Consider the following 69267-nt stretch of genomic DNA (forward strand, 5'->3'; position numbering starts at 1 on the left):
CCCTACCCAAAGGAAAAATATATAAAGTGATGGTAAATGTAAATATTCAACTGTGGCCCAGATGAGCAAAACCCTAAAATGAAAAGAAGTTTACACCACTTCATGAGGTCAAGTCTGGAAAGTTTGGCTCAGATGTCTCAAGTGCCAGACCGTGATGGTAAAAATGTCATTATTTTACATCACGAAAATAGAGAAGAGAGACAATAAAATGCGTCAAAATTCAGTGGGTTCCTTCAACTGAGGCATTTGAAAATGTTTGACTCCAGAGCTCATCATTTTAGGGACAACTCAAATGGGAGCAAACCCAAGTATTCTGGGGCTTTTTTTTTTTTTTTGGTGTCTATATCCTATTTCTGTTCAAACGAATATCCTGAGAATTAAGACTCTAGTGTGAGACAGCAAAGGCTATCGCTGTGCAGATAAAAACACTCCTGAGAAACTATGCCCTAAGGATGCAAACTGTAATGGAAACTGAGCCAGGCAAAAGGACCCCTCCCTAAAAGGAACTGCTTCCAACCAAAAGGTGGACCCCGCCAATGCTTCCAAATTCTTAAGCACTGCTCTGGCTTAGGCAGCTCAAAGCCATTGGGATGGGCCCTTCCTGAGTAGAAAGACGTTACTGAAAGTTTTGCCGTTGTCTCTGGGTAGAAAATGGTCCTTCCCCAGGAGCACTGTGCTGGTAGCTCTGTGTTCAGCAAAGTAGAAAATGTCACTGGAGCATGAGCTGTGACAGCAGCATGTACATACTTGCATATACCCTTTCCTCTGCAGAGCAACTGCTATAGCTGAAAATTGCGAGGCAATCTCCGTAGGATGAAAGAGGCCAACAAACTCAACTCTACAGTGGCTAAAAGCCATGGGATGCTGCAGAGAAACTTCAGGTTTATCTTTTGCCTTACATTAGGATGTTTCCCCTGGAAATGAAGGGGAAGTTGTAATTAGCATGTTTGAAAGCTCTCTGATTCACCTCCCCACCCCAATTCTTACTATCATGAATTTTGCATTATTCTATGTACAATAATGCACATAAAATTAAATAAACAATTTAATTAATTTAATTAAAATTAAATATTAAACATATTGTGTATAAGAAACCTGTGCCTTTGACTTAATTGGGCAGGAGTACCCAAAGCAGTTTGGGTAACAGCAGAAAATAATTAAAAACAACAAGTACGTTAGCCTCTGGGTACAAGAAATAGTTGGGAGCCTCCTCTTGAGAAAGGTTTATTTAATTAAAATTAAACTAATCTTTGGAAAACATTTGATAAGCATTTCATAATACAAATCATAATCCAAAAAATGAGGCTCAGCCTGCCTCTCCACAATATAGGAAAATCATGTTAAATAATTTATCTCTGGCAGTAGCTACTCTCTTCTTTACACATACATACAAATACACACACAGCAATTCAATAGACAACATGTTCAGTGGGTTTGAATTTTAGGTAATACTTGATTCACCTACAATCCAGATAAATATTAATAAAGTACATCAAATATATTATGTTCATAGCAAGAATTTAGAAGATTTAGTGTTTGATTTTGAACTAGGTGTGGATTTTCAGAGCTAAAAAGCCCCTATCAGAAAATATCCTTTCTGCGAATTTATCTACAAGGAAAATTCAAATGTTTTGGCAAGTCAATATGTTAGTTGGTCACTACTAATATAACCCAAAAATACAGAAAAAGCTGGGTCCCCAGGTCATCCACAGATACATTTAATTCACAAGGTAGCATTTAGTGCTTCACGTTAGGAGAGGAAGACCATTTACATTCTTATTGCTTTCCTCCGGTTTGTGTGACAGGATCTGATATTCAGTTGCAGAGCATTAGATAAGATTAGACGTAGACCATAAAAGAAAGACAGCAACCAAGCCCATGTATGTGTTTCCCCAATAACTGTTCCTAGGGCCTGATATTGCAGAATCTCCAGACATCTATAGTCTTCATCAAAGTAGGGCCCATTTAGACACCTATGGCCTGAGAAGGAATATTACCAAAACCAGCTGCTTCATGCTCCAATTCCAAAGTTGCTAAATGCAAGCATCCTGGCTGACAAGTGCCCACAGATATAACTCAGAGCCTGAATTGTCCACCAAATTCCAATTGTCCACCTCTTAAACATCTGCACCCATAAAGAAACATCAAATTTAGAACATCCATTACCACAAATGATTCTCATCACTTTTATTTCAGCATATATAGTAACTTAGTCTATCAGCGAGGTTAAAATATTTTCTTATATCCTAATGATTCATTATAGATAAAGCAACTATATTCACCCCAAAGATGAGCTGGGAACATATAATAATGCATTTTATTTTGTCTTTATAAGCATAAGATTTTCCATGTATATCCTGACACCAAAATCATATTTTTCAGTGGTCATATGTATATTAAAAACTATTGTTATGAAACATACATAGCCACAGGTGCCATGCATATAGAAAAATCTGAGTCAAAGCTTGGTGTTGCTATAGCAAGGTTATTTTGTAGTGCCTTTGCTCTGTAAAGAAAGCCACAATAATATACATCACACTATTTTATAAGCAATAATTCATAATGGCAACTAACAATTATTCCTGCAATATCAAGCATTCCTCCAAAAATTCATCTAAGCTTTTAACCATTTCTCTGATTGATTCAACTTTTCTTTGATGGAAAGAACAAAGTACCTTTGGAGGCTTCCAGTTGGGCCGAGAGACAGGGCGATCCAAAGGGTGGCCTGCTTAATGCCAGACTTAAAATAGGAAGAAAAAAATCTGGAGACTTGGCAGAGCTAAGAAGCACGCAAAGCAAAAGATCCTAAAGCCATCTCTAGCTCAATTAACTCTTTCACATATTTATTGGAAAAGGGCATTTAACCCTTCAGAAAACACCAAGCAAAGATCCTGGTGCAGCCCCAGCTTCTTCAGCCAGGACCACAGCTGCAGCAGGGTTCCCCTCTGCCATCCAGGGCTTGTCAATGATGCCCTTCATTTGCATGTCAATCCTTTTACATGATTAATATGTATTTATTGACCAGGAGGCCTTCCAAACCTAGGACAAAGGGAGACAGGCAGTCCTCTTTTATAGGGCAGCCATAACTTTCCTGGCAGGACTGACAATTGTGCACAGGAATAATTCCCTTCCAGATAAAAAGTTCCCACCATTCAGACATGTAGTAATGGAAGGAAAACAGGCTAAACTGAACACTGAAATCTGAAGGGCACCTCTCTACTCCTTTTCCCATAAGGTGATCTGTGTTCATTTCCTACCACCTCAGTTGAGGAGTGTGGACAGGCACCTAGAAGACCAGAAAAAAATGACCCCCAGCCTGGGAGTTTGGATATCTTCGGCTACTCATGAAGGTCTTTTAGGCTGAGGACTGCCCACAAAGCTAGGCCCTAGCTCGAACCCTGGGTTACCTGAGGGAAGGCATCTGCCTCCTTCCAAACATGAATCTAGAAATGGAAAGAAACGCACCCAACACACCGCATGATGCCACTCTTCATGAATCTTTCATCCACTCAAATAAACATCACATTTCCCAGATTGACAGGTGGAGTTTTATTTATTAAACAGCAAACTCCAGTTTTAAAAAAAGATCAGCCTTATGTCTACCATTAAAGATTCCCAGAAATTCTCTTCTCTTCCATCTCTTCACTCCTCCCACATAAGAAAATAGAAAAGTAAAAGCGAAAATGGTCAAACCGTGCCATAAACTTCCATTTTCACTCTGACATCTGCCTCTCAGAAAGTCGGAGATGAGATTCTAGATATGTTTAGAAAAACTGTAAGGGATTAGTATGACTCTTGTTTGTCCTGGTGCCAAGGATATTGAGTCAGATCATCCAAGAGGGTTTTTTTTTTTTTTGTCTTTATCCTGGGTGGTTCTGGGACTCGCTCCGTTTGATCGTGGCTTCCCACCTCTGTGCATATGAAATCCTTGACCCCACAGAGAGGCTGCCAGCTCAATGACTAGGGTTCCCAAGGAAAAGCACAAGGAGCCATCTCCTTTATAAGGTCCTTCACTATAAAAAACAATATCAAAAAAGAGACTTTCCCTTAGGTTGAAGAAATTCAAGACCAGCCTCTGCGTAAGCATTATAACCTCCCGAAAGTGACACACGAACACTCTCCAAAGGCCTCAAGTTTGATTTCCTAACCAAGACACCAACAAGAAACGGTCATCTTTCAGCTCAGAGGCCAGTTCTGAATCTCTCCCCAGGGACATAGTATCCTTGGCTTTTATAAACGGCCTTTATTAGGGGCAAACTCACTTCATTTTAAAAAAGGGAATTCTGGTGGTGTCAGATCCTAGTCTTTCTCTGACCTACACCCTGTCAAACTAAGAGATTAGGCAGGTGGTACACTTTATAGGAAGACCAGCCACTAGCCTGCTCACCACCAAAATCTGGCCTGGGAAAGGTGAAGGAAAGCAGTTTAAACAACCACATTGCTGTTTCTTTGACTTCAGCCAACTCCTACTTCAGTCATTTTTACTGAAACTGGTCTACATGTATAGACTATGCCTAAAAGAATCCCAGAAAGAGTCCTAGAATTCCAAGAATGTAAGCTTCAAGGACGAGGCTTGCAATGGTGAATTTATCAAAAGCAATTAAACATAAAATGGGCCCAGAAGGGTGTTTCAAATTTCTGCCCAAGTTTTGCCCATGCAGAAATGTGATGCTTATGATGAAGTTATTTTCCTTAGTAATAACTCTGAAGAATGTGACCCAAAAATAGACCGGGGAGTCATTTCAGCAGGGTGCCCCTCTGGCTTCATCCACTTTATATGACACCCAGAAGGCAGCAAGTCACTCTGTATCCTGTCCTTACATGCTCCATTCCAAACCCAAGGCCACACTTCTGAAAGGTATCTGGGACTGCTCCGCACAACCACATTTCAAGAGAATGCGGCCATCAAAAACGCAGGCACATCAAAAGCACCTGAGAAGAAACACAAGGATGAGGAGGGAAAGTATCAAGGAAAAGCAACTATCATCTCTAAATTCTACAAACCTGTGGTTTCATTTTGCTATGTAAACAGATGGCATACGCTGGAAGCAAGGAATAAAGTTTTTTTTTCCTGAAACTTCTGACATAATAAACTAAGTTATGTGCACCTAAACCTGACTTTGTTTTCTATTTCACAGATTATAAATTCAACTAAGTTAACCAATAAAAATGGTCCCACAGGAATTGCCTTGACATTATGGAAGTTAAAAGATGGGTTCTGACATATTCCAAACACCCAGGCATAGACTTCAGAAATTCATTCGGTTCAAATGAATATCTGGGGGCATGGGCTCCTGGAACATCAGGTGTCCATCCCACGGGGGCCCACCCCAGTACCAAGAACATCGCAGGCACTTGGTTTAAGCCAGGTTGCATGATTGAATAATTAATGAGAACCCAAGGAAGGTTTCCTTCTGATGTTTGTCATCATTAGAATCCAACCTCTGTTCACTAAGGAATAGCTTTTGCCTTAGGTTTTCAACTCCCTGACCAGCACCTCAGACATTTGGTGGGGGGCACTTTCTAGGTTTGAAAGAAGGGCTGAATACTCCTCTGAACACCTCAACTCACCCTTTGGCCCCCTCCTCATCTAATTTTGCAGGCCATTAATTCAGAATGGGCATGAGAGCATTTTGGTATTTGCTTTCACAATAAAATGACTGAGTAATTAATGAAAGTTGGCAACTGTTCAGTCAACAGCAAGCTCTCTCTCCGCCCTTCCCAACTTAGTGCTGTGTGTTCAAATAGACTTCATGTTGCACCGCCCCCACCTCGGCTAGCCTCACCTTCCCTTATAGCGCCAGTGGGACCTCCCCAGGCTCTGTGGGGTGATCTTGCTCTCAAAAAAACCACTTACCCTATCCCTCTTAGCCACTGAGGACCTTTATGGTGAAACTGTCATTACCCATTAAGGGCAGACAGGGCAACCAAAAGGGCCCTACTTCCTTGCATGCTATAGACAAGTCATTGGCTGTATAATAAGGGAGACTATATCACTTTTAGCCTGGTCCGTGTTGACCCCCCAGGGAAACTCACATACTCGTGTCTGTAAGATGTGTCTTAGAGCAAGCCCCTTTAAACAAAAGCAGCGCTGGCACTCTCCCTGCAACCTGTGCATTGGCTAAGGTGGGAAGAAGGGAGGCTGGTGGCCCCTCCTGGCTACCTCCCCCCACCCCCAGCAATAGCTTTTGTGTTACAGGGGCTCCCAGAGTGGGATGGCCGGAATGTGGAGACGCCACTGCGTTGGAGTTAATAACACAGTGTCACAAAGGAATTTAAGCCTGAACTCTGGAAATTCTCTTTTAGGAGCTTATACTTTTCCTTCTTCAAACTTCTCTGTTCTGTCTAAAAAGAATAAAAACCCTCTGTTGTGTTTCCTGCCGGAGGCTATTATCACTTCCTTCCAACTGCCCCTTGTGAAATAGTCAAAGCATCCCTGATCGCGGAGGAGACAACCGCCAGATCACAAGGTGAGTTTTGTATTCCAGAGTTTCAACGGCTCTGGATCTGTTTCCAAAATGACCCACCCTTTCTAGGGGCGTGTTGCCTGCTCTTAGGGGCTGTATTTGGCAGACATGCAAATATAAAACAGCCTCACCAAAGTGCTTACTATGGACACAGCCTCTTGGCCAAGCACGGAAAAGGTTACAGGGGCTGGTGTAAGGTTGGATGGGAACGTGAATGAGATCCAGGATATGGTACATGGGGCTCCTGGCTCTCCCTGTGTAATGTGCCCCAAGTTCCCCTGGATTCCACTGAAAATAGGGAGTGGAAGGGTGGGTTTGGAGTGAGGATAACCAGGATCGTCACACTCACATAAGCACAGAACCTCAGGGATCTTCAGGGCTGACACCCTGAACGCCCACCACTTTCCCTAGCCCCCAGTGTCTCAGCTCTCCAGGCGGGGCCTCTGAGGCTAGACCGCTGTCTCGCCCAGGGATGCTCGCGGACTGCGGCACTAGCGAACGCGCAATTCCCTTCCCCAGGGAAGCCACGCAGGGGCTTTCCCCGACGGCGTCTCACAGCCAAGTGAGCTTGTGAACACGGAGACGGCCGAGGATCCGAGACAAGGAGCTCGCTCGCTCGGTTTTTCCCGGGCTGTGTTTGCCATTCGCGGGAATAAATGAAGCATCGGTAATCTCCATAAAAGAGCTTTCACGCTTCATTCTCTGAAACTAAGTTGAGGCTTAGACGGAAAGGAGAAAAGAGACTTTTAATTTAAAGTAATGATCATCAACACTCAGGTGCTAGAGGGTCTCTGGGGAAAGGGGGTCCCTACCCCACCCGGGGTAGCGGGAGGGAGGCCGCCTCTCTGCGCCTAGCCGGGCGGGCCTTGACTTGCTAGGATTGGTGGGCCAAATCCCATCTCCGGGGAGCCTTCAAATAACTCTCCCATGGGGAACTGAGGAGGCGCGGGAGCCTAGGGCGGAAAAAGCTGAAGAGCCGTGGTCCCGGAGAAAAGGAAGTGAGCAGTCTCAATGGAGGCCCGAGCCTCTCCAAGGCCACCCTGCAGGCAGCAGCGACTTCTTCCTGGGGCAAAAGTCGCGCACTACCTGCGGGAACGTCCGCTGCCAGGGCGCCGCCCGGGACCCCAGAGCATACCTGGTTCCCTTCCTGGTGGCCGGTCCTGTTTGGGGCCAAAGTTTGCATGCGATGGGCACAAAGGACTCTGCGCCTCCTTTCCCTAACCCCAAGCCCTGGGCGGTCGGAGAACCCAAGACGGGTTCAATCCCGAAAAGCAAACTTTGTTAACTTCTGGCTGAATTTGGCACGGCGGAGGGGGGAGTGGGCAATAATCCCTCCATTCTCCCCTCCACCAACACCCAGGGTCCCTCACTTACATCGCAGTCCCCAAGTCAACACTCGACTTGTCACTTTGCACCACAATGCGGTCAGCCCTGTGAGGACATGAAGAATGGATATGAAACTCGAGGCCAGATAAGCGTGGAACTAGGTTCAGCCGTCCTCCCTGGGGTACCTACCTCCCTACTCCCGACAGAGCTGTGAGCCTCCGCCTGCTGAGAGGAGGGCACTTGGGCGGACCTGAAGTTAAGAGGCCCGGGGTGAAGGCCAGAGCTCAATCTGCAGGGATAGAAGGCGCGGGAAATCCAGCAAAGGATGGAAGAACAGTCCCTGCCAGGCCGCGGCCTCCTCGCCCCCGCCTGCCCGGCCTCACCCTTCTGGAAGTTCCTCCAGGCCTGGGTGGGGGCCGCCAGGGAAGGCGCAGAGGGAGGGCAAGTTGGCGCCGCTAGTTTTAGAGAAATCCTAAGTAAACAGTGAACCCGAGCAGGAAACCTCAGCTTTGCCTGGGTAAGAGAACTGGCCACACAGCTCCAAGAAAGGAGAGGAGGAGAACAAATCTCTGCGCCCTGAGGATGGTGGCTTTATTGCGGAAAGAGGTGGTGGGGCCGGAGCTGCTCTGCAACTTCCTCTCGCCCCCTCAAAAAAAAAAAAAGTATCCCGCAGCGAGGATTTCAGAAGGGGCTCACCTGGTGCAGGAAAAGTTCAGTTGGCAGCCCTTCGCGAGCAGGTCCTCCCCAGCCCGCACCGAGAAGGCAGGCGCCCGGGCCCTCTGACTCCAGTGGCTCAGAGCCGGCTCAGGACTGGCAGGGCGAGGAGCCGGCGGGCCGAGCCAGCGAGGGTTTGGGCTGCCCGCGGTGTGTGTGCAAGAGCGCGCGCCTCGTGTAACCATTCAGGACCAGTTGAAGCAACACAAATAAAGTCAGGTCTCTTCAGCCTTGCTGTCCACCCCTCCCCCTCTTCCTGGTTTGACCCTGGCCTGGCCGCTCTGAGGCCCAGTTTGCGCAGCCGACATTGCGTGGCTACTCTCATTACCAGGGGAAGGGCGCTCCCCTTTTCCCTGGTAATACTCCGGGAGCCCCTACTCGGAAGCCCAAGAGTCAAAGGGATACAGGGGTGACTGGAGAGCAGCGGGGGACAGCGTGGCCTCACCCAAGGTCAGCGCTGGTCCCCACGTGTCGGCCGGGGGAGGGGAGGGGAGCGGACAGTCGGAGCGTTCGGATGTCCAGTTGAGCCGCGGCGCGGGGCAGCCGGGGGCGCAAAGTTGGAGGCAGGGCTGGGCGACGAGGAGAGAGGGAGGGCCGGGAGCCGAAGGGACGCCCGGGTGCACCCCGCTGCAGAGGCCGAGTCCGAGCGGCCGGAGAAGGCTGGTCGCAGAAGGGCGGCCTCCGGTGCAAAAAACGGAAACCTTGGAGCAGAGGATGAGGAGGAATACGGAGGCGGGGAGCCCACAGAAAAAGATGTTGAGGAAAGAAGAGGAGACCCCGGCCTAAACAAATCGAAACTGTGCAATGAACGTGGCCCGGGAGAACCGGGGGTGAGGGGCGATGGCTGGAGCTGCGGCCCAAGCACAGCTTTCAGACGCTTGCCCGGACCCTGGCGCGGGGAGGCGGCCGGGACTGCCTTTCTGCGCGCGTCCCTGGAGAGCGGGTGGGCAGGACCTGCGCCCCGCGGTGGGCAAGAAGATTTGGGGTTTCGCAGTTCCTGGGGTCGGGGGCGGGGGTGAAGTGCCCTCAGAGACCTCGGCGGAGCCCCAGTTGCGCTCCCATCTCCAGCCCCCACTGGAGAGAGGGGGTCCAGGGCCGTACCCTCCTGCGGCCTGGGCTGCGCTGACCGGAAGTGCCTGTAAGAAGCGCCCTCCGCGGACCGTGCCGGGCGCGGGCAGCTCCAGCCGGGTTGGAGCAAGGCCAAGACGCCCGGATGGGGCGGGCCGTTTCGGCGGACCCAGTCTGGACGCAGGTGCGGGAGGAAAGTGTGAGGGGGGAAACTGCTGATTGTGCGGGGATAGGGGCATCTTAATCTGGGAAAAGATCGGAATCTCTTGGGACGCTAATCTGAGACCCGGGTCGGAGGTGTAGAGTAGGGGTGTGTGAGCAGGAACTCGGACCTGAGTTACAGAGTAAGAGGGAAGAGGGCTGGAGAGGTGCTGAGGCTACTCCTAGTTAAGACTGAAGGAGAGGAGAGGAGGGATAACAGCCCTTCACGCAAATCAGTGCTCCCCCTGCTCCCCCAGGTGCCAAAGTCCAGGACCAATGTGGAGACTTGACACTGCGCTATGCGACTGCGAATCATTCTTCTATTTATAAGTAACTACAGTATAGACTTCAACGTGATTTGGTGAGACCTTAGCAGGATGACCCTGGACCTCACTTTTCTTATCTGTAAGGTGGGGATTATAATAGGCAACACACAGAAATGTATGTTGTTGAAGGAAATAAATTGTGTTAAATGGCTAGCAATGTGCACGGAAGACCCTCAGTGATTAATGATCATGTTAATTTTGAATTTCTGGGAGTGACATCTTCTGAATTGCCTGCACTCTGCTAAATGGACAAGTCCTGTACCTGGAGGTGAAGGGGCGGGGGAAGGGCAAGGAGAGCCCTGCTGTGGTCGTTACTGGGACTCGCTTTTGTTTTCTTCAGGATTCAGTATTGAAATTGGGAGTGTGGAGGCGGCTTCTCCCCAGCTCTCTCCGTCCAGTTTTCCACTGTGTTCTATTTATCAGATGGCAGAGCCGTGGGTCTCGCTGCAGGAAATGGTTGCTGTCAGGGCCCGATTGCTGCTGTCAGGGCCCAAGCCCACTCTTGCAGTAGTCGTGGTTGAATCAGAAATTCTCCTGGGTCCCTTCTGTCTTTGGACTCTCATCTCTCTCACAGGAGGCTCCCGCCCCTCTGCGCTGGTCCTGGAGGCCTGCAGACCAGGTCTTCAGGAGGAGGGGAGGATGCGAGCACCCCAGATGGAGCTTTCTCCGTGCGCTTGTGTGGTGGCAGGGGGCAGAGAGGAATCTAAGTTGTGCCCGGCTTTATACCCCACTCCTCATCAGAGTTGAGGAGGGGGAGGCGAGTACTCACTAGTCTCCTCTACAATCCCCTGCCCCCTCCTGGCACTCCCACCCACCTGCCTGCCAAAGGCAGAGTCACAGGCTGTTGATAAGAATACTCTCTTCAGGATGTGTGTGCATGCACACACACAATACATTTCTGCTTTTCTATTGGGTCACACATACCTAGAGTCTTCCATTACTATAGCCTGAAATCTTCCCAAATGTCCTCAAAACACCCCACCCCCATACCTGTGGGGAGAATTCCAGAGTGGAGGGGCCCACTCCATCTCCAGAGTGGCACCCAGGTGGAGAAGGCTGTATTCGAAGCAAATTCAAGGAGCAAATTTTAATGGCCCATGACTTACCAAGCCTCTGAGAAATCTGTTTGGGATGTTTACCTCCTCTTGCCCTGGGTCTGCTCCGGTCCCAAGAGCTACAGCTGGCAGAGCACTGAGTGTACTTGCTGGTGGGAGAGGGTTGTAGCATTGGGTCTGTGTCTGAGCACAGGCACCTGGACTGGACCAGCTGCCTCCAGGGGAGAGAGAAGGGGCTGCCTCTCCTTTTGGTGGCTTCCACAGAAAGGAGAGGGCACACAGGTCTGTCCTGAGCCCTGGAAACAATGTCTTTTCCCTCCCCTGGCTAGGGGTGAAGCCCACCAGCTGGGGCATGCAGGTGCATCTTGGACACCAGTATGTGTATTCCTGGCTCATGTATAGTTGTGTGCCAGAACCTTCTACACAGGCAATGTCCATGTGCTTGCTGTGAACACACTGTATATTGGTCCACTGACATTTGTATACATGCCTATGTTTTGCATGTGTGCATATGTATCCACATGGGTGTGTGCATGCTTATGCATTTGTATGTGTGGAAGTGTGTACATGTGTGCATTGTGACTGCATGCATGTTGACATTACCCACTTGACGGCACAGTGAGGAGAGGCCTGGACTGATAGGAAATCTGAGGACTTTGCCTCTCATTTGCCTTGTGCTTTCTCTTGGGGCACTTTCTCTCTCAGGATTTTGTAATTCAAGAATCTCTGAGGACCCTTCCAACACTGACATTGCATTAAAAGACTGGCCTAAAGCATTTGGGGAGGCGTGGAGGCTGGCAGAGTCCCTAGCCCTTCCCCTTTCCACAGGTTGCCAAAGAAGAGAAACCCTCTCCTCAGAGTTCAAAGTGAGAGAGGACAATGGAGGTTTCTGGTGGGAGTGAGGAGGGATGAAGATACTCTGCCACCTCCCACAGACGGGGATGAGCATAGTCTTCCATTTGAACCCACTGTGACATCCAGACTAAAAGGGTCCAGGCTCTGAGGTGAAGCTGGGGAGGACACCTGGATGCCTCTCTGCCCTTCTCTGCCCTGCTCCCCTGTATGGTGGAAGCAGAGGATAGTGGGTTGACTAGATCGCCAGAAGAACGGCCTGTCTCATTCACACAAAGGAAAAACCAGGCTGACCATGGAAGGAATTGATGGCCATCCCACAGTAGCTGCGGCAGACACATTCATCCAGGGTGCAGTGTGGCCCTGGCCTGCATCTCCTGGACCTCCAGGAGACAGCCAAAGCTCACCCCTGCCTTGTAGCTTGGCCCTTTTTGGGGCCTTTTTTCTACTGTGTGTGTTGGGGCTTGGAGTGTCCTGGGGCACAGTGGCCTCCCCCATGGTATTATCTCTAGACACCCTGCCACAGGTGACAGATGGGTGTAGGGGCCTGGGAGGGTACAGGCTAGCAGGTCACTGCTCTGTTCCCTGGGCAGCCCCATCTAGGGAGCTTAAGAACTGGGTACACATACACACACCCACAGACATCAAACAGTCACTACTAGAGGCCATATACCCAAAGCACACACTTCCACCTCCCAAACCTAAATAAATATACTCAGTACCATCCCTATACAAATGCCCACACACAGTACAACCCACGAATACACACGAACCAACGCAATCACACCAAGCAACCCCACATTCCCAAATACCACAACACCCTCTCCTTCCACTTTCCTTCCTCCTTCCCTCAGCCCCATCCATGGCCTTCCCCCTAACCCTACTGAAGAAAAGAGAGTTTCCAGCAAGAAAACAGAGACCTTTGCCCTCAGAAAGAACCAGGGATCAATACTGTTTAGACTCAGCTAGCATGTATTTCCTTTTAGGCTGAGGAAGATTTAAGTTTATGGTTCAATTCAATCTTTAAAAAAAAGGAAAAGCAGAAAATGAGGCAGTTGGGATGGCGTGCTCAAGTATTTATTTCACTGCAGCCCCAGACCTGAATACACAGGTGGCTCACTAAGCCAGCCCCATAAATCAGAGAAATCAATGCCCGTTTATGATCATTATTAGTTTCTTTTTTTAAAAGGGCGTGCAAGAAAAAGGTCCCACCAGAATCCTCCTCCCCTCTCCTCTACTCCAATCAGAAAGAAGGAAAAATGGAGAGAAGATGGGAAAGTCATCCTGGATGATGGCTTCAGGGCCTTGGCCAGATCCTTGAGGTCGATGCGACTTAGACATACATAGTCAAGGAGGAGGCACAAACAAAATGTTTAAGTTCTCAGAGCTTCATGTTCTTTCACTGAACAATGAAGAAAAATCCATTTTCCCATAGTGATTGGAAGATAAAAGGAGATAATGGGCAAGAAAGCAAATTACATAATAATGACATTCACGTCTATACACTTTACTGACACAATCATGGGGATGGGTGACCACCTTCTCCTCCTCTCGCTGGGTTAAAGGAAAGAGCTCTTGACTTTGATCTCTTGGATAGAGGAAGGGGAGCATGAGGAATGGGGTGGTTCCTAGAGTTGCTGCTCACACCGACCTCTGTCCCAGCCTCTGGACCTGGTAGTCTTGGGGGACTTGAATATCCTAAGAGGCCACAATAGGGAGGGGAGAAGGGAGTGTAGCCAATTCCTAGACATTCAAAATAGTAAGGTTCTCCAATATATAGAGTTGAGCATCCTTAACATCACATCTGATGTGCTGGGAGGGTGAAATGGAATGGGACTCTTCCTGAAATTCTGAGAGGTATTAGGAGAAGGGTGCTCCAAGACACAGGCCTCAGACTGTTTAACAGGAAAGCCTGGAAGGCTTGAAGAGTCCAAGCCCACTCCCCAAGGCAAGCAAAGCACAGGCTTTTGACTACCAGAAAACAACTCCCCTAGACCAACCCCAGGGAAGGGCCCATCTCACTGCTTCTAACTCTGCCCACAAAGATTGGTTGAGCACCTATTATATGCAAGAGTTACTCCTCCAGAAAACAATGGGCAGATGGAAGGAAGGAAATTAATTGCAATAAAGTTGGGAACCCACAGCAGTGTCAAATGCACCCTCCAATTCCACTCTAGCCGCCAAACCCTTATGTAGGGATTTGGAGGGGACCTAGGCTTCCTGGGATTGAGATCTAGCCCTGTTAGTTCCCCGGCCAGGAGCAAACAGTACATTGGGCCAAATCAGGGAAAATTTTTCAATAAAAAAGGTGGAATAACTAGCCATTATCATTTTGCACAAAATCAATCCTACAAAAACAGTTGAGAAACTCAAGGGAAGAGCACAGAGAACAGGGATCTCACACATGAACAAACCCAGCAAACACACCTGCAGACATTCCAGTGTGCAAACACAAATTCATGCATGTACACACAGTGAACTCACAAACGTCCAATTGTGTATCTAATTAGAGAAGAAAATCAGTTGCACAATACTCACGGGTACAGGAATACACAAAAAACTGGTAGGAACTTAGGTGCACCAATATCTGCACATTATTGTATATGCACACAAGTATGTGTGGGCACCTGCCCGTCTAGCTGCACACGTGTGGGTATATACATACATATTGCCGAAGAGAGAAAAAATGTGGGAGTGGAATTTACAATTTAAAAAAATCCTGGACAAAGATAATACCTCCTGAGAAGGAAACTTCCCTTCCTCCCCTTAACCTCTTAAGATCTGAGAGCAGCTCCTGCTCTGGAAGGATGGGCCCCAGTGTTAGCAGCAAGAGGCCAGACATTTCCTTCTGGGAACCCAGGGTGTCCTGAGGGCCCTGGGGGCTTCTATGTGCGCCCCCCTTGGTGAGGAAGAAAGTTAGGCTTTGTTGGGATGCCTAAGGGAACCCTCTTTGGTTTAGGGCCCAGATACGGCAGACGTGCGCCCACCTCGGGTTCAAGGCCCAAGCAGCCACTCCGAACAGCTTTCCCAGCATTTGGGCCTCCTCTCCTCCGGCATTGCGGGCCCAGGAGATCCGAGCCCCGCGAGGCTCCGCAGGCCGCCCCCGGACCTGCTGCTTCGCCAACAGAAGCCCTCCCGCAAACGAAGTGCAGTGAGTCCAGGCGGCCAAGAGGCCAGGCCAAAGTGCCCCTCGCCCAAGCGGGCTGTCGGGGAGGGAGGAAGGCAGGCCCCCTTCTATCTCTGGATAAAAAAAATCTGCAGCAAAACCTGCACCAGGGGAAATAAAAGAAAGAAAGAAAAAGAAAAGTGCAGGTTGGAGTGAAAAGCAGTTTGTACAGGAGGAGGCCGCCACTGGGCTGGGCCTGGACCGGTGCGGGGAGCTGCCCCGCAGCCCAGGCAGCGTTTCCGAAGCCAGGACTGTGGTTGTCGGCCTTTGAGTTCCCTTGAACGCAATCGGAGACCAGGCGTGTCCCGCCAGACCCTTCAGACCCAGGCTAAACCCAAATCTGGGTCGCGCTTCCCCTTCGCCCTGCATTCGTTGTGCGGTGATCGCAAGGCCCGGCCGGCTCCCCGCCCGGCGTGCGCAGGGGCGCTGGGGCGCTGTGTGCCCGGACCCACGTCCTTCCCGAGCCCGCAAACAGGAGAGCCGCCAGCGCTCGTGAGCACAGTGTACACTTTATTTCAGACTACAGGTTTCTGAACATAATAAAATCTTTGGCTTGTAGCGGCGGTTCAGTCTCGCAGTCTGTGGGGTCGTATTTCTCAACAAGTCTCCGGAAAACGAAAGGGGGGCAGAACAGACAGACCGACAGAAGGGACCCGGGAGGTGGGGGAGAAGAGGTGGGCAGACACGAAAGGAAACACACTCTCGCACACAAAGAAAAGTCCCAGAGAAACCAGGGCCGGCGATGCGGGTCGGGAGGCACCGGAGAAGCAATGACATTCAAATGAAAAAGGCAACGAAAACGAAACTGGGCGGGGGCAGCGAGGCGGTGGGGGAGGGGATAAAATAATTATAATAATTATAATAATTATAACAATAATAATAAAGGAGATTAATAAAAATGTCCAGCAAATAGAGATCGCTACACGTATGTGTTTTCCTTACCTGAAATTAAATATATACAAGGTCGTAAGCGGTTTGGCTAGATAGAGCTTTAAGGAGTTCGCAGTTTCGTCCCTTATACTGGGAATAGAGAATGGATCTTATTTTTCGATAGCACCTGTCCGAGTCTTTCTCCCTTTTCAAAAATGCTGCGTTTCAACGTCATTGTCCATTCTGAGGCTCTCTTTCTGTCTCTCTCGCTCTTTTCCCTGCGCTCCCTCCCTCCTTGGAGCAGATGCTTTCTCCCCCAGCGAGGGGCCGGGAGACGACGGCGGCGGTGCCGGGAGGGGGCGCGGGCGCGGCCCCGGCCTGTGGCGGCTACTCGCTCTCGTCTTTGTCCTGGACCGTGGTGGTGGAGTGGTTGTACAGTCCCTGGGCCATGAGGTGCAGCGCCAGGCCGTTCTTGATGCCTGTGGCTTTCTTGATCTTGGCGCGCTTGTTCTGGAACCAGATCTTGATCTGGGACTCGTTGAGGCTGAGTTCCTGGGCCAGGGTCTGCCGCCGCTGCTCCGTGATGTAGCGGTTTGCCTGGAACTCCGCCTTGAGTCTCTGCAGCTGCTCGGCCGTGAACGCGGTCCGCGGCCGCTTGTCCTCCTTCTCGTTCTTCTTCTTCTTCAGCTTCCTGGTGCGCGGACCTGCAGCGGCGGAGAGGGCCGGGGTGGGGTGGGGGTGGGGACCGAGGGCAGAAGGGAGGGGGGAGAGGGCAAAGGAAGCCGTGAGAATAGCATTGCCGAGCTGGGCCGCGAGCCCCGCGCTTCCGGGGCGATCTCGGAGGCCCTGCTGAACCCCTGGCTCCCTCCCGCCAGCCAATCCCTGGATCGAAGTGCCCCTCACCAGACCACTGGGGTCCCCGGGTTCCCTTTGGGAGGGCAAAGGAGCAGTGAAGGAAAGCTGGTTGAGGTTGTAGGTGCACCCCACACCCCAATTCTCACAGGACAGTCAGGGACAGACCGAAATCACAACATTTCCAAGCCAAGAAGGCAGGAATCCAAGATGAGGAGATATTTGGAGCTCATATGGCCCAGCCCAGAGTTGGGGGTCAGGGGCCTGCTGTCCTCACCGCCCCGGAATAGATAGGACTGGGGCAGTGAGGGCAGGCCCTGGGGGAGTCGCCAGCCTGCAAACAAATCTTCCTCTCCTCCTCAAGAATCATACCTACAGGAGAAACTACAATAAGACCCCATCTGCTTGTAGCTATTGACCTCAGAAAACAACGGGATAGTGAGCCGGCTGGGAGAGGGCTGCTTAGCTCCAAAGTATTTGGTGTCTGCCCCCCTCCCCGCACCCCTCCCTCCCACACACACCTCCTCGCCTTCTTTCTCTTTGGCCTAAAGGAAGCCTTTTCTAGGGTCTCAGGGATGCAGGGACCACCCCTTCTCTGAAGGAGAAAAGGCCCTGATCCATCCTCATGACCCTGGCTCTGGGTTTTCAGCCTTGCCCCTTGGATGGTGCCAATAAGAAAGGGAGGGCCTTCCACATTCCTCTAACCGGCTGCGTGGGGCAGGGTCTCTCTTATCTGGGTCTTCCTTATCTCCCCTTTCAACTGATGCAATTTCAGGATTAAAAACTCCTGAATAACAAAAACAAGCCGGATTGGCTTTCTCTGCCTACTGATGACATTTGCAAGGAGACTGCAGCCCCTTCCCCCACCTATGAGCAAAAAGGAGAGGGAGGGAAGCAGGGACAATCCAGAAAAAAAAAAATGTGCTTTGACCACCAGATAGGAATGGGAAGGGGCCACAGGAAACCTCCTTAGGAAGGTGAAGTTCCCCTCAAATACTAGTCTGGGAGGAGGGCCCACTGAGAAAGGAGGGAGGGAAAGCGGGAAAACCAGGAGAGGATTGAACTGTTGGTGTGTGCCTCAAAAGCCTGCACCTCTGCCCACCTGCTTCCACACCCAAGTCTTCTGGCATTTACTTGCTGGGTCCTGCCTTGGATATGGTAGCTTGCTGAACCAAGTTAAGTCCCTGTCAGGCCTGTTCATCTCTAAAACTGTCTGGAAAGAAGGATCTTTGCCGGCATCTCCAAACCTAGCTACAGAGAGGAAGGCTGGGCAGCCTACTCCTGGGGCAGGCAGGAGGCTGGGGTAACCAGCTGTCCTATGACAAAGAGTCCAGGCCTAGCATACTGCAGCGACTCAGATCTGGGTCGAGGCTCATCCCCTCCTCCCCCAACTGCCCAAGCAGGAGAAGGAGCTGGTCCCCTACCTACCCAGGCCCATAAGAAGGAAAGTGGCCAAGAACAAAGCCAAGGCCCTCTCCAGAGCAGAACTGGGGTTTTGATTCGTAATTAGCTGAGCGGGGAGAAATAGCCCAAGAAATGCACACAGCCCCAAAAAGGCCCCACTGCCCGTTCTGCATCCGGGACATGTTGAAGTGTTGTTGTATGTGTGTGCAGAGGCACGGACTCTTGTAATAAAATCGTTCCTAGTCTCCCGGCCAGCCCGAGCCGTGCAGCCTGACAGCTCAATCACTCTATCCATCAGGCGAGTCAATCAAAGCAGCTTTTCGGAGGTTCAGGGAGCCCGACGTGTCAATAACGGGGCTCGAGATGGCGGGAGCTGATAGTGCGCATCGATCCGCGCCCGGCCGGCAGCTGTGGGGCGGCGAGAGACCAGCCAGAGGAAAGCGGCGCGTGGCTACGTTGTTCCCGGCCCCCTGCCGGACCGGGTGTCTGGAGTGCTGATCTTGGGCCAAAGCTTCTGCCGCTCTCCCAGACACTGCGGGCCGGGGCGTCAGGCAGGCCTTGGCCTTCTCTCCCGGAGCCCAGCTCAGGTCTCCTCCTCGGGTTCGCCAAGCGCGAGGGGCACACGGAAAAGTGGTGGAAGGAAAGCCGAGAAAAACAGGCCTACGGATGCCAGAAGTCTGCTGGATGTGCGGGTGAAAAAAGGAAAGCGCCGCGCGGGGAGGATGCGGGAACCGTTCCGCGGAGAAGCTACGGAGGAAACTGGCTCTCATGCCCTTGGACACGCTTCCTGGCCTGAGCCTGACCTGTTTTCTCTCCTCTCCCACTGTTTTTCAGCTCCAGAAAACCAGGGGCTGCCAGCACCCACCTTTTTGGCAACTGCCTTTCCCTGGTTTCTACCCACCCGGGTCAGACTCTTTTCGCTACCCAGCCGGGGGAGAGGGACGGCTTTCAGACGCTTTCCTCCCTGTCTTCCTGTGTTTCCCATGTTTATCAATGTAAACGGTCTCTCCGCAGAAAATATCGAGATGGTGTTTGTGTCTGTAAGGACACACAGTGAATATAATTTTTCTGAACAAGGCCTTCTCTGGTCAAATCTGGCCTTCGGACGATCAGGCTGGTGGGATTTCAGACACACATCACTAGGCCCACCTTCCTGCCTTATCTAAACACCCTGGAAAGAAAATCACTGACTATGTACTTTTCCTAAGAATAATAAAGATAAGAGACAAAGAAGGCCCCAGGGATTCAGAGTTCAAAATCAAAGAATCGAGACCCGAGCCTCCTGTGCCACGAGCTGTAGCTTCTCGGGTGGTGGCCGCAGAGGCCAGGATCGCATAGCTGGATGAACATTCGGTTGTGACTGGAACTGGGGTGAGGAAGCAGGCGTGAGAGACTGGAGTACCCGAGGCCGGGTTTGCTCTCCCTAGCGCCGCAGCTTGGCGTTCTGGGGCGGTCCGCGGGGCCAGAAGGCATGGCGCAGCCCGGAGTTGGGTACTCACCGGAGGATGGACGATCCGAATAACGTGTGCAGTACACCCAGGCGGGCCATACGAGAGGCTGCTGCGAGTCAGTTTTGACCACGGGCCCGCCGTTGGCTGAGCCCATAAGTAGGATAGCCGGGTTGCCGTGCTCCGGGTATTTGGTGCCCTGCGCTCCGGGGCTCCCCGCGCCGCCTCCACTGCCGCCGCCACCGGTGTCCGAGGGCTTGGCTGCTGCGGCCGCCGCCGCCGCCGCCACTGCCGCCGCGGCCGCCGCCGCCGCCGCAGCCGGGTTCCCAGCTTTAGACGCGCCCGCGCCGGCGGCGGCTGGCTGGGAGCCGTCGGGTGGGCCACAGTTCGCGTCCGGGGCGCACAGGAGCGAGGCAGCGCCTGGCGCCCGGGTGCCCAACGGGTGGACAGGGTCTCTACCTGCGGCAGTCTGGCCTCTGTCACGCTCGACCCGGCCTCCTCCTCCTGCGCCTCCTCTGGCCGCCGCAGCCACCAGAAGCTGCGGTGGCGGCTGCTCCTTTTTGCAGCCGAAGTCCGGCCTCAGGATGTTGTCGATGAAAAAGTTGGTGGTGCGGTGCAGCTGGGCCGCTGGCTGCGGCTGGTGAGCAGGCGCCGCGAGATGCTGAGGCGGCGGGGGCGGGGGGTGTGGGGGGAGGTGCGGGTGGTGGGCCAGGGGCGGCAGGCAAGGCGCCGCGGGCGGCGAGGGGGGCGCAGGCTGCGGGGACACCGGCACGCTGTCTCCATCGCTGCCGCTGCCGCTGCTGCCGCTGGCGCCCGGACTGAGGCTCAGGCTGAGGCCGCCCGGAGTCGCCGCCGCCGCCGCGCCGAGGGCCGAGTCGCGCTGACTTTTAGGTTCCGGCTGCTGTTCTTCCATGCTCGGCCGCCCCGCCGCCCCGGCCGCCGCGCCGGCCCCCGCCCCCACCGCCTCGCTCCCCACCCCACTTTGCCAGCGGCCCGTGGGGGTGCGCGGAGGAAGGAGGCAGGCGAAGCCTCAGCGAAGGCACGGGGCGGGTGCAGGAAAAAAGCTCAGGCGTCTGGCCTGGATCGCTCGTTCTTATCTAGCAGATAGATCTCGCTGTCTCTCCCTCTCTAATTTGTAGACATCCAGATATGGAGACACTTGGCTATTTCTTTTTTCTTTCTGCAACCAGATTCAATGATTTGATTTAAATGGGGAGTAAGCCACGGCCAAAAAAATGAAGGAAAAAAAGAAAAAGAAAAGGAAAAAGAAAGCAAGAAAAAAAGCTCCAATAATTTTTTTCTTAAAGGGAAAAAAATAGTATTTAAAGTCTAGCCATCTTCCTAGGCAGTAGTGAGGGGTTTGACTTCCCCGAGTGTCACGCTCAGCTGTGCCCAGAGCGTGAGGCTGGCAGCGCCTTTAATCGCCTTTGCTTTTTTTGCAGGGAGAGCGCGTCTCCGCCAGCGCCGGGCTGTTTTTTTTTTTTTTTTTTTTTTTTTTTTTTTCAAATCTCTGACAGCTCGGATCTTTGCACAAACTCTCTCGCTTAAAAAAAAAATCACCCAGGCACACTTTTTGCCTTCAAACCGGAAGCACGTGAGTCAGGGCCGCACGTGTGCGGAGCCAATGGCGAGCCGGGACTCGCGCTGACACTCGGGCCTCGGCCCAATGGGCGCGCGCGGGACTTTGCGGATAAATAATCCGGGGGCGTCAACCGCTGGCGGAGAGGGGGCGCCTCGGCGCTGGCCCTGTGCGTCGGGTCCGCCCTCCCCCACCCGCGCCCGCACCCGCGTCCCTCCCCCTCCTTCAGGCCGGGACTCAGGAGGGGGCAGAAGAAACCCGGGAGGGGTGAATTTTGGGATGTAGGCAAATGGAGAAGCAACTCCATAAACAACTTGTTAGAGAAATGCAGGATTATGGGTCTGTGAGCTACGGGAGCAGGGGCAGTAGGCAGGAGCCTGGCTGTTTTGCACCCCCACGCCTAAGAAACTCAGCTTTTTATTTTCTCCTCTGTCTCTGGTTGCTGTTATTGAAGGATGGGTGGTTGTTGTCACTGCCGGTTTGTGTGTTTGTGGGTGGGTGTGGGTTTGGGTGTGTGTAGTGGAGGGAGGGGGAGTGAGACAGGGAGGTCGGTGATGTGAAATAGACCTAGAGTTGGTTACTTTCAGAGGCGCAATTTGTTTTTCACAAATAGCAAAATCTGAAAGGCCCGCTGCGCCTAGCTAGCGTCGCACGTTTACGTTTGTACGTCTCCTGCCGGCCCGCTGCATTGCTTTCCCTTTGTGGGGAATCCGCACCCATGCCCTTCCCGGTCCAGACTTTCGACAACACCCTGGAGCTGCCCTGGCGCCATAGAGCCAAGCCCAGAGGGCTAGGAATAGCCCCAGAGCCAGTTGCCTGGACCTTCCCTGGCAGTGGGAGTCCGGGCAACGCAGATTAATCTCAGGAGGGCCCCGGGGCCGGCGAGTCAGAACGCGGATGCGCGCTAGGCCCTAGCTTTTAGAGTTCAGGGTAACCTCTGTGTTAGATTTCCCTGCAAAGTAAAATCAAATAAATGAAAGCGCTGCACCCCAAGTATTTGCCCTGGCTAGCTGAAGTTGTGAACAGGGAGTTTCCCTCAATTGCCGGGTGACTGAATTTCCTGGGATTGCTCCCAACTCCCTGGGTGCCTCCGGCTCCAGCTCTGTGCGTTCTTCCCTAGTTTGAGGGAAATGCCGTTCCTCCAGCTGCTATCATTCTCCCGTCTGCCGATCTCTTTTTCGCTATTTCCTGGTCGAGGCACCCCCAAAATTTTCTCATAACCGGGAATGTGAGGGACGGGGGTGGCGTGTGGACTGAAGCTCTAGGCACCTGCGGGACTTGTCTCCGGATTCGTTTTGGAGGACCAGTATCCGACTATGCTGAAGCCTGCGGTGGCCGAGAAAGGCGTCAGCAAACGAGGCCTTCGGGGGTGTCATCTTAGAGCTCCAGCGGACCTCCTCGCCCTGAACGCCCTCCGCAACTGGGACAGTAGAGAAAGGATCCCTTTGGAAATATTGTCTATTTGTGACATGCGAAAGAATCCCCCTACCTCCAGTTTTCCAGAAAAGTCACAGAGGGTTAGGCTAGGAGGAACATGCAACTAAACCCACAACAAGCCGAACCACCACCACAGTAGCTGAAGTTTCTCAAAAGGGCTGGTGGAGAGCAGGAATTTATATTGCTCACCGCATCTTGGGAGCAGGCGAGGGTCCCCCGATTTCCGGGGCTGAGTTCCCGGCTAGACTTGCGCTGCAGCCTAGGGGAGAAAACCTCTCTCCCTAACGCTGCGCTGCAGTCTTCTCTACCTTCCCAAGCCGCCTCCAACCCCACCTTGGAGTCTCCCGAGTCCTCTTCAGTAGCACACCCAAGGGCTCCCCGAAATCTCCAGGCGCCCCCACCCCTTCTCCCCGAAATGGGGGTGGGATTTTATTTATATTTAAGTTCGCAAAATTGAAATCTTTATCCCGCAAGCAAGCGTGGGTACTTAATTAAATTCTAATTAGGACACTATCAATATCCTATTTAGCTGCGTAGCTTTTGTGCGCCGCGGTCCCTTTCAGCGCGGTAAATAGGGTCTCGACGCCTTATCTCGCCTGCAGGAGACGCCTCGAGAAGGGCTGCGGAAGATAATTTATAGGTTTTAATTACTCTTCATTCCGCCTGATCAGCTTGGCGTTCATCACAGGCCTGTGAATAAAACCCTGGTCAAAAGCTCTGTCACATCGCGCTGGCAAGACGCTTAATCAAAGTGAGCGGCCCCGCGCGCCGCGCGGCCCGGCTCCTCCACGTAATTTCCAGCCAGCTGATAAAGCCAGCTGAATAATACGGCGGCCCTTTGGAGACACCATTTACAGAAATGACTTTATTGACGGCTTAACGTCGGTAATTCATTTTACCTTTCATGTAGTGGAGCCCGGATTTGTTACAGTAATGGGATGATAAATGCACCCGCGGCCCACGAGCTCGAGCTGGATTAGGCGGCACTCTGCGCGCTGGCTCGTCCCCCCACCTCCCCGAGGCCCGGCCTGGGCCGGACGCTCGGTACCCCGCGCCGCTCTGCGCTCCATGACCTCCACCCAGACCCTACGCCCTCTTCTCCCTCCTGCAAATGAACATGCCATTGGGAACTCTGTGTGAGCGCATTGGCGTCTTGTCAAGCATGCGAGTGAAGTGTGTGAGGGCTGAGTGAACAAATGTTGGCCGAGAGGGATGGGTGAGGGTTTCACAGGACTCTGAGTGAGCCCAGGATTGGGCGTGTGAGTGAGGAACTACGGGCAGGGTGAGTTGTGTGTACAAGTATGTGAGTAAAGGGTTAGGGTGTGTGTAAAGGATTGTATATGCACGAGTGGGTATATTTGTGTGGCGGTCCTTTTGGGGGTACTCGTTTCTGCCTTTGGGAGCTAAGGAATTACTTTCAACTTGATAGATGCCCAGGCCGGGGTGGCAGAGAGGTGGGCCTGCAGGTAGCAGGTGGGGAAGCCTGACTCAAATGGAATAGAGCCCCTTTCTCCAAATGCCATCTGCTCTTGGGCCGAAGGTAGGGAAGTGTGGGGGTACCCAGTGCGTATTTCTATGGCCTTGTAGTTCTGAGCTATGCAGTCACCTGAGCTAGAGGCGCACAGAAGGCCATGGACTGGGCTGCGTCTCTGCAATAAGTTGATTGTCCCCAAGTACCCTTTTCTTGGGGATAGCCCAGATAAAAGTGGAGAACGACAAGAAAGATAAAGATTCTATTTTGTCTCAAATGCCAAAGTTGGGGGAGGGGTGCTACATTTTTTCACTTGAAGGAAGGAGGTCCCAACGAGGCCTTCAGTGATCGGGAGTTGGGTAAATAGGACAGAGAGAGACCCCAACCGTCCTTCCCTTCTCCAGTCCTTGGACTTCCTGCATTTTCTGAGGATAGGCAGGGGCTCCCAGTGAGCAAAAGGCACCTGGCCAAACAGAGGAGAATGATGCATACTTGTTTGAGGAGCTGCTAGCTAGGGGAGTTTGGGGATCATATAGTCGGAAGACTGGCATGTGTTTATCAGAGTGAAGGCTGAGAAATTTTACCTTTCTTTCTCTCCTTTTCTAATTTTGGGAAAAACGCTCAGCGGTCTTGAAGAGTGGCCCGTGGCTGTGGGGAACAGAGTGTATATTTGTGTTTATTTGCTTGGTATGTGAGAGCCACCCAGAGAGAAAATTAGTCTATAAAAGTATTGTGTGTGTGTGTGTGTGTGTGTGTGTGTGTGTGTGTAGTTGTGTGTGGCAGGAGGCCCCTGTATGTATGTGAATGTTAATGTGTACACCCAAGTCAGCCCCACTAGTCAGGCATGAAGAAATGTATTTGCTGAGGGTTTTGGTGTATGCTGTTCAGAAAAGAAGACCAGCCTGTGTGTCCATAGAATTTTGGATTTTGTGTAAGCAAAGACAAATGCCAGGGTCCTGCTTGTTTCCACCTCTCTTTCGAGGATGAGGACCAGAAGGAGAATTACGAAAGAAATTCTTGCAGCCTGGCGAGGGGTGTGCGCCATGGGCTGGGAGTAGGAGCATGTTGCATGCACAGGGTGGTAATCGCATTTCGAGTGTAGATCAGATGGCGGTGGGGCCTCGTGGTGCGGGACATGAATGAGTTGTCGCAACACAATAGCGTGCAGCCTTCCTACGGGGACTGGATGACCAGCGGTTTTGTTGGGAGTGAATGCGAGGAGATTTCTGCTACAAGTGCCGCGTTATTATGAGCTACAAGGTCAGACTATACATCGCAGGTCCCCAAAGCCTATGGACCTTGGGAAATGTGGGGCCTCGAGTCACGTCATTGTACCTGACAGTCTTTTTCAATAGACTAATTCAATTAGTGCTCGCGGTTTCGGTCTTCATCTGGAGCCCATAATAATGTGGGGGTGGGTGGGTGCTGGGGATTCGTTTGGGTATTGGTTAGGGATCCTAAGCAATTCTGTCCAAAGTGGAGTGGGACTAGGGGAGGCAGCAAAGGAAAAAAACCGGTGGCCGGGGGGTGCATGGGGGGCAAACCATTGAAAATAAAACGCTCTGCTGACAAAATAAAATGCTCCGTTGACTCCTGAAATTGGGGCAGTAGCTTTGTTTGTAGAGGACTCAGAGCATTCCTTGAAGGGGGTGAGGGACAGGGAGGATTTCTTTTTTTCTGTATATATGAAATAAGACTAAAAATGTCTAGGTATCTAGAAAGCCCGAGAAAAAGCCCACTGTTGGAGGTTGTCACCTTCGTGGATTTCAGTATTTGGATTTATGTCCCCATCATCCGGTCTTCCCCCAGAGTTTTCTCCCTCTTATCTAAGGCAGTTCACAGCATGGACCGTTTTGTTCTAGAAATAGTGCCTCTCTCTCTCCTCTCTCTCTCTCAAGCTCAGACAAACTGAGACCTTTCTCCTCTTGACTCCCCGCGGGAAACGGTGGAAAGATATCAATGATTTCTGTACATTGCACCCGGTGGCCAGGATTCAGAAAGCGCTCCTGGGGCCCTGGTTTCCTCTCTGAGCCCCGCCGGCTGTCCACAGGCCCGCGCCGGGCGCAGAGGGCGCCAGGGTGCAAACACCCGAACTGTCGCCGCTCGCGGGTTTGCAGGCGGCCTTCGGGCTGCGCGGGGATGTCCGGGAGCCCGACGCAGGGCCCCTTGGCTCGGATTACGGGAAGAGGAGCCTTCACTGGCCCCCCTCGGAATTTCAAACCTCGCTGGGACTGTATCACACAGCCAGACAGGCCTCTGGAGCTGAGAATTTTAGACTTCGCTGCTCCGGGAAGCAAGAGGACTACATACAATTCCCTATTTATTTTTCTTCACTTTAATCTGACATCCCGCTTTTTATGCTTACACTGAATCCTACCCAAACCCCAGAACCCAGACCCGAATTTGGGTTTAACCCCTTTCTCTTTCGCCGAAAAAAAGAAAAAATCCGGAGTTAATTCAATGTCTACGCCTGAATTTTCTTCTATTTTTTTATTTTGCTTTTCTCCCTGTATGGCTCCCTCCCACTCCCCAAAAAATTCCCCGAGGTCGGTGTTCTCAGGCCTAGGGGACCCTCTCCCACCCCTGGTCCCCACCTGTCCGAGTGGCCGCTCTCGCCTGGATCCGGCTTGGCGCGTTCGGTGTCCACACAGACTGGCCTTGGGCTTGTGAGAGTGTGGGAGCGATTGAGGAGGGGCCAGCGCGGCTTCTGGGTTCTGCTACCCCCACCCCTCCGCTCAGTCCGTGGTCTCCAGGAGGTCTGAACCCGACTTCAAAGCTGGGAACGGAAAACGCCAGAAAAGAAGAAAAAACACAACATCCAAGTCCTTTGTGCAGGAACGCCCCCGTGACTCCAAAACCGTTCTTTTTGCTTGTCCCAGAATTAACTGTCTTCCTTCTCTTCCCTTTGACTCCTGTAGGGGTGCGGGTGGTTGTCCCGGGGCTCTTTTCCCACTGACCCTGGAAAAGGAGACAAAAGTTCGCGCACCTGGCTCTCGGCGCCTAGGTTTTCTGCCTCTGCCGGCCCCGGAGCCCGATCCAGGCCGCGCCTCCCTGTTGCCCAAGGGGCGTGCATCTTTGGGACCCTCTTCCCGGGGAGGTGCAAGAAAAGCTCCGGGTTCCAGCAGAGGTCGGCGCTGCAGGGCCCAGGCGGGAAGATGTGGAAGGAAAAAGTTTAGTACAGAAGGTGGGGCGGTAAGGGAACGGAAAGTCTCAAGAGCCTGGGAGCGGGGGAGAGGGGCGAGAACCCGTCTGTCTCCCCCACCCCGCCCACCTCCTTCCTCGTATTGAATCGGATGCGGGGGGCGGGAGGGGGTCACTGCAATGCCAAGGCCTTCTCGGGCCATCTTCCCTGTTCCCCTGCTCCAGCAGAAAGCTGGGAGGGGAACGAGTGTGTAGCCCCGCGCGTGCGTGTTTGTTCGTGACTCAGAGGCTCTGGGTGGGTGCGTGAGTGAGTCCAAGTGTGTGCCCGAGTGTGCACGCAAAAATTGCGTTCGTTTTGTCTCTCTAATTCTCGTGTGGTTGCGCTTTGCTGTGTCGGTGTGAAAGTGTGTGTGCGTGTCCACGTGAATAGTCTCCATGTGTGCGTGTCAGTGAGTGAATTTGTGTGAGAGCTGGGGAGTGACCGAGGTTTTGGAAGTGAAATATGTGAAGTTGGAACGACCCTAGGCTCTGACCCCAAACCTCACCTTTTACCCTATCTCTCCCTCCAAACCACCCCCTCCACCCCCGCCATTGAACTATGCCAGGGAAGAGGAGACAGTTGTTTAAACCCGGATTAAAATAGCAACTGGTTTTTTGTTTCCCACCAAGACCCACCTCAGCAGCTCTGAGCCCTGATTGAGGGGAGGGTGGGCCACACGTGCCAAGGTCAAGATCAAAGGGACCTTAGGGAGCGCAGAGACCAAAAGCCCGCTCCACAAATGAGGCAACTGAGACCCGAAGAGAGTAAGGGACTAGGTAGGGATCCCACAGAGGCCGCCACTGGTCTCAGAGCTCGCCAAATCCCGCTGGGAAGCCGCGGGCGTCCCAGTTTTGTTCTGCAGCCTGAGTCCCAGATGAGAGCGCGGGGGATGACGGTCTCCTACCCCAGGCTTCCAACTCCACTCCATTCACCCCCAGGAAGGGTTCACCCCCTTCCCGGTGGGTGTCGGAGGTGGGAGGAAGGAGGGAAGGTGATCTCTTGGGGCTGGGAATGTAGTGGGGCTGAGGGCGAGAGGGAAGCACAACCCCTCCCCTTGTCGGATCCCACTTAGGGCTCCTAAGATTCCCACCTCTCCTCCACCCACCAGGGGGTTAGCAGCATCCTCTTCGCCCCCGCTACAACTGTCCAAGCGTGAATGGTAGTTAGGGGTAGGGGGCTCGGTAAAGGGAAGGCTGGGCTCACTTCCTGCGGGGGGACTGGGGGTAGGGATGGGGTAGGGGTGGAATACCGGCCACAAAGCCATTCCAGGCACGTCCCTCCCCTCCCGCGCCGATGACTCCCGCCCCAAAATTGTTATGCAAAGGAGTCAAGTATGTGATCTTCTGGCGATCAAAGCGGCAAAGCCAAATATTAGAGGAGCAGTCAATAATGGATGAGCAGATTAAGAAACCCATCTCGCGGACAATTATCGCCGCAATTGAAAAAGCTCACTTTTTCCCTTATTCTCCATCCCACCCCCATTTATAAAAGAAAAAAAAAATAGGCGGAAGGATGGGGGCTGGGGCTGGCAGCCGAGGAGGCTGCAGGGACGCGCATGGAAGAGCCGGTGCGTGGGAGGGTTTGCGGGGGGGACATCGCGCCCCCTAGGGGTGACCCCAGTGGGTCCCGTGTGCTCTCCGCGGAGCCGGCGGAGCCTTGTCCTCTGCACCCGGCGCGCAGCGGCCCCTTAAACAGTGGAACCGTGAGGCCGCTCTAAGCCGAAGGGCTGGAATCTGGGTTTCTCGGGTTTTATTTTAGACCATTCGGCACCAAGCCCGAGCTCCCCCGCCGCACCGCTTCCAGTCCCCTTTCTTTCCATAGAGCGACCCGAAGCCGGCGGTGGCGCAGGGAGCCGAGTCTGATGAGCTCGCGGGCGGCTGAAGGCCGGCTTCCCTGTGGGGAACGCGCCACCTGTCGGCGCCAGTGAGAACTGCGTCTGTGTGGCGCCCTCGGGGTATTCGGGGCTGCGGGGAGATGTGTGCCTGAAGCCCTGCGCTTGCGGTGGGGACGTCCGGCCTCTTTCCTGGCAATTGACCCCTGAGGCGGGAGAGACAACGGAATTCCCACAAAGGGATCCTTCTCGGGATCTCCCCACCTCAAGACAGCTAAAGCTGGAGGAAAAGCCCCTCCGGGGGGTGGGGGGTGCGGGTTTGCCCTGCGATTCCGAAAGCAGAAAATACCCGAGCCACACAGGGACGGGCGCCGCGTTGGTAGTCGGGGCTACGTTCCTACTCCCTCTACCTCCCCCGCGCTGTGTGACCCTGGGCGGAACCCCGCTGCTCTCTGGGCCTCAGTGTTCTTATTCGTAAACTGAGGGCGTTGGATGAGATTGGTCCTCTCCCAACTCTGACCTTGAAACTGATACTGAATCTGAGCAGCGTCTGTAGACACCTGTGCCTTGCCTTCTATTTCTAGCCTTGAATAAATCCTGGACTTTTATGTGCCATTTATATCCTAATCTCATATATATTTAATGTATAACTGCTGCCATTATTGTTTTCTCAATTGTCTAGGTTTTCATTTGGATGGGGTTAGGATGGTCCAAATTATCCCGATAAGTGCCCATTAACTTAAACCTTTTTAAAAAATGAAACCAGTAAAACTTCATTCACTTTGCAGTGTGGACACTGCTGGAGAGCACCCATGTCGTGGGTCCAGCGAGGACACAAGGAGGGGCTTAGAGACATGCGGGAGGCTTAGATGAGAAGACAGCACCCGGGCAGCGGTCAGTGTTAGAGAGAGGACCCGTAAGAAGGGCCGAGGCTAGAGGGAGAGCGAAGACTGAGCCAACGACGCACCTGAGCCCTGGGGTGGGGGTGGAGACGTGGCTCCTAACCCAAATCTCCCTGCCAGGCAGTGTCCGACGAGCATCGACGGCAGGCGTCGAGACCAGTGCAGGGTAGCTCAGACCTCAAGCCACGCTTGACCTTTCCATGAAATGAATAAAACTCGAAAGCCAGGGAAAGGGGACAGTACTTTGATCCGGAGATCGCTTATAACCTCTGCTTGGAGTTCCGAGTTCGTGCGGCTCAAGGGAGGCTACAGTCCAGCAAGCTCTGGGCTCCAAGCGTGGGGACGGCAGCCCCCAAGCTTGGCGCACCCCTCGGGAAGCCCCGGAACGGTCCTCGCCAGACATAGCCGGCTGTCCTGGTCCTTAGCTTCAGGCTGGCGGCGCAAGGCCAGAGCGGCTGCCTTCTAGGCACCTGGGTGGAGGTCTCGCATAGCATTCCCTGAGAAGCGAAACTGCCCTTGGGGCCGCAGCGAGCCTGCCACATCGAACTGGAGACCCTCTGCTTTCGGGATAGATGGGACGTTTCTGCTCTGTCCTTCTTGGAGTCCCGGAATCGTTCTGGGGCCGCGTGCTGCCTGGAGGCGGTGAATTTCAGGGTCTTGAGAAGCCGCGCACACACGGGATTCTGGGCGAGCGTCCCGTCTCTTAATTCCTATTAAGAGACGGGAAAATCGAGGGACTGGAGGTCCCATCATTGTCGCGTGAGCAGCCTCCTGAACACCAAGCGAGACCTGAGGGTTCCGCTGGGGCCTCGCCCTGACACCCGGGCCCTCCGTGTGGTCGAGAGTTTGCGCCCGCTCCCGCTAGGGCAGCGAGGTCCCACTTGCGGCCGGCTGGGGCATGGTGGCACCGGTTGTCTACTCCCCACTTGTGACACCGACAGCTTCCAACTCCTCAGACCCACCCCGTGGAATTCTGGACTTTGTGAGGGCCGCCGGGGTCCTGGCCCTGGGGTCAGCTGCCATCTGACTAAGCCAGGACGGCGGAGCTCCAGGCCTTGCTCCAGCACTGCCGGTGCGTCGGGGCCCGCGGAGAGCCCAGGGCGGGAGCTGTGGGCTGAGCCGGGTGGCCGCGTGGACACAGATGCCCGGCCGGACTGAGCGGCAGCCAAGACTCTCCGTCCATCCCGCCGCTGGACTCGACTCTCCCAGACCCGCCACGGAACCCAGATTTGAGCACGCAAGATAAAGACGCCAGAGGCGAGTGCGCGGCGGAGAACTGGCCGCGACACGGGAAGCTTCTGGGGCGCAGAACGCTGGCTCCGACTCGCGCGGCGCAGACCAGCTTCTGTGGTTGCACTCAATTGAACAACAGGCGGATTTACGTTAAACTTTGTTTTCACCTTTCACTAAGATGTTTCCAATTTACCAAGGGGATAGAATGAGAGACAGAGATGTGAGAGATACAGAGAGAGAGATAGAGAGTGCAGGGTCGGGGGAGGAGGCAGAGAGCGGAAGCGGTTCTCTTTAGGGGTCTCCACCTTCAAAAGACGACGGAACGATGGTAGCCAGCTCAGGATCTATCAGGTGCTAGCCCTGGGCTGCCTGGCTCTGAAGGCTTCACCTGGTGGGCTGGCTTGGGCATTCCTAATGGGCATGCCGGGAGCCTATCAAGGTATGAACCAGCATACTCTCCCTTTTACAAAGGAGGAAACTGAGGTCGGAGAGGCTAAACCCGCCCCAAGCGCATGCCCATACCAAGCGGGAAACGAAGCACCGAATATTTCCCCAGCTCGTAGGAAGCCAGATGGGGGCCAGTTCCCTCAGGAGACGCTCCAAGTCGCCCTGCGGGCTCCAGGTGGGGACAGGAGTTATAACCTTCCCTGCCCTTCCCCCTGCAACACACGCGAGGTCTCAGCGCTCCCAGGCGCTCCAGTGGGGCCGCGTTCCCCGCCAGGGTGGGTCAGGGGAATACTCTGCCTGCGCCCTCTCCGAGGGTCCGCGCAGAGCGAGCGCCTCTTTAGGTGGGGCCTCTGGCTCCGACCCCTGCTCCCAACAGGGATCTTCGTTTGCATCACCCAGAGGAGCTGGCCAGAGAGCCGCGCCGGAGGCCGCATCTCCCCTTGTTGGTATTGTTGTCGGCTTGCTTTCTTCTGGCTTCCCAGCTCAGTGACCCCGGAAAGGGTCGAGCATCCGACTCCGGCATGCTGGTTGGCTGCCCCCGGAGGCGGAGGTAGGGGGCCAGAAATGCTGACCTGGGCAGGCCCCCAGCCCTGAGCTCCTGGGGTGGACATCTCAGGGTCCCGGGCCTCCAAGCTCATGGCCGGTCTCCGCGGCGGCGGGGTGACCCACCAAGGGCAAGACTTTTTCAGACTTGCCTATGGTCACCAGGCAATGACTCCGACTGGTACGTGAGGGAGCTCGGGTCCCACCTTGAGGACAAGGCCCAGCCTTCCCCGGAGCCGCACCTCAACTGTCAGGGTGCAAGTGGTGGTGATCCGGGAGCAGTCGAGGCCCGTGACAAAACCAGGATGACCCAGCGTTTTCTAACCGCGCTGAGGCAGTCGCCTCTCCGGGTCGCTCCACTCCCGGACTCCGGCAGCCTGTTGGCCTTCCTGTCACCACCTCGCATGGAGCACCCTGCCCTAAGCCCTGGAACTGGGCCCCTGGCTCGCAAGGAAGAGGGTGGGGGTGGGGTAGGGAGGAAAGGCCGGGAAGCCTGCTAGAGAGAAGGAGGTGACTGAGGGCCAGCATCGCCAGGAGGCATAGTTCCACTAGTCCCCAGTCCCATGGTTCCACCTTGACCCCAGTTCACCTGCAGGGCGGCAGGGAACTCCTCTGATTCCCGAACCTGCAGCTGGTGCTGCACTGGAGGGGTTTCCGTTGGTCCAACGCACCCCGGTGAAGGGAATTCCCTGGAGAAGAGAGAGGAGGTGCCAGAACCTGGCTGTAAGGGGGGTGCAGGTGTGCAGAGAGAAGCGGGTTGTCCCGGGCTGTGGGTCCTGCAGCGCAGCACCTGAGACTTCAGTTTCCTTCCTTTTCCTTACTCCCGTAGTCTTCCGGGACCCTAGCTGCCTCGCGACCCCTCCCCTTCTTCTTCCCTGGGGTTTCTTCTTTAACCTAAAGAGCAGAATAAGTAGGCCTTGCAGCGAGAACATCTTAGGTAGGACTGGCAGCTTCTCATGCTCTGCCAGGGCTCTCAGGATAGGGGATAAGCCACCTCTTCACAGCCCAGCTCTCAAGCCCCTGTTGCCAGCAAGGAGCAGAGTCTGCTGACCTGCCCCTCTCCTCTATTTTACTGTAGTTTGTTTCCCTTCTCTGCTCTGAAGGGATACTCCTTTATTTTAACAGACCCAATTAGGATTTGCCAAATGCTAGATAAAACCTTCCTATCAGAAAATGCCTTAGGTTTCGGAATTACAACCCTGAGATTTTATAGGTAGCTTTAATGGAAAGGTTTGGAAAGAGACTGAGGGTGCCCTTAGTTCTGAATAAATGTGAACTGGAACTTGATATTTTTTTTGTCTTGTTTTTTTTTTTTTTTTTTTGGAGGGGGGAAGGTGTTTGGACCTTGAGCCAAAATACATCAAAGAAGAGATCCCTGCACCTCAACTCCTAGAAGTCATAGTCACCTTGATAGTGGAGAACTGGGGATTGAAGGTGCAGGATTTGCAGGAGTAGGGGAGATAATTAATATTAGCTGGGTCACCAGAAAGAATGGAAGCTAAGAGATTGTGCTGCCATGCCCTCTTCGACAGCAACCTTTAGCATTTATCTCTTCCCCGTCAGTCTCCCCAGCTATCAAGTGTGGACTCGACAGGAATGTTGCAAGGAAAAACTAATTAAATGGTAGTACAATGCTTTGAAAATATTAAGTGTCATGTAAATGCCTAATGCTAATAATAATCCTGATGTTGGTAATTATGTCCCAGGAAGCACATTCCAAGACAGCCCAGCACTGAGTCCATATGCACTGCCTGTCTAGGAGGAGCCTGGAAACACCCACCCATTCTGCCGTTCTGCCGCTGAGCCCCGTCTCTGCCTGGCCATGTGGAAGGTAGGAGCTGGGTCGTGTCCCCATCACCCGGCAGGCAGAGCAGGTTTAATCCTGGCTGGAAGTCCTTAAGCAAGTTACTGCAGCCCTTCACCTATAAAGTGGGAGTCATAATACCTGCAGCACAGGATGGTGGTGAGAATTAAATGACATCATGTGTGTAAAGCACTTAGGGAAAGTGGCAAATAGCTAAGTAGAAAGATCTGGTTAGGTGGTAGCAGCTCTTCCAGTTCAGTTTACCTAGCCCTAGCTGCATGACCAAGACAGGGGTTTCAAAGCCCATCCCGCTCTCATGTTGTTCAGCTCTGATCTGTATGTGGAATCCCAGACCCCTTTCTTATGCACACTTGGCTGGGGGCAGGGTGAAGATACTTCCAGCCCATTATTATCTGCACTCTCAGAAGGTCACTGTCCCATTGCTGGTCTGCCAAAGGGCTGAAGAACCAGTACCACCGACTTCAGGATTTGTTTAGGCCCTGAGCCTGTGACCCACCCAGGGTTTCTGCCCCTTCTCCCCGACTGCTTGCCCACTCCATTGAGAGGCAGTGTTCGACTGGGGGACCCAAAGGAGTCTTGGGGACTCCTTTGCCACCCTGACTGTGAACTATCTGGAGCATCCGTCCTGAGTGCAGTGAAGAAAGACTATAAAGAGTAAGCTCCCTGTCATCAGAGGCTGGAGGGGAAGCAGAGAGGATTGATGGCAGAGCAGGCAATCAAGCTCGGAAGAGGGCTTGGACAGGTTCGTCTGTGCCTCCCTGCCCCCAGGGCTTCCAGGGTGTGGTTGCTCCTCACATTGGGTCTGGCTGCCTCAGAGGCTCTGGCTGTCTCTGTGGTGTGTCCAGTGGCTTCAGCCATGTTCCCTCATTGTCTGACCTCTGTGAGTTCCGTGTCTTCTATGCTCCGTAGCTTGGCTAGGAAATCGCTATGTTTCCCTTAAGTGGGTTACCCCTTCACATTTAAAGAGAGGGATATAGTACAAGTCTGTGTTGAGGAATAACATATCCCTCACTCTCTTCTTTCTCTGAATTCCTGATGGGAGGAGTAAGGGGTTCAAGGATCTTCCCTTAACAATTTTTTAGTTTGGTGAAATACCAGGCCTTCCCCAGGACTTAAGAGTTTCCTTATAAGGCAATTTCTCCCCACCACCCATCCCTTCCCACCATCCTCTCCCCATAAAAAGTTTCCCTACTGTTGCTGGACTCCAGATTTGGGGCCCTGAGTTCTGCCAAAACTAGTGGAGGCTTTGAGGGCAACAAATTACAGTGACTCATGATTGAGGCTTTTGGGAATTTCCACCCCAGAAACCTCTGGGCCTTTTAGGGGTTTTAAAGAATCACCTAGATATTTTAATGACACTCCTCATCCTTGAACTTGTCCTAATTTTGTGTTTTAATGACTTAGAGAATAATAACAAACTCGAACTCCTTCAGCTACCTTTTGTTGTCTTTCCCAATTCGGTTCAAAGTTCAGCTTTTCCTTCTACGTGATGACACAGCCCTCCCCATTTGAGAAGAGCATAGCTTTAAAAAAAAAAGTTAGAAACGAAATGCTTTGTTTTGTTTGTCTTAGGCAACAATAACTCAAATACACCTTAATTTTGGAAGTAAAATATTTTTAATATTGTACAGAAACAGGTGGTTTCCCAGGTAATTATTTTTTAAAAAGGCACTCAAATAAGAATGCTATCAACAGTGGCAGTGTTGGGTTTTTGGGGTTTAGGCCAAGTGAGACTTCATGGTTGCACTCTGATCAGAGGTTTGTAGGGTCAGACACTGACAACACACACACAGACACACACACACACATACAAAATAGGCATGCACAGTTGAAAGGAATTTTGGAGTTTGCCATTTCACTCTCTCCTGTCCAAATACAGGCTTTGCTTTTCCTTTCTTCTTTACAGTGAGATGCCTGATTGTCACCGTGTCCAGCCTCTCATCTGCTTTCTGGTTGGGAAAGTCCTAGCACAGGGAGATAGGTGGCATATGCAAGCTCACACTGTCAGTCAGTGGCAGGCAGGGACTGACTTCTGGGCCAGTGGCCTTTCTGCCTGGTCATCTGCCTGCTGCTTCTTTGGATAAAAAGAAAAATCTACATGCAAATCCTGCAATTCAAAAATATGATTCTTCTCCCTCTGAAACCTTCTCAACTTCACAGGCGACCTTGCAGGTGTGTGGTTTCCATGCCACATTATACAGTTATAAACCCAGGACAATGGGCCAGTCAACAACCATGTCCCCTCCACACACATGAATGGGAGCTGATGTCTGAGAACTTTTAGGAAAAAGTGGGGAATTCATATGCACACATCACTTTGGTAACTTTCTAACAAGTTGGTTCTGCTGTTATTGTTGTTTTAGTCAGCTCCAGCCAAGATTCTTGCTGCATCATGAAACATTTGCTTCCAAATTGGGTAAGTCACCCAGTGAGACACACCTGATAGTGAAGATAAGATTTTAGCAACAACTCCTGCCTTTTTGCTTTCATGAAGTTGTGTTTCACTAGAAAGCATTGCCTTTCCTAGGAATTTCATAAATAATTGACATTTTTTAAAAAACATTTTGGTCCCTTTGGTTGGTGGGAAGGGAGTAAGGAGAGTGGGGCTGGGGAGATGGAGAGGGACCAGGGAGAGAAGCAAGGAGAGGCTGGAGCAGGAGGAGAGGAGCCTTCTTCTTCTTTTTTTTTTTTTTTTTCTTTTTGAGATGGAGTCTCTCTCTGTCACCCAGGCTGGAGTGCAGTGGCGCAATCCCAGCTCACTGCAACTTGCCTCTGCCTTCCGGGTTCAAGTGATTCTCCTGCCTCAGCCTCCAGAGTAGCTGGGATTGCAGGCGCACACCAACACGCTCGGCTAATTTTTGTATTTTTAGTAGTGACAGGGTTTCACCAAGTTGGCCAGGCTGGTCTTGAACTCCTGACCTCAGGTGATCCGCCCACCTCGGCCTCCCAAAGTGTTGGGATTACAGGTGTGAGCCACTGTGCTCACCCGAGAGGAGCCTTCTAACGGGGAGAACGGGCAGGCTTAAGCTGTCCTGTGCAGCCCTGAGCTGCATCAAATAAATCAGCTTTATTTGATGATTTTCAACATCAGGGGGCTCAGATGACTCCCAATCCTTATTAGGTATCTGTAGTTCCATGCTGGCTGCTGTTTTTTCCATGGACTGTGGGAACCCAAGAATTTGTGTAATAATTTTGGTTAATTCTCTTAAGAACACACTCTTACTTCGACAGGATGTTTAGGAAGTGAGGCTTCTATTCTGATGTAGAGAGCCTTTCTCTCCCTCCAAGGGCTGCCAAAATTACCCCTCCATGGGCTGCCAATCTCTCTCCCCCTACATTCAGCCTCTTCCACACTGCAGGCTCTTTGGCACTGGTGTGGGGTCTGGGAGCTGAAATGTTCATCATTTCTCCCAGATATTAGCATGTCATCAGGTCCCACAATAGCACAAGGGGCCGAGTTTATATCAGAAGTCCATAGAGTAAAATGGGTCCAAGGCCTGTAGAAACCACCAAACTGAAATCCTTCCTAAGCCTGCAGGGGCAAAGTGGAGACAATCCCAATTTCTGCCCAGCAGAAACCGCTCAAGCTTGTGTAGATGAGAGGCCCCCTCCCAGTGTGAGCAGGCTAACCCGGGTCCAGAGCGGCGGAAGGAATCAGCGCTCCAGGGCTCCGAGAGTCGGACGATTGGCCCCGGGGAAGCCAGTTTGCTGGGAGGCCTGGTGACCTTGGCTGCTGAGTACCCCTCCAAGCACAGTCAGGGAGGCTATCAGGCAAGTCTACAATGGGTCAAAGAAGCGGATCCTCTGTCCTCTTGGTCTGCGACTTTTCCCATGAAGGACAGACCTCGTAGCCTACATCCCTCCATAAATTCAGATCTACCCCGTGAGTAAAAAAGAGAGAGAAGGGTAAGTCCCATTTAGGGTTTAAAGGATATGAGACCTAAAAGGAGCAGATGGTAGAATTTCAGGCATTATCTAGCAGGTGGCAGAGAATCTGGGGGAGTCCAGGCTGTGTCAGCGCTGCCTGACAAATCATCCTTCCACTCAGAACAGATGCTCCTGGACGCTCATATCCTTGTACTGTATGGAGACTGCTTCTCAGAGCTGACTCCATGTGATGTGGCTTTGTGTCTGCTCCCCTGAGGATGGTGGCTCCTCACTATCTGGGGCTGTTGAGCACTTGAGATGTGGCTGGTCTGCATTGAGGTGTGTTGTCAGTGTAAAATGCACACCAGATTTCAAAGGCTTAGCAAGAAGAAAAAAAGATTACAAAGTATCTCATTCCCATTTGGAAAGGAGCTCTTTGCTCTAGAGAGGTCCTGCAGCCTTTCTTTTTTGCTGAGAAGAAAATTTTGCAGTGAGTGTCCTCTGAGCAGGTAGGCCTACCTGTCTCTTCTGAAACTATTTTGAGAACTTGCTCATTACTTTCCTTCTCTTGTTAGTCACATGCTCAGAAGCACCTCAGAATTTCAGTAAAATTTCATTTCCACTGGACAGGAACCAAAAGGCCGAGAGTAGGCTGGGAGCCCCTGCTGACAGGAACCAAAAGGCCCAGAGTAGGCTGGGAGCCCCTGCTGACTAATTTCTAAATACTGGTTTCTGGTGACATCGTATGGCCACTTCTTGATACTACACCGGTCACAGGCTGTGTGCAGGTCCTGAGTTCTGCAGTCCTGATGTCACCCACCTCTTGCTGAGTGGGCCAGTGCATCAGAAATCCTAAACTTGTAGAAGGCTGTCTTTCCAACCTCCATTTCTCCTCTCACTTCTCTCCATCTCATTTCAGTTCTTCCACATCTATAATATTGGGCCTGTCACCCTAAACCACTGGGGAAATGGCTGTGGACTGAGGGTTAGAAGAACCTTGAGTAGAACTGAGTAGTTTTAGGAAAACCATTCAACATCTCTGGGCTTCTCCTCCTCAAGGTTATAGCGGATGACCTCTAAAGTCACTTCTGGCTTCCCAAGTTCATAAATCTAATGGTGGAATTTGAGACACTGATGAAGAAGACTCAAATACTGCCTCATTGGTGGTGACCTACAAGAAAGGCCCAGTCTCGAGTCTAACTCGCAGTTCAGGAGGTGACCCAAACATGGAGCTGAAGTGGCCAAATGTGATTTCTTTCCTTTTTTTTAAATATTGGATCTGTGTCTCTGGAGACCAACCATGATTTCTTAGGAGATGATAATACTCATAAATGCAATTGTTGTCAATTGTTGCATATATTATCTCATTTAATTCTCACAACAATCCCATACATTAGGCATTATCACAATTAAAAATACCTAATATATTTAACACATACAAGAGATATCTATGTATGTGGATATATATGTATACCTACCAATGAATGTGTTTAAAATCAAACCATAAATACTTAGGAACTACTTTCAAGAACTAGAACAACAGTGATTCTATGTTTATGAAACTCCAATACAAGTAAAAGTAAACAATATGTAATAAAGGCTGTTTTTAAAGGCAATGAAGGCCAGGCATGGTGATTCACACCGGTAATCAAAGCACTTTGGGAGGCCAAGGTGGGTGGATCTTCTGTATATACGTGTCTTCCCTGTCCCATTCCCTTGCCTCTGCCCAAACTAATCACTATCCTAAATTTTATATCTTTGCCTTTGTTTTTTTGAGACAGGGTCTCACTCTGTCACTCAGGCTGGAGTGTAGTGGCAAGATCATGGCTCACCGCAGCCTTGACCTCCTGGGCTCAGGTGATCCTCCTGCCTCAGCCTCTGGAGTAGCTGGGACTACAGCCACACACCAACATTTCCAGCTAATTTTCGTGTTTTTTTTTTGTTTTTTTTTTTGTAGAGACGGGGTTTCACCATGTTGCGCAGACTGGTCTTGAACTCCCGGGCTCAAGCGATCTACCCACCTTGGCCTCCCAAAGTGCTGAGATTACAGTTGTGAGCCACCATGCCTGGTCTTCTTTGCCTTTTAAAAACTGGTTTTATTACATGTTGTTTAGTTTAACTTGTATTTGAGTTTCATAAAAAATGATATTCTATGGTCGATGGGACTAGATTTTTCACTAAGTATTACTTCTCCAAGATTCGTCACTGTTGCATGCATGTAACAGGGCTTGAGTCAGGTTATCAGCTGTATAAGAGTTCATTGCTGGAATAAATCTCATTTTATTTATCTATCCCCTTGTCAGTGGACATTTGGGTTGTTCCTAGCTCTTTACTTCTGTGAACATTCTTGTTTTTGTCTCTTGGTATACATGTGTAAAAATATCTCTAGAACACAGTAAAAAGATTGGTGGTTGCCAGGGGCTTGGAAAGTGGTGGTGAATAGGTGAAGCCCAGGGAATTTTTAGGGCAGTAAAACTATTCTGATATATATATATATACATACACACAACATATATATAAAATATATATATAACATTATATATAATATATAATATATTATTATATATAATATATATAACATTATATATAGTATATATGACATATATAACATATATTATATATAACATATATAAAATATAACATATTATATATAACATATATAAAATATAACATATATTATATATAACATATATAAAATATAACATATATTATATATAACATGTATAAAATATAACATATATTATATATAACATGTATAAAATATAACATATATTATATAACATGTATAAACTATAACATATATTATATATAAAATATATTATATGTTATATATTATAAATAAAATATATTATATGTTATATATTATAACATATTATATAAATAATATATAATATATAACATATATTATATAAATAATATATAACATATATTATATAAATAATATATAACATAACATATATTATATAACATATAACATATAACATATATTATATATAACATATAACATATAACATATATTATATATAACATATAACATATAACATATATTATATATAACATATAACATATATTATATTATATATAACATATAACATATATTATATTATATATAACATATAACATATATTATATTATATATAACATATAACATATATTATATTATATATAACATATAACATATATTATATTATATATAATATATAACATATATATTATATATAATATATAACATATAACATATATTATATATAATATAATATATAACATATATTATATATAATATAATATATAACATATATTATATATAATATAATATATAACATATATTATATATAATATAATATATAACATATATTATATATAATATAATATATAACATATATTATATATAATATAATATATAACATATATTATATATAATATAATATATAACATATATTATATATAATATAATATATAACATATATAATATATAACATATAGCATATATAATATATAACATATAACATATATTATATATAACATATAACATATATTATATATAACATATAACATATATAATATGTAACATTATATATAACATATATAATATGTAACATTATATATAACATATATAATATGTAACATTATATATAACATATGTTATATATTTCAGCCTCAAGGAAGAGGATACATCCCTACCCACTAAGTGTGGGCTGGGCTGTGCATGATGCGTTTGTTCCCTCCACGGAGTATAGGGGAAAGAGTCACTTTACAGTGTCAAAATCTGACACATACTACCTCAGCTGGGTGATCAAGGTCAGTAGCAACAGTGATAAATCATGTTAGTACATGTCTTTCATATAATGATAAAAATGGCATTTTACCTCAGTGGTCTTCCTCCCCAAAGTCCATAACCCCAGTCTAATCATGAGAAACACATCAAATAGATTCCACAGAGAGACATTCTACAAAACACCTGACCAGTACTGCTCAACTGTCAGGGTCATCAGAAACAGGGGAAGTTTGAGAAACTCTCACAGCCAAGAGAAGCTTAAGGAAATATGTCAAGTAAATGGATGGGATCTTGGAGCAGAAGACTTTAGATAAAAGCTAAGAAAATGTGAATGAACTATGGACTTTAGTTAATCATGTAGCAATATGTAACAAGGGTACCATGCTAAGGTCAATGACAGAGAAAACTGGGTGAGAGAGTCTATGGGAATTCTCTACTGTCTTCTCAATTTCCCTATGAGTTTAAAACTGTTCTAAAAATAAAGCCTGTTAAAATGGTATGGGTTCTAGAAAGTTATAGGTAAAAAGAAAATGATACCTTAAAACTGTCTCTAGATCAGGGTTGGCAAACTTTGTTTGCAAAATATCAGCTAGTAAATATTGTAGGCTTTGAAGCCTTAAGGTGTCTGTTGCGACTACTCAACTCTGCTGTTGTGTGTTACAAGAGCAGCCATATCTTAACAAGTAAGTGTGGCTGACTTCCAATAAAACTTTATTTAGCAAAAACAAAGTCCACAGGCCTCAGTTTGCAAACCCCTGCTCTCATGTATATAAATGAAGTCAAAGTGCTAGGTCACAAATTTCCATCACATTGTGGTGGAAAGCATCAAGTTGTATTGCATCAAATACACATTCATCAGAAACAGCAGAAATGGATTAACATTGAAGTCCATGTCTTGCCCAGAACTTAGCGTTTTTACTACAATTGTGTCTCACTGGGTTATTTTTTACTTCCTTCTTCTGAGAAATGCCTATTTGCAGCTTTTGCTCATTTTCTGCTGGGCTGTCCTTTTTTCTAATGCATTGGCAGGAGTTCTTTATGTATTCTGGATAGTAATCTACCAGCTACAGATGTTGCGTATATTTTCTCCTGGTCTATGGCCTGCCTTTCACTTTTCTTTTGGTGTCTTTTGATGAACAGAGTTAATTTTAATGTCGTCTGGTTTATTAATGTTTCCTTATTGTAGTTAGTGCTTTTTCTCTCTTGTGTTTAAGAAATCATCTCAAACTCAAAGTCAGAAAGATACTCTTCTATATTTTCTTTGAACAGTTTTGAAGTCTTGCCTTTCACCTGTAAATCCTCCGTGTACCTGAGATTTACTGAAAAGTACAGAATATATGGAGGAGGAAGGGATTCGATGTTATGTTTTTCTACGTGGATGCCCAGTAGTCCCATCCCTGTTGCCTCCTCCCATGTTGGTCTGGAGTGCCATCTGCCATGTCACTGAGAGGATTACATTATATAATGCAGGAAATGTGCTTGGCCTAGCCCCCAGCTTCAATTTAGTGAGACTGTGACTCTGAATTCCCCTTCCTTTCCAGGCTCTAGGGGAGCTGGGGCTCACAATCTTCTGCTTTCAATAATGCTTTTCCTAAACATGAAGACCATAATGTAACGAGGGCTTCTGGCTACAGCAAGCTTGCACATCCACCAGTGAACCAGGGTAACAGGACAGCAGCAGAAGGGGTCCTCACCCTCTGAGCACTGCAAAATGAACAGCTCGGCACTCCTCCTGCAGCTCAAACATTTGCTAAAGCACTTTTAAACAGGTCCTCAGTCAAGGACACTGGGAGATGGCAATTAAGTCTTCTTGAGACTCCAGGGGCCCTGGTGGCAGTGGCTGGGAAATCTGACCTGGTGAACAGATAAGAAATGCTTATAATTAGCACATTCAATGTGAAATACATGTGATTGCACAGATTGTAATTTTCCAAACTGTCAAGACAATTCTCCAACAACTCTTCACTCATAAGGAGGCTCAGCATGGCCATTGTATATGCTACTAATTTCCTTGTTTTCATAGAGAGCAGATAGAAACCCCAACTCACCTTGTCTATATGTCCGTCAAATCTAAATTCAAGGAATTGAAATGAATACGGACTTAATCTTACAGATATGTCTTAGATCATTTTCTTATTGAGGTAAAACTTACATTCAATAAAATTTTACAGATCTGAAGTGTCCAGCTTATGAAACTTTTCCGTATATGTACACCTGTATTATTGCCACCTAGATCTGCATATTTAACATTTCCAGCCTCCAGAAAGCTCTCTCATGCCCTTCCTGGTCATGTCTCCCTGCAGAGGTAGCCATTAGTCTGATTTCCATCATGCAGATTAGTTTTGCTTGTATCTGAAGTTCCCGTAAATGGAAGCTTTATCATGTGTACTCTTTTGCATATGGCTTCTTTAGCTCAACATTCTGCCTGAGATTCATCTGGGAGCTTTATGTAGCTAGAGTTTGCTTTTTCAATAGTAAAATGATGAATATGTGATGACACATTGTATGATCCGCCACAATTCATTTTACTATTGATGGACATTTTGGTTGTTTCCAGGTTGGGGCCATTATAAATAAGGCTGCTATGAACTTCAGTGAATATGTGTTTTGGTGCACATGTGTGCTCCTGTATGTTGAGTATAAACCTAGGAGCTGAATCTCTAGATTATGATAGGCATTGGATTTTCTTTCTTCTTTGTTTTGAAAAAAAAAGCAGCTTAATTAAGGTATAATTTATATATAAGAAATCAACCAATTTTAACTTTATAATTTTTGACAAATGTATTCAGTGTCTAAGCATGATGATCATCAAGATAGAGAACTGTTCCATCCCATCCCAAAATTCCTTTGTGCTTCTTTGCAATCACTTTCCCCTTCCCTCAGCCCCTCACAACCTCTGATTTAATTTCTTTCGGTACAGTTTTGCCTTTTCTTGTGCCCAGTTGATGATGAGTCACTCCTGAATCTCTACTGCCAGTTTTGATCTCTCTCCTGAGCTACAAACTTTCATCTCCACCTGCCTCCTAAGTGTCCCCAATGGAGAACTCTAAATGAATGAACCCTAGTGGAACCCAACACCTCTTCCTCCTCCTCCAGCAAAGTTTCCCTCCCTGTGTTCTCTGTCTCCTGAGAGAATCACTCTTAATCCTGGTGGCCAAGCCAGAAAGCTGGTTAGCACTTAATATCGACCTCCTTCCTCTCCCTACCACCCATATCCAATCAATGAGCCCTAGTCAATGCTCTCTAAATATCTCTTGGATCAACCTACTTCTTTCCAGCTCCTCTGTATTAGTTTACCATCGTCTCTGAATTGCCTCAATGTGTCTGACTTTTTGCTTCTTAGCATGAACCCCCACAGTCCATTCTCCACACTAGAGAGGAGCCCTTCTAAAGTGTGAACCTGACCAGGCCACTCTTTAGCATGAAACTTTTCAAGAGCCTCCTGGGACTTGTGGTCACACAGCTGCCTTCACACGAGGCCTCTTCCCTACCTTCATCCCAGCCCCAAACCTGCCTCTGCTGAGCTCTTGAATGTCCTCATGTCCCAGTGAAGAAGTCACTGCTGTGTAAGCTCGGCCTCAACCTGAACAGCAAGTGCAGGTCAAGTCTGACCTGGGCCCCCCCTTTCGTTGTTCCCCTAGCACTTCTTTCTTCACCTCTTCCAGCACTGAATGCAATCACTCTGTCTGTAATTCCATTTATTTTCTGTGTCCTCTTCAACTGAAAGCCATGTGAAGACAGAGTCCATGTCTGTCTAGTTCACTGTCATGCCTGGAAACAAATATTTGCTGAAAAATAAAGAATACTGGTACATAACCTATTCTATTCATTCAGTATATCTATCATCAAATACTTTAAAGGAAATCTATAATTTTTTTGAGAAAATTTTTGCAATCTATGCATCTAACATTTTTCATTATAAAGAAAACAAGATAAGTTAAAAAGCAAATGTCCAACTGGGAGAAAATGTTTCTAAATATATCACTTATAAAGGACTAGTATTTCTAATACATGTAGAACTCTTTTTTAAAAAAATTTTATTATTATTATACTTTAAGTTTTAGGGTACATGTGCACAATGTGCATGTTTGTTACATATGTATACATGTGCCATGTTGGTGTGCTGCACCCATTAACTCGTCATTTAGCATTAGGTATATGGAAATCTATAATTTTAAAGGAAATCTATTATATTACTGCATAAATGTACAATCATTTATTTAAGTAATTGTCAGGCATTAAGATAGCTATCTTTTTTTCTGATTATATCTATTATTATAGTGGGTATCTTTGCACACAGTTCTCAATACACAATCATTATTTAGGGGACTAAAATTTCTAAAAATGAAAATGGTAGGTCAAAATGTATGCATATACATTGGGAACTCCTAGGCCAGTATTTTTCAAACAGATCTTAACTCTTTGGTAGGTTATAAAATGCACCCTGTCCCCAGCTGAGGCTTGCCTCCGTTTGGCGAGTGAGAACATGCACAGAAGCTATTCCTTTCCGTGTATTTAAGTCAATACGTGTGCCCCTTAATATTTTGCAGCAGGGAGGTTCAATTGAAGTAAAAAAGCTAATAAATAAGGCCATAAATGAATCCACCAATTGGTAAGCAGATATAAACATATGGGAAAGCGCCCGGATTCTGGACTTCACATGAGCTATTTTTTTCCCATTAAGATTTTTTAAAAAAAAGATTGGAATTGAAGTTTGTTTGATGAAGGCACAATCCCCCAGTGGGTGTTTCCTTGTCCCTTGGAGTCAGGAAATATCACTCATCTTAGGTGGGTCCTTTGATGTCAACTTCCTGAAATTAATTCTCAGAGCTATTTATGACAATATAAACCAATTACGGCAATATAAATCTTCAGGTTCTTGGAACCCAAAATGGTAAACGTTCCCTGAATTGGATAGAGGCTGACCATGTCAGAAAACCTTGGAAGAAAGTTTGAAGTAGAATGGGGGGACTGTTGGAGCACCACACATATCATAAAGGAATCTGGCACTGGGTCCTTGCTGTCTGCCTGCTAGCTGTGAGAGGCGTGTTTCTCAGTGAGCCTCTGTTCCAAAATTCATAAAATAGAGCTATAAAGGCCTCCTTATAGATCTTGCCTTTTCATTCAGAGTATCAAAATGAGGCACAGTATGGAGAAGGGCTTTGTAACCATGAAGTTATCTACAAAGGCTTGGTGATGTTACTTGGATTAACCAGCCCTTGGGTCGACTTTTCAAAACAGGAGGGAAGGCTAGGGGAGGATCAGGTTCCTAGGGTGTTTTTGGTTGTATCCTAAAATCCCTTGTTCTCTTGGATACAGTATAAGCACTGTTAACATTCAACATTGCTCCTGTGGTTTCTGTGTTACAAACAGCAACAGAAGGTAGCAAGTCCAGTAGCCAAGCCCCCCAGCACAGAGAGAGTATGAACTTCAGACTCAGCAGACCCAGGTTTGAATCTCAGCTTCATCACCGGTTAACTGCTCTCTGAGTGCATCTATGAATTGGGGATAATGACACCTTATTGGGAGGGCCATATGAATGATACAATGCAATAGTTGTGTGAACGTAGTGTCTGCTTGTGAAGTCATAATCCTTGCTAAGGCAGTGCTGATCTTCCAAGGTTGGCGATGACAGAGAAAATCCGTGCAGAGCTGAGGAGGCTGAGCCTGCCATTTTCCACTTCCTGTGTCTCTGAGATGCTCTTCTCTTTGATCGCATGTTCTGGACTTCAGTGTGCAAATGTGCTTTGGTAACTCAATTAAAAAGTCAGTCCCTGGACTGCATCCCCAGTGATTGAAATGCACCTATGATACCAACTGCCTCCCCTGGTGTCTTCCCCTGACCTAAGGTCAGTATTGATGCCTCCAGGACACCGGCTGTCCTTTGAGGTTCTGGCCACAGCATGGACTCTGCCTTCCCCTCGTAGTTCCCATATCCATGGCTCAAGGATAAAGGAAAGGACTTAGGTAGAGGGACATGGAGTTTACCCATCCAGCCAAAGCCAAGAGACCCCCTTCAGGCCCCTTCCACCTAACTCTGTGTCTGTGTAGCCCCTCCCCCACACCCCAAGCTTAAAGCCAGGAAGGAGCAACCCTCAGCCACGCAGAAAGAAGGGAGACAGCGCCTTCTTTCCCAGTCTCAGATCCTGGCCTTTCACTCCAGAGGGGCTGCACCAAGGCTGCAGATAGCCCTTGCCTGCCTCAGGGGCAACTTCTCCGTGAAGTAGGACTCTGGACTTTGACAGTCCTTCCAGGCATCTCCTCACTCAGGCCTTCCCTGGGCAACCATGTCTGCAGGGACAGCTCCAGAATTCTCACACTGAGGAAATTGGGGTGGCAATAAGGGGCTGAGGTCTAACAAAATGCTGTTTTTACTTAAACTGCATGTTATGTATAGATAGATAAAAATGCAGTTTCCTAGAGGTATTTTTATTCCCACTTGAATAAGATTGAGAAAATATTGTAGAGCTGAAACAATATTATTAGTGCTATAACTGTTACTGTACTTATTTCTTTACTACAATCTCTTATTTATGATCATGGATGCAAAAGGCTCAGAAAATCATGTTTTTGCCCAACCTGTTTGGTGGTAAAACCTTTCCTAAATGGGTGCGAAACCATTTATCATCTTTATCTCTCTGGCTTGGTTTGAACACTCATCCATCCTGTTTGCTTGGTTATGGGCTGCTGCTCAAGATCCCTTGGGGATGTCAGGAACCATTCAGTTTTTATACTATCTTACTTTCGTCAAAACCCTAAAATTCTGAATTTTCAAATGCTTCTGGCTTGCAGAGTTTTGGCTGAGGGGTCATGCACTTTATTATATTAATGCTCATTGTTGTTGCTGCTGTTTAAGAGTGGCAAGGGTGAGCTGGGACTAAAGGGTCCCCCAGACACCCACCAACCCTCCAACTGCTCCTCAGACATCACTGCTGCCAACTTCTGGTTGGACTTCATCAGCTCCATCTCAGGCCAGATCATCGCCATGGCTCAAAGCTGTGACCAGGAAAAACTCCCCACACAGAGGCCTCTAAAACTGTGCTTGCTTTCCTGGCCCAAAGGCAGGTGGTGGCTTTTCCCATTGGGCTTCAGGGTGTACTGTGGCTCTGAGCCCCAGGCAGGACCAAGGAGGACGCCAAGGTAGCTGTCAATGCCAGCAGTAATGAATCACTGGGAATCAGATAACAAGGCTATTACCTCCGGCACCTTCGTCAAAGGCACTCTCAGCCAGGACTCATGAATCTGCCATGCTTGTCAGCCCTCCCCACACCCCAGCCCTGTCCCACCCCTTCCCAGTCCCCAAATGTCAATCAATCTGAGAAGGGAAGGGGAGAGCCAGAGTCTCTGTCTGAGGAGTCCTTGGCACAGAAGCAGGGGCTGCTGTGACCCAGCAGACACCAGTGGCTCAGAGAGGGCTGGACCCCAGAAGGACATGACTGTGTGTCCATCTTATTCTCTGCTGTGTCCCAGGGCCCCAGCACAGCACTAGCACTTAGTAGCAACTCAAGGATTATTTGCTGAATGAATTCATAAACCCAAGTAACATTCACTTAACTGGCCAGACAACAGTAGGTAAAATGATCAGAATCACCAGTGGGCCCATAGTAGCTGTGGGAGATTTACTGTAGTGCCTACTGTATGCAGAGCCCTACTAAGTGCTACATGCCATGCCCCGTATAGTTTAGACCTTAACACACTACGTGAAGGAGAGATTTTTACCCTCATTTTATAGGCAATGAGTTGAGGCACATTGAAGGAAAAACCCTTTATTGAGGTCCCCTGGACCACCGTGGATCCAGACTTTAAATCTGACTTCCATCCTGCTCCGCTGCCCATGAACAACCCATTTGTCAACTTTACCCCACCACGGGGCTAGGCCAGGCTCCGCCACCATTCTTCATGTTCTGAGTAGAAACAACTGCTAGGACCTCAAAAAGAGACACCAAGAGCTTTCTCCTGGTGCAAGAAACCAAGAAGTGAGGACGGAGGAGATGATAGAGAAGGGGAAATGGTGGTGGTGGCGGGGGTGGGGAGTTCCCACTCCATAGTTTGTCCTGCCTCCCAAGTCCCTTTCCTCCCTCCCCGATCATCTGAAGCACAGCTTCTCTGCAAGCTCAGGGATTTCTCTTACCTCCATCTCCCCTGACCCAGCCCTGCCACCTGCCCGCTATGTCTGTGGTCCAGTAGTCCACTCAGATAGGCATCATTCCCTTACAAAGCTATGAAAACTCAATCCTCACCCTTGTTTTTTGTTAAATCACAAGAAACCCACATTTGCGACTTACTCATCCCCTCCTGTGAGAGCAGACCCTGAGGTGGCTCCTGGGATTCCCACCTCCTGGGACCCACGCACTGTGTAATTCCCTCCCCTGTGGGTAAGCTGGTGTTTGGAACTCACTTCTAGGGAAAAGAAAAACAGGAGCCTTGGGGTTTAACTTTGATGTTCATCTGTATGAATCATCTCATTCTGGAGTCCTGGAGCAATCATATTAGAGTCTGATTGAAAGCTATACACCCTCTCCCAACACAAACGCACATTATGCACAGTGAATTTGCAACTACTTTCAAGAGGTTCATGAGCCCTTTCCTAAAGCCCCATCTTGGAGACCCTTAATTTATGGTCTCCAAGTAAAGGCCCCATTTCCTGAATGGTTAATATTTCTTTTAAACAGAGTTTACCATCCACTAGGTGTGACTGTGGGCACTGGTAAGAGCTGGTAAGAGCTGTAACGGGGTAAGAGCTGGAATGGGGTTTGTAAACCATGAAGTTATCTACAAAGGCTTGGTGATGTTACTTGGATTAACCAGCCCTTGGGTTGACTTTTCGGTTGACTGGTAGGAGCTGGAAAGGTGTTCGAATCCAGCCCATCTGGCTCTAGACTGCCTCCCTGTTTTATAAGAAAATCATAGAGGTGTTTGCTGTTGTTTCTACTTGTTCTGCTTTGTTTTATGTATATTCTATAGAGACTGAAATGCACAGATTTTAAGCGTACATTTTGAGGAGTTTTGACAAATGTATACTCCTGTGTGATTCCCACCCAAATCAAGATATTCAACATCTCCATCTTCCCAGAAAGTCCCACAGGCTCCTCTCACTCACTCCCTTCCTGCTCCCCATCATGCTAAGGTGGCCACCATTTTGAATGCTGTTTCCATCGATTCCTTTTGCTGCTTCTTGACCATCACATAAGTGGACTCATAAATACAGTCAACCCTCTCTGTCCATGGGTTCCACATTCATGGAGTCAACCAACTGTGGATCAAAAATATTTGAAGAAGAAAACAATAAAAAATAACAATACAGCAATAAAAACTATATAAATAAAAATACATAATAATTATTTGCATAGCATTTATATTGTTTTAGGTATTATACATAATCTAGAGATGATTTAAAGCACACGGGAGGATGTGCGTAGGTTATATGCAAATACTATGCCATTTTACATAAGGGACTTGAGCATTCATGGAGTTTAGCGTCCACTGGGATCCTGGAACCAATTCCCCCAGGATGCCAAGGGATAACTGAACATACACTTTTGCATCTGGCTTCTTTCACTCAGCATAATTTCTGTAAGATTCATCCATGTGGTTGTACATATTTGGAAATTTGTCCCCTTTAATTACTGAATAGAAATTTATCGTATGAATGTACTATAGTTTGTTTATTCATTCTCCTTTGACTGACACAAGGACATCTCTAATTTGGTGGTATGATGAATAAAGCTGCTACAAATATTTTGAAGTCTTTTGTGGGCATATATAGATTCATTTCTCTCGGGTAAAGACCTAGGGATGAAACTGCTGAGCCAAAGGATAGGTGTGTGTTTACATTTGTTAGAAACTTTCAGACAGTTTTCTAAAGTGGTTGTGTCATGTTATCTTTCATTTAACCTTCAATATTAGATGTATTTTAAGCTGCCGTAAATATCTTTTGGAAGTAGGTGAGTTTTAAGTGAAGGAATGAATGAATGATGGATGGATGACCCAACAATTCAGCTATCCTCTAACCCAGTATGTGGCCAACACAGAGCCTGTGCTCACTGTCCTCATCCTGCTGGGTTTCTTGAACTCAGGGTGGCTCCATCTGCACAGCAAACCACACCACCAAGGCTGGCCCCTCCTAGCTTTTCAACCCCATTGCCACTGTAGATGCCTTGGCAGGAAATCCAGCCAGGCTCATCCTAAAGAAATCCCATTCCCTTTGCTAGAGCAGGAGCAGGAAGCCCATGCTGTTGGCTATAGAGAGGAGCAGTCAGCTCAGGCACTGCTCTCAGCTCTGTTACCAACCAGGTGTCCAAAGAAGCTGAGTATCCCTCTCTCTGGGTGCCAGCATACTCCTCGTTTGTTTTGGGCTCTCAGAGGTCAACTGTGGGCAGTGACTCATCCAGTGGATTATGAAATGGAAGAGGCTGAGGCTGGCCTCAGGTGCCAGTTCCATCACTCCTTCAGTGAGCCACCCCTCATGCTCCACCCTTCCCTGACAGCTCAGCTGCACCTGGAGCTTTCTGAAATGTCAGACCATGGTTCTCTGTATTGGAAGAAGCAATGATCTCAACACCAAACTCTTCCTGTCCTCATTCTGGGACCTTGATGCCTTGAGAGTTTCCTGTTGCACAATCTGTTTGTCTGTAGAGAAGTGGCATCCAGAGGGTGGTAGGGGAGGAAAAAAAAATGAAGTAATGGGACAGAGCAGACACAGGTAAAGAGGGCCTTAGGTCCTCAGGAAAGGGGAAAGGGAGGGATATGGCCCTTCCCTCCAGGTCCTCATATTTGTTGCCCCTTGTTCTGGAACGGACCCAGAGGCTTGCCTTCAGAGGGTTCTAATTTACTCTGTATTCTGTGTGGTAAAAGCAAGAGGCAGCATGTCCAGTGGACTGTGAGACTGAGCACTCTAAAGCCAGTAGGGTCAAGTCACTGGTAGCCCACTGGCACCTTTGAAAAGCAGAAGAGGGGCTAGGCACAGTGGCTCATACCTTTAATCCCAGCACTTTGGGAGGCCAAGGTAGGTGGATCTCCTGAGGTCAGGAGGTTGAGACGAGCCTGGCCAACATGGTGAAATGCTGTCTCTAATAAAAATACAAAGATTAGCTGGGCGTGGTGGTGGGTGCCTGTAATCCCAGCTATTTGGGAGGATGAGGCAGAAGAATCGCTTGAGCCTGGAAGGCCGTTGTTGCAGTCAGTCAAGATCACACTATTGCACTCCAGCCTGGGCAACAAGAGTGAGACTCCGTCTCAAGGAAAAAAAAAAAGAAAAGAAAAGTAGAAGAGTTGCCATTTATTTGCCTGGGGTGCAGTGCAAGCTGACACTCAGGTACACTCACCCCTTGGTAGGTGCCCCTGAGAAGGACACAATTTGCCAACTGCAAGTGGTGGCCCCAGGTAAGATGCCTCACTCATTGGCAGGCACTCTTGGTGGATCTCCTGAGAAGGAGCCATACAGATTGTCTGCTGGTGTGGGTGATCTGTGCAGACAGCCCCACTACAGTTGTGGACTGGGCCTCGAATGTGTTTCTCTGGCAGTGGTGCATTGACTGGACCCACACAAAGCCTTCCAGCTCATCAGCCTTCTTGCTAACGCAATGTGTGCAAGAAGAATTCAGGATCCCCTGTATTTGGTATGTGTGTGTTGGGTTTACAGTCAAAACCAGACAGAGGAAGTCTCTCTCTGATGTCAAATATCAGATATTTGGAAAACTTTTTCAAAACGCCAATATAACACAATGTTTAAGAGTACAGACTCTAGTAGCAGACTTGTCCATTTAAATCCTGGCACCACCGCTTTCCACTGATGCCAATGGAATATTCTTTAACTTCTTTGAGACTTTATTCCTCTATCTTTACATAAGGATGATGCCTACTTCCTACGGTTAATGTAAAGATCAAATAAGACACTGTGTGTGAAGCACCCATCCCATCATAAGTACTTGATGAACTATGATTAGACAAGATATCTGAATGGCTGTTTCGTCTTTTGACCTGGAAGCTTGGCTAGAACAGTTTTAAACAGTTAAAAATGAAGAGAAATCAGTTAAACAAATGGTGCTTTTAGAAGATGCTGGAAGACAGAGGATGATCTGGATGACCCCTTTACTTGCAAAGGCTTCAGGATGATGTCTGCATGAGCACACTGAGCTGTTTGTCTCTTCAACAGGGTGACTCTCGAGTAATGATGCTGGCCAGTGCCACCCCTAATTGAGTTTTAATTACAGTACTTCCAGGAACAATGAAGTGAAACCTCTGTTCTCCTTGCATAATTAAATTTAGGTTAGCATATCTGGAGAATTCTTAGCCCACACATGCACCACTTCTCCTTGTCTGAAGAGGGATTTCAAAATTGGACATTGTTGTTTAACGGATGGAGTTAAAGAATGACACATGGGCTTTGCTCCTCTTTAATTACGAATAGTTAATTGTAGAAAGAACCTAATTAGATTGCCCACCAGCGGGAGATGTAGGTGGAGATGAGATGGATCTCTTCATTAGCTATGGTTCCAAGGAAAAGAGGCCAAGGAGGTTTCCAGGCAGGGCAGTCATAATTTTGAGAGACACTGCGGTCCGTGGAAGGGGACTGACTTTGTGAACCTGCAGGCGCTTTGGAGCACCTACATGCTGAGCACCTAAGTTCCAAGCACCATGCTTGTCTCTGAAAGCAGCCCAAGGAAAGGAAAAGACATGGTCCCTTTCCTTGAGATGCCATTAGCTTGTTCAAAAAAACAAAATTAGCATGCTGGAAGCAGAGAAAAAGGAGACCTTCCTCAAAACCTAAACCATGAGCTACTGATGACAGGTTCTAACTGGCGTCCAAGAAAGCAGCTCACTGGAAACTGCAATGGCTTGCAGAATGCTGTGTGGAACCCAAGTCCAAAATCAGTCTCTATCGTTATAAGTGCCGAAGGCTTGACTGGTTAAGTAGCCTAGTGATTCTCAACTGAGGGCGATTTTGTGTCTTGCCTCTCCTGCATAGGACTTTGGCAACATCTGGAGACATTTTTGGTTGCCCTAACTAAGCGGGTTGTTACAGGCATCTCGTAAGTAGAGGCCAGAGATGCTGCTAAACATCATGCAATGCACAGGATGGCCTCACCCCACCCCCAACAAAGAAATATCCAGCCCCAAATGTTCAGAGTACTGAGGCTGAGAAACCCTGGAGTAACCTGTTCTGGATCCAGGGCAGCAAGCGTGGCAGAGAAGTCTCTCGTGCCATGTCAAAGTGTGGCCTGAGACAGACACGTGCTTCCAATCAGCCTCCAGGAGCAGCCACCATCAGGTCACCTGTAGAGAAGGTCCCAGCCTGTGTTTCTTTTGTAAATGGCCGCAGGGTAGCTGCTCAACAGGTTGATCAGCAGTTGGCGAGGGAGTGTGTTCTATAGCTTGGCCACCAGGTGGAGATCGTGGGCTGTTTTTTTGCCATGGAATAGGTGCACCTGAGCTGGACCGGCCTACCCAGAGAGAGGCGTTTGCTCCTGGTTGCTTTCTCTAAGCCTCTGGTAGCCATCAGGAAGAGGGACTTTGAGGAGACAGAGGCATGAACTGGAGAGAGTGCTCAATATCCTCTTCTTGCTTAGCAATCCCTGGGCGTTTACAGCTCTGATCCTCCTTTCCAAACATTGAGATTTGCACCCTGGAACTTTTCTGTTAGCAGTGTCTATTCTGAAGGGGTATTTTGCTCCACTGTTATAAATGTGCCCTGTTGTTTCTGTCTGGAAGACAGACTGGGGAATATGGATAGGGATTGGGGAGGTGGGCAGATGGAAGAGCTACATGGCAGAGGTTGGCGCATCCCATCCCTCAGGTCACGATGTATGCCTGATGCTCTGCACACATGACCTCATTTTACCTCTTGGTGGACCATTTTAGATAGAGGCTTAACAACAAGCCAAAGTTGCACATTAAAGCCAAGTCCAGTCCTCCCCACGTCCCCACAGAGCCTCTTCTTCGACATCAGTGTAGGAGTTTCCTCATCTGTAAAGTCATGGGACTGGACTCAGGCTGGTTGCCTTCAGGGAACCATGTAATTTATCACCTGAGCAGGACACTTGGGAGAGTGGGAGGGAGCACTAACAGGACAGTGGTTGGGACAGCAGGTGCAAACCTGGACACGAGGTCAGCCTGGCTAAGTGACCCTTCCTGTCTAATACCCTCAGCTTCTGAGACCCAAGCGGGACTGTTTTCAGCTTCCATGACATTCATGAACATCATCCGGTGTAGCCATAAGGGAAGACCTGGGGGTAGAAAGAGAGTGAGAAAACTTGAAAGGCTGAGACTTTGGGGGCAATGCCTAGGACCAAAGGGGCACACTACCTCAATAGTTGTGTTCCAGGTTATGAGTGTGTCACTTATCACTTTATTGCCTCACTTCTCCCAACCCATACTTCATTGCATTGCTTGTGATACTGGAGGTGAATCTTGCCAACACGTCTCTTTTGCAACTGGCACGATGCTCAGCTTTGCCAGTAGAGGGTGGTAGAGGCACACTGCAGGGGGAAGGGCTTCTCTGCTGGTGTCTCTGTGCTCTGATTCCTTCTTGCTCCCGCGGGGTTCGGGACACCCAGTTGCAGCCTCCCTCAAGGACTTGCAGTGGCATCCCCTGTGTGCAGCTTTCTAGCGAGTTCTGCTGGCACCTCGCCCAGCTTCCAGTGAGTTCAAAAGCACCCCTTGAGGGCTTCGCCGTCCCACCAGTCCCCCAGCCGATTTTTCAGAAAGTTCAGCAGCGTTTCCTCCAGGCAGCTTCCCGGAAAGGGTTGCTGTCACCCCCGGGGGCAGTTTCCTGTTGGACAGTCTCCACCTGTCACCTGGGCAAACTTCATTCTCCAGTGGGGACAGCCCCATGCTCTCCCGCAAAGTCTGATTCTCATCCTTGGTGGTGAGAGGGGAAGCGGGTGGGGTGTCCCACATTTGTTTTCTCCTCGGGCACTTCGCTTAGCCTTTAGTGCCTGCCCCATATATCTGCCACCTCTGTAAAGTGCTCCCTTTACCCTCAGTAGCCAATACCCTGATACTCCCCTGTTATTAGTTAATAATTCTTAACTTTCCCATTTAAAATCCTGTGTGGTTTTCGTCTCTTGTTTGTCTGATAGTTTTCTTTCATTTTTCAACATCTATTTTTGACTTTCTTTTTGTATTTGTCCTGCTTATCGAGGACCTTGTTTGTAGAAATGCATCAAGAAATAAATTCTTTCATGCCACCAAATTCAGGAGACTCGAGTGAGTATGCTAAGTGGTTTCAGATAGCTGACCCTGAAAGTGTGCAGAGCTGAGCAATGTGTATGGTTCCCCCAAAGCAACTGTCCCTATGTCTTCAAGTTCCCAGGGTTTAAAACACCATGTTGCTTATGCCACTGGGCAGCAAGAAGTGGGCAAGTCACCTCCCCTCTCTAGGCCTCAGGATCTCCTTTTGTGTCCGGAGTTGGTTCCTTCCAGTGAGTTCTTGGTCTGGCTGACTTGAAGAATGAAGTCGCGGACCTTTATGGCGAGTGTTATAGCTCTTAAAAGTGGTGCAAACCCAAAGACTGAGCAGTAGCAAGATTTATTGTGAAGAAGGAAAGAACTAAGCTTCCACAGCATAGAAGGGGATCCCAGCAGGTTGCTGCTGCTGGCTGGGGTGGCCAGCTTTTATTCCCTTATTTGTCCCTGCCCACCTTCTGATGATTGGTCCATTTTACAGAGTGCTGATTGGTCCATTTTACAATCCTTTAGTTAGACACAGAGCGCTGATTGATGCATATTTGCAGAGTTCTGATTGGTGCATTTACAATCCTTTAGCTTGACACAAAAGTTCTCCAAGTCCCCACTAGACCCAGGAAGTCCAGCTGGCTTCATCTCTCAATCTCCCCTCTAAACAGGACACCCCAACTGCTGTTGGGAATTGGGAGATGACTGCTCTAGCTACTTCCTGCTGGATAGGGGTGAAGAAGGGGCCCTGCAGTTGTAGTGTCCTCCAGAGGGGAACTCTTTAGGCCAGTGTAAGGGCCAGCGGGTCGGTCCAAGGATCCTCACTAGAAATTGTTAGTTGAGCTCATTTGGGGCTCCATTTGTAAGATCATCTGTAGTTTGATGGCCTCAATCCTAGAGGAAACAAATTTTACAAGGAGGTTAAAAATGCAGGGCCCGAAGGTGAGTAATAGTAAGCTGGCTGTCACGGTACCTAGAAAGCAGAGAAGCCATGTCGCCCAACTCCAGAGGTTGGTATAAGAGTTTGAAAGGCGTTGTCTGATTTCAGAAGCCTTTTCCTGTAAACGCCGGGCAGCATCTCTTACTATCCCTGACTGGTTAGTGTAAAAACATCACTCTTCCCCTAAGAAGGTGCAGAGTCGTCCCTTCTCAGCAGTAAGGAGATCTAGGCCTCGGTGATTTTGGAGAGTCACTGCTGCCAAAGAGTCTATTTGGGATTGCAGAGGAAGGATAGATTTTGTTATTTCTTGCAAACTGCCTGAGAGGCAGATATAGGTTGAAGTTCCACATAAGAAGAATATGCCTTGGCTGGGTAGACAGAAATTTACCCTGGCTTTTAAAGGAATAGGGTACACTGTTTTTTCTTTACTACTTCTATCTCTCTCTTTCTCTCTCTTTGACTCCTTCTTTGTCTGTCTCTCTTTTGTAAAATGAGAGGGTAGGACAAGGTCATCACTAACATACCCTCCAGCTGTAAGAGTCTGAAATTCTATAGCTGGATGTATGTTCCAGAAACATCTGTACTTTCTCATTATCCACACATGTATAATCATCAGTCTGGCATTCAAGCTGAGTTGTTTCTTAGCCTAGTGAAAGCATCACTTCCAATAAATGTGCAACCACCTCTTGGAAGGCCAACACAACTTACTGTGTTAGTCATTTACCCTTTAGTGAGAATGAGTGCAGAAAGATCATCTGATCAAATAACCCACCTTTGTAGAGAAGATAATGGAGGCCCAGAATGATTAACTGACTTGCCCAAGGCTGCGGGGTTGATTCTGACAAAAGCAGGACTAGAACCCAGGATGCTTGGGTCCCCGTTCAATTTCTCACACCATATTGCTTTTGCACCAGTGTTTAAGTTCTCTGTCAGTTCTTTTCTTGATGTTATATTTGAATGGCAGTAGGAAAAGAAGCTACTGTACTCCTTGGATGGGGTGGGGGAATGTTCATCGTTCACAGGAGAAAAATACAAGGAGATTTTGAAGGAAGGACTAGGGATTCTGAAGATAAGTTATTCTTCTGGCTGATGGTGAATGCAAATTAGCTTCATGCATTTCCTTAAACCAAAGCACTTTAAGGATGTTTTTGTTAAGGCCAAATACCTCACACGTCTGGTACAGTAAGCAAGCTCTTCACTTGTCTTTTGTTTGATCTAATCCAACGGCTCTCAACTGGGGCCAACTTTGTCCCTCAAAGGACATTTGACAAAGTCTGAAGCATTTTTGATTGTCCCAACTGGGGAGGGTGCCTGTTGGCATTTAGTAAGTAGATGTCAAAGATGCTGCTAAACATCCTAAAATGCACAGGACATCCTCCTACCACAAAGAGTTATCTGATCCAAAATGTCCATAGTGCCAAGGTTGAGAAACCCTGATGTAGCCAAACATGTTTCTTAATATTATAGAATTGCAGAGCCGAACAGAGGCAACTCCCATCCAGCTCAATCATAACCTCTGTCTGCCTCTGACCAAGGGTCAGTCAGCTTCTGCTTGAACTCCTTGGAGAGAGTCAGAGACCTCTGGGCTCCAGAGATTATTGGAGAATTTGATGCCATTCTGGTTACCCTCAGGGTCCTACGATGAGAAGTTTTCTTTATCACTCTCTTCTTTTTAAAACTATGCAAATAATATTGTAATAACAATACCACAAATTAAAGAGGAAATAATTCATCCTAAATTTTGCCACCATTCCAAAAAACTGTTCCCATATTTCTGTGTTACATGTTAGATGTTACTATAGTCACACCTAATTTTTCTGAAACCACAAACTGTTTTTTGTTTGACATTTTATCATAAGCATTTTTTTTATTATTATACTTTAAGTTTTAGGGTACATGTGCACAACGTGCAGGTTAGTTACATATGTATACATGTGCCATGTTGGTGTGCTGCACCCATTAACTCGTCACTTAACATTAGGTGTATCTCCTAATGCTATCCCTCCCCCCTTCCCCCACCCTACAACAGGCCCCGGTGTGTGATGTACCCCTTTCTGTGTCCATATCATAAGCATTTTTAAGGTTGTAACAACTGCTCATTATTGATGGCTATCAAAATGAGAAATGATCCTTGGTGTAATGATGCCTTCCCCAATTGTTTGACACTTAGGTTGTTGGTTTGTCTGTTGTTGTAGGGAATACCACTCCAACAATCATCATGCATCAGACTTGTCCCATGTTTCCAATGCTTTTTTTTTTTTTCTCAGTATAAGCCTCCCAAGTAGGGTTATCAATTCAAAGGACAATTTTCCTCTATTGTCAGAAGAGGCCATTACCAAAACCTCTGTGGCAGAAGCAGGTAGACACCGTTGCACCATTGGAGTCAGTCCCTTAAGCATTCTAGGTACCACGAGGAAGTTGGCAGACGATTTTCTGGTAAAATCTCTGAAGCATTTCTGGTGCCTTTACTTCTGAAACCAGCACCTTCACTAACATCCATAAAGTGTGTCTTTCATATTTATGACCAATTGAAGACAAGGATGTTATCGTTTCATCAAAGGGCTCTCTAGCCTTGCACCAGGCCCATGGGTGCACCTCACCTCTTAAGCAACTGTATCAGCAGCGACCCTGGAGATAGAAAGATGCAGTCTCCTTAATCAGTGATGCACAGAATTTCATGAGCATCTGGCCCACCTGGGAGGCTTTTTAAAAACACAGTTGCCCAGGCCCAACCCAGACCTACTGAGTCAGCATCTCTAGGACTGGGGCACAGGCACTCATATTTTTTAGCAAGCTGATTTCAATCCATGGTCCTGAGACCCACCAAATTTTGAGAACCACTCTTCTAAATAATCCCTGTTCAGTGAGGAATATCTGGAATACCATCACTTAGAATTTCTGTTTCCTTTGGGGAAACAGAAATTCCTCAGTCTAGACATTTGAATTAAGCAGCAGGGCACAGATTGGCTCAGAGTTAGATGTCACTCTCTGTCTTTACCATCAGGAGATCAAAGTATCTCCTCAAAAGAGTAAAAAGTTGACACCTAACATGTCATGTCATACTGGGGATTCAGGAGCAACAAAGAAAGCTGGGGGCTTAGTGAAGGTTGGCGGGTAACTGGGGGCTTCTGACTGCTGACAAGGCTCTGTCTCTTGACCTGGGTGTTGGTTAACTGGTGTTTATGCTATAGTAATTTCTTAAGCTGCAGATTTATATTTGATGCTTTTCTGTACATGTGTTATATTTCACAGTAAAAAAAAAGTTTAAAAACTTTGACTTGCCATTTTCAAATCATGGATATAAAGATTGTCAATAGATCAGCAGCCTAAGTATAGTTAACCTTAATTGATTGTACATCTCAAAAGAGCTAGGAGAGAACAATTTGAATATTCCAGCATAATGATAAGTATTTAAGGTGATGGATATCCCAGTTACCCTGATTTGACTATATGAATGTATCACATTATCACATGTACCCCCAAAATATGTACATCTAATAGGTATCAATTAAAAAAACATTTTCTTCATTAAAAAAGATTGTAAAGAATCATAGCTACACATATATGTGCTAGAATTATAAATAATTACTAAGAAATGTCAGCCATACCAAACAATATATATATATGTTATATATACACATCTGCATACGTGTATATGCATGTGAGTGTGTGTGTGTGTATAGTTTATTATCCATCACTGTACTTGCATCACTTGCAGCCTCTGCAGATCCTTAGGGATCCTTGTTCCCCATCATGTAGCACTGCCTTCTCTGAATAATAACTGTTTGGAAACAGATGAGCCTCTGAATGCTATGATGAGATAAGGTGGGACAATCAGATGTTCTCTCTGGGGAATCTGGACTACGAAATGTCCAGAAAATGAGTCCGTGACTAGTAGGAGCTAAGTCTGGAAGACTGTAGTGTAGAGAGAAGCCAAGATACACCACAGAATTATGAAATTGTAATGGAACAGACATAAGAGAAATAGAGAAGCTAGAGAGAAGAGCACGTGGCCCAGGAGAGAAACTGTGGGAATCTCTGGTTCCTAAAGCAGCCGCTGTTGCTGGTAACATTCCATTAAATTTCTTTATAATAATCTCCTTTTCTCTAGAGTAAATTGAGTGGGTCTCTGGTTGTTGCATTATGATCTCAATTAAATATATATGTGTGTGTGTGTGTGTGTGTGTATATATATACATGTGTATATACACATATATATACACGTGTATATACATGTATATATATACATGTGTATATACATGTGTATATATACACACACATCTCTATGTATACACATATATATACATATATATATAAACATATATTTTTTAAATTTCTTTGAATAAAAGACTGGAAGGTAAAACACCAGACTGTTAGCAGGGGTTATCACTATTTCAGGTAGTAGTATACCTGGTGATGTTAATTTTCTTCCTATACACTATTCTGTATTTTCCAAATTTGGAGGAATAATAATGTATTACTTTTATGATCAGTTAACAAAATTTTAAACCTATCCTTGTATAGTGCTCCTGGACACAGATGATCAGTCTCCCTGTCTTCAAGGAGTTTAGGATCAGAAACCAGCAGCCTACCCATGTTCATATGCCTTGGGATGGATTCTGGGAAAATAGCTGTAGCAGAGGAGTTTTAAAATTTTTCTAAGTCTCCCATATGAAAGCACATATAACAATCAGAATAACACAATAAAAACTTATGTGCTATATAACAACCAAACTGAGTGAAAAGATATGTTCACAAGCTCCAAAATATGAATAGGTAAGGACAAACCACTGTCAGCTACAAGCCCTGGTTGCTATGAGTATTTGTGCAGAAAGAAGACAAGGGGCCTCTGATGGCCTTGGCAACAGAACTCCAAAGTCCCCATAGGTACTCACTAGATACACAGCATGCCCATTTGACCACAGTGCCTGAAACTAGAAGTGGGGGTGTGCAGAATCCAATTAATGGGTGAGCACTCAGGGCCCTCAGTAAGGTTTAAGAGCATTGGTATAGAGTGTGTCCTGGGAACTCATAAAAACCAAATGAAATATGCCCTGAGAAGAAGTTGCCATGGGTAGAGTTCAAATTAAGCAAGACAAGGACAATAGAGGCAAAGGAAGGAAAATATCCAAGGAAAAGAATTAGAGGAGGCAGGTACTACAAAGTAGAAAGCCTATGTTTTTGATTTCTTCATATAAACAACAGAAGAAGGAGACTAGAGCTGTGAAGAGCTGGCCTATGCACCCTCTAAAAAGTACAAGAAGAGTCATTTCCCTTAAAAATGAGCAACAGAAAAGGATTGCCAAAGAATACAAAGTCATTATAAGAAAACACACACACCAGGAACAGAATCATGTCCCTACACAAATGATGAAGGCAGATGAAAAAGATATGCCCACAAACCATGTGAAACGACACCCTAATATTCCAAGTGTGCTAACAATGTTTTAAAGGATAGAGAGGACCACATTAAAATAAATTAGAAAAGCTCGGAAATGAGTTCACTGGAGAAAGGAAGATTTGAAAAGGGGGGTGGTTAGCATTCAGAAAAGAATTAGAAGTAAAAGAAAAAACAGGAAATCAAAACTAAACTAGAATGAACACAAGGCTGACAGATGACAGTGGATAATGCCTTAAGACCAACAGAAGGTGAAAAATAGAACATTTTAAATATCAAGAAGAAACAGAAAGAAGTTTTTAGAGTGTTCAAGAAAATGTAATAGATATAGAAAATAGGAAAAAAATGATCCAACCTACGTATAAGAGGAGGTCACAAAGAAGACAGCCAAAGCAATGGAAGAGAACTAATGCCAAAATCCATAAATAAATAAAAAAATTACTGAAATTAAAAAACAGAAGACTTAAAGCACATATTGAAAGAACATAGCACATACCTAGAAAATTTGACCCAAAATGGCAACACTGAGACAGGGTGTAATAAAACTATTGAACTTTAAAAGAAAAAAAATACATTCAGTGGGAATTCAGACAAAAAGATAATCTCATCTCTAAGAGAAAGAAAATCAAATTGTCATCAGAGTTCAACAGCAACACTCTGTGGACTTCTATATTCAGCGAAATAACCTTTAAGTATAAGATATAACACAACAATTATTATTACTAAGGAAGAACAGAGGAAATTTTGTTCTTATGGTTCTTTTCTCAGGAATTTGTCATCAAACAATTTCAAACATCCAAAAGTGTTGGTTGACTAAAGAGTCATCAAAGTGAGGACTGGTGGTAAATATTAAATATATGTTAACTATGGATCTAAAATAAAGGATGCTTTTAAGGGAGACAGTATTGTAATGGCCATATGCCCTGCCATTGTAGATACAATACAATCATTAAAATGGGGAAATACCTGAAAAATAAAATAAACGTGCTAATTTTCTTAGAGTTATTAACTGAAAGGAAAAGGATATTACTTCATATCAATGCTGAAGTATAGACAAAAAGAAAGGATAAAAACACTTAACTAGCTAGTTTCAATATTGTTTATAAGAGGGGACCAATAGATAAGAAGTGATCTTAAAGGGGGGCAGCTAATATAAAGTATGATATGAGGATGTTAGTCATAGTAACCTTCAGAACAAAAATGCAAACTTTCCTAAAAACAAAAAGATATATTAACAAAAGACAGCAAACTAAATAGGCCACGTAGTGAAAGACTCTTAAAACACACAAACATGCATGCAGTGGGACAGAGCTGACACTATAGCTCATGGGATTTCAGATTGGCTAATAAAGCAAAGCCCAATGCCATGAAATCATAAGACAGATTCAGAAAAGTTCAAATAAAAGGTTAGACAAAGACATAACAGTCAACTACACATAAAAAAATTAAGAATTGTAATTTTAATACCTAACAAAGTAGAATTCACATCAAAAAGCATTAAAAGAAACATCATGAACTCTTTAATTGTGCTGAAGTCTACAATGCTGGTGAGGTTATTAATATCCACACACCCAATCAGCAGGTTTTTTTGTTTGTTCGTTTTACAAAGAAGAAGCTATCGGAGATGAAAGAAGAAGTAAACAGACACACCATACTAGGGGAAATTTCATATAACACTCTCAGTATAAGAAAATCAAATGGATTTTAAAAATTGGTGATAATATAGAAGACCTATACAGCAGAATCAATAAGATAAATATAAAGATCTATATCAAATTCTGAAGCCTGATAATAGGAAATATACACGTAACTTTCACAGTAATTGACCATGTCTTAGGACTCCAAAAAAACCCTCAATGCATTCTAAGAAACTGAAATTATATAAAAACAACATTCTTTGGTCACAATGCAGTAAAACTAGAAACATATAACAAAGCAAAGGCTCTTATGCTCGGAAATTTAGAAAGAAAAAACATCTTACTGTTAAATAATTTTTGAGTCAAAGGAGAAATATAAAACAGAATTACAGCATTTCTTAAAAATAATGATGAAAATATATTGGATGCTATGGAGTCAGAAAGAAATTGACAGCATTTCATGTCTCAGTGAAAATAAAAACATAAATTAATTAATTAAAGACCAACTCAAAAATCTACAAAAAGGAAAAAAAGTAAACCAAAAAAAAAGCAGGAGAAAGGATTCTTATATTTATCTTTTAAAAAGCAAATTAATATTAGAAAACAAAAACGCTAACAACAGTAGCTTTTGTTTTGTTTTGTTTTTTTTCAGACAGAATCTCACTCTGTCACCCAGTCTGGAGTGTAGTGGCATGATCTGGGCTCACTGCAAGCTCCACCTCCCAGGTCCAAGCAATTCTCATGCCTCAGTCTCCCAAGTAGCTGGGATTTCAGGCATGCACCACCATACCTGGCTAATTTTTATATTTTTAGAAGAGACAGGATTTTACCGTGTTGGCCAGGCTGGTCTCAAACTCCTGACCGCAAGTGATCGCCTGCCTTGGCCTCCCAAAGTGCTGGGATTACAGGCATGAGCCACCATGTCTGCCCAACAGTAGCATTATTTATTTATTTAGAGACAGAGTTTTGCTCTGTCACCCAGGCTGGAGTGCAGTGGCATAATTTCAGCTCACTGCAAACTCCACCTCCCGAGTTCAAGCGATTCTCGTGCCTCAGCCTCCCGAGTAGCTGAGACTACAAGTGTGCACCACCACACCCAGCTAATTTTTATATTTTTAGTAGAAACAAGATTTCACCATGTTGGCCAGGCTGGTCTTGAACTCCTGACCCCAGGTGATCCACCTGCCTCGGCCTCCCAAAGTGCTGGGATTATGAGCGCGAGCCACCATGCCTGGCCAATGGTAGCATTTTAGAGATGCCTACTGAAACACTGGAAACACTTTCAGATGAAGTGACACAATCTCTGGGCTGGGCTGGGAAGCAGGTGGGGAGATAAGAGAAAGGATTGGCTATAAGTGGGTGATTCCTGAACCAGAGCGAAGGCACGTGAAGATTCATTACCCTATTCTTTCATGTTTGCATATGCTTAAAAATGTGTCTTTGAAAAGCTAAAAAGTTTTAAAAATGAACTTGGATGAAAGGACTATATGAATAATAAATATATAAAACATTGGTGAATAATCATAAGAGTGAGTGTGTGGAGGGGACCTGGGGATGAGGAAATGTATTTAGACAAGAGAGCCAGGAAGAATGTCATTGTCTTCCAGTAAGAGTGATCATCTGGTTAAGGTCATACGGTCCTGTCTCTTGTCTCTGTCCCCAGGTGATGATCCACTTCCTTGTGGCGGCAGAGAACTGGATAGGTGTTGAGACTGTGCCTGGTGGAAGCTGCCTGTGTGGTGAGCCACCTGCTCCAGATCAGGAAAAGCACAGGCTCTGGGTCAGGGCTGGCTCCATGCCCACCTCTGCCACAACTCCATTGTGTCCTTGACCAAATACCTCCTTGTGTTTCTAATCTGTGAAATTGTGGCGCTGGACTTGATGATTGTTGAGGTTCTCTCACATTCTGCAGCAGGGTGAAGAGTGAATGCAGTGACCCACTCTCTTCCCATTCCTCCAGACTTTTCTGGAAGTCCAATTTGAGGCACCTCAACTTTCCAGAGCAGGGCCGTAACCCAGCAAATGATGGAGGAATCCCCCCTACCAAATCTCAGCTGCTCACTCAATATGAGGCTGGGTCCGAAGCACCAAGACAGCATTGATCTGGGCTTCAGATCCTCTGTTTAAGAAGAGAATGCATTTTAGGAAACTGTCATTTTTAACTTGTTCAAACAAAAGAAGTCTTGTTTTGAGAAGGAGAGCTCTCAGTCATCTGAAAAGATCCCCAGTATGCCTCCCCACTCCCCAGGCCCCCGTCTCTGATGGTGTAGGATAAATGGCTAATCCTTTCTCAGGATTGAGGTAGGTTCCGCTCATGTACTTTTTGCTTGTTCCATTTTGATATCTTCAATGCCATTGCCACTTACACCTTTGCAAAATGTGAGAAAGGAGTAATTTCATATCTGAATATCAACTAACAGCAAAAAGGCTCAGAACAAGGGTGTCTGTATTCAAAAAATAATACCGTGCTAATGAACAACACCACAGAGAGTGCAGCAACTCTGATTTCTAATGGAATTTGGAAGAGGGGCTCATTAGAGATTCAAGGCTTGTGACTCAATTTAATTAAAATTTGAGCTGGTAGAGCTTGGAGAAACCAGCCCAACGAATGAGATTTAAAAGAGAAGGAGGGGAGAAAAAGGCAGGATATTGACACGATGAAAGGAGACCATAATTAAAGGATTAATTATGACAATAACAATAAAAATCGTTTCATCCTCACCTTCTGTCTGCAGTTGGACAAAGTCCTTTGTGAGGCAACACTAGGCTGAGGCTGGATTTTGTGACCCAAAGGCAGGGAAATACCAGGACCTTACAGGAATTACCTCTACATCCATCATCTAGATGTTCTACATATTCAATGTTTGGGGCCTCATTTAACTGAATCATCTCCTCCAAGTCTCTACTTCATGTGATAGGTACAAACTCACCTGCCTCATTTAAGGGAAGATTTCTCTAAAGTCCTGAATCATGATTTAGATGTCCCTGGCCCAACAGTAATTTGTAAAATAACAGCAAGAAGGTCCAATAAAATTCTCTTTTCTCCCTGCTGGTTACTTGAATGACTTTTGGGGGAAAGATTAAAAAGTCAAGTATTTTTAAAGTTACTTTTTTCTTCTCCTTGTTTTTCCCCAAGAGCTTGCTGCTTCTGCACAGTGGGTCACCCAGCTCTGCATGGGGGCAGCTCAGATAATGGACACAACCACTTCATAGTTCTGAATTTATTTCTTTGGCTGTGCACCATCCTCTCTTTTAGGTCTTGGAATCTCAGGGACCATATTCGTCTGCTCGCATTGCTGTAACAAATTACCATAGCCTGGGTGGCTTAACCAGCAGAAATTTATGTTCTTACAGTTGTGGAGGCTGGAAGTCTGAGAACACATTGTCAGCAGGATTGTTTCTCCTGACACCTTTCTCCTTAGCTTACAGCCAGCCCTCTTCTCCATGCAGTTGTCCCTCTGTGTGTGTCTGTGTGCTAATCTCTTCTTAAGAGGACCCCAGTTATGTCAAATTAGAGGGTACCCTAATCACCTCATGTGAACTTAATTTCCTCTTTAAATACCTTATCTCCAAATACAGTCATGTTCTGAGGTAGTGGGGGTTAGGATTTCAAAATACAAATTTTGAGAGGTCACTATTGAGTCCATAACAGGGACTAAAAAGCCAATGATAGCACCACATTCACTCTTCACCTGGAACAAATCATCATCACAATGTTAAATATATATATGTATAATATATATATTATATATATATATATAATATATATATATAGTTGTTGTTGTTGTTGTTGTTTTTGAGACAGAGTCTCACTCTATCGCCACGTTGGAGTGCAGTGGCACGATCTCGGCTCACTGCAACTTTCACCTCCCTGGTTCAAGGAATTCTCCTGCCTCAGCCTCCCAAGTAGCTGGGACTACAGGCGTGCACCACCACGCCCAGCTAATTTTTGTATTTTTAGTAGAGACAGGGTTTCACCATGTTGGCCAGGATGGTCCCGATCTCTTGACCTTGTGATCCGCCCGCCTCAGGTAGAGGCCGTAAGAGCCCACAGGAAGAGCAGAGCTCACCCAGATTGAAACAGACCAGCTGATGCATATCTTCCTAAGTTCCCAAATTAGGATTCTGTTTAAGATAAACCTAATGCAGGGACTACAGTTAAGATTATAAATAAACTTTCATAAGCACTTAAACCTACACAATTAATTATGAATATCTTCTGCAACTATAGCCGTAAGTAAACTTCTCGGCACTGGCTTCCTTTTTTTTTTTTTTTTT

General features: G+C 47.4%; 1 protein-coding gene and 1 long non-coding RNA gene across 3 annotated transcripts, besides 12 other annotated features; both read right to left on the reverse strand.

Annotated features, from left to right (window-relative positions):
* Window positions 6499-7267: an enhancer, noted in NCBI's record as "H3K4me1 hESC enhancer chr2:119590580-119591348 (GRCh37/hg19 assembly coordinates)". NCBI's record gives its function as "activates a minimal SCP1, AML or CMV promoter by ChIP-STARR-seq in naive H9 embryonic stem cells {active_cell/tissue: H9 hESC(naive)}" and the evidence as "EXISTENCE:reporter gene assay evidence [ECO:0000049][PMID:30033119]".
* LINC01956 (long intergenic non-protein coding RNA 1956) lies at window positions 7195-9641 on the reverse strand. 2 transcript variants are annotated; one of them, NR_186613.1, is made up of 4 exons: window positions 8490-9641; window positions 7983-8082; window positions 7842-7898; window positions 7195-7627 (listed from the first exon to the last, which is right to left on the reverse strand). It is a non-coding gene; the product is annotated as a long intergenic non-protein coding RNA 1956 (long non-coding RNA). The 2 variants fall into 2 exon arrangements; NR_199712.1 differs by having other exon boundaries at window positions 7983-9641.
* EN1 (engrailed homeobox 1) lies at window positions 15666-21143 on the reverse strand. The gene is made up of 2 exons (NM_001426.4): window positions 19801-21143; window positions 15666-16749 (listed from the first exon to the last, which is right to left on the reverse strand). Exons 1-2 carry the CDS (start codon window positions 20660-20662, stop codon window positions 16433-16435), a joined length of 1179 nt encoding a protein of 392 aa, NP_001417.3. The 5' UTR covers window positions 20663-21143; the 3' UTR covers window positions 15666-16432.
* Window positions 15738-16318: an enhancer, noted in NCBI's record as "H3K27ac-H3K4me1 hESC enhancer chr2:119599819-119600399 (GRCh37/hg19 assembly coordinates)". NCBI's record gives its function as "activates a minimal SCP1, AML or CMV promoter by ChIP-STARR-seq in naive H9 embryonic stem cells {active_cell/tissue: H9 hESC(naive)}" and the evidence as "EXISTENCE:reporter gene assay evidence [ECO:0000049][PMID:30033119]".
* Window positions 18162-18811: an enhancer, noted in NCBI's record as "H3K27ac-H3K4me1 hESC enhancer chr2:119602243-119602892 (GRCh37/hg19 assembly coordinates)". NCBI's record gives its function as "activates a minimal SCP1, AML or CMV promoter by ChIP-STARR-seq in naive H9 embryonic stem cells {active_cell/tissue: H9 hESC(naive)}" and the evidence as "EXISTENCE:reporter gene assay evidence [ECO:0000049][PMID:30033119]".
* Window positions 18162-19461: a biological region, named in NCBI's record as "H3K27ac-H3K4me1 hESC enhancers GRCh37_chr2:119602243-119602892 and GRCh37_chr2:119602893-119603542".
* Window positions 18728-19022: a silencer, noted in NCBI's record as "tiled region #9730; K562 Repressive non-DNase unmatched - State 4:PromP". NCBI's record gives its function as "represses a minimal TATA promoter and a strong SV40 promoter by Sharpr-MPRA in K562 cells {active_cell/tissue: K562}" and the evidence as "EXISTENCE:reporter gene assay evidence [ECO:0000049][PMID:27701403]".
* Window positions 18812-19461: an enhancer, noted in NCBI's record as "H3K27ac-H3K4me1 hESC enhancer chr2:119602893-119603542 (GRCh37/hg19 assembly coordinates)". NCBI's record gives its function as "activates a minimal SCP1, AML or CMV promoter by ChIP-STARR-seq in naive H9 embryonic stem cells {active_cell/tissue: H9 hESC(naive)}" and the evidence as "EXISTENCE:reporter gene assay evidence [ECO:0000049][PMID:30033119]".
* Window positions 23730-24282: an enhancer, noted in NCBI's record as "H3K27ac-H3K4me1 hESC enhancer chr2:119607811-119608363 (GRCh37/hg19 assembly coordinates)". NCBI's record gives its function as "activates a minimal SCP1, AML or CMV promoter by ChIP-STARR-seq in naive H9 embryonic stem cells {active_cell/tissue: H9 hESC(naive)}" and the evidence as "EXISTENCE:reporter gene assay evidence [ECO:0000049][PMID:30033119]".
* Window positions 26890-27425: an enhancer, noted in NCBI's record as "H3K4me1 hESC enhancer chr2:119610971-119611506 (GRCh37/hg19 assembly coordinates)". NCBI's record gives its function as "activates a minimal SCP1, AML or CMV promoter by ChIP-STARR-seq in primed H9 embryonic stem cells {active_cell/tissue: H9 hESC(primed)}" and the evidence as "EXISTENCE:reporter gene assay evidence [ECO:0000049][PMID:30033119]".
* Window positions 30922-31683: an enhancer, noted in NCBI's record as "H3K27ac-H3K4me1 hESC enhancer chr2:119615003-119615764 (GRCh37/hg19 assembly coordinates)". NCBI's record gives its function as "activates a minimal SCP1, AML or CMV promoter by ChIP-STARR-seq in primed H9 embryonic stem cells {active_cell/tissue: H9 hESC(primed)}" and the evidence as "EXISTENCE:reporter gene assay evidence [ECO:0000049][PMID:30033119]".
* Window positions 31684-32445: an enhancer, noted in NCBI's record as "H3K27ac-H3K4me1 hESC enhancer chr2:119615765-119616526 (GRCh37/hg19 assembly coordinates)". NCBI's record gives its function as "activates a minimal SCP1, AML or CMV promoter by ChIP-STARR-seq in naive H9 embryonic stem cells {active_cell/tissue: H9 hESC(naive)}" and the evidence as "EXISTENCE:reporter gene assay evidence [ECO:0000049][PMID:30033119]".
* Window positions 32446-33205: an enhancer, noted in NCBI's record as "H3K4me1 hESC enhancer chr2:119616527-119617286 (GRCh37/hg19 assembly coordinates)". NCBI's record gives its function as "activates a minimal SCP1, AML or CMV promoter by ChIP-STARR-seq in naive H9 embryonic stem cells {active_cell/tissue: H9 hESC(naive)}" and the evidence as "EXISTENCE:reporter gene assay evidence [ECO:0000049][PMID:30033119]".
* Window positions 55260-55319: a silencer, noted in NCBI's record as "silent region_11898". NCBI's record gives its function as "represses an Ori minimal core promoter by ATAC-STARR-seq in GM12878 lymphoblastoid cells {active_cell/tissue: GM12878}" and the evidence as "EXISTENCE:reporter gene assay evidence [ECO:0000049][PMID:35858748]".

This window comes from Homo sapiens, chromosome 2, assembly GCF_000001405.40.
Source record: "Homo sapiens chromosome 2, GRCh38.p14 Primary Assembly".
Lineage (NCBI taxonomy): Eukaryota > Metazoa > Chordata > Mammalia > Primates > Hominidae > Homo > Homo sapiens.

Coding starts and splice junctions, on each gene's coding strand:
- EN1 (NM_001426.4), bottom strand. CDS start 20,662: ATGGAAGAACAGCAGCCGGAACCTAAAAGTCAGCGCGACTCGGCCCTC. Junction 16,750..19,800: donor TTCGGATCGTCCATCCTCCG/GTGAGTACCCAA, acceptor CCGCCGCTGCAG/GTCCGCGCACCAGGAAGCTG.